The sequence below is a fragment of the Chiloscyllium plagiosum genome, chromosome 34, assembly GCF_004010195.1.
Source record: "Chiloscyllium plagiosum isolate BGI_BamShark_2017 chromosome 34, ASM401019v2, whole genome shotgun sequence".
Lineage (NCBI taxonomy): Eukaryota > Metazoa > Chordata > Chondrichthyes > Orectolobiformes > Hemiscylliidae > Chiloscyllium > Chiloscyllium plagiosum.
Genome location: NC_057743.1, coordinates 21,539,323 through 21,611,411, shown reverse-complemented (window position 1 = coordinate 21,611,411; position 72,089 = coordinate 21,539,323). Strand labels below are relative to the sequence as shown.

The 72,089-nt window shown below is 40.4% G+C and overlaps 2 protein-coding genes across 3 annotated transcripts; both read right to left on the bottom strand.

Annotated features, from left to right (window-relative positions):
- Positions 1–5,841: 5,841 nt before the first annotated feature.
- LOC122540138 (putative beta-lactamase-like 1) lies at positions 5,842–30,640 on the bottom strand. The gene is made up of 7 exons (XM_043675441.1): positions 30,527–30,640; positions 23,445–23,588; positions 20,872–20,981; positions 17,798–17,955; positions 15,090–15,337; positions 11,657–11,762; positions 5,842–7,250 (listed from the first exon to the last, which is right to left on the bottom strand). The coding sequence occupies exons 2-7, from the start codon at positions 23,548–23,550 to the stop codon at positions 6,278–6,280; spliced, it is 1,701 nt and encodes a 566-aa protein (XP_043531376.1). The 5' UTR covers positions 23,551–23,588; positions 30,527–30,640; the 3' UTR covers positions 5,842–6,277.
- A 4,784-nt stretch (positions 30,641–35,424) lies between these two features.
- Positions 35,425–67,614, bottom strand: ube2j2 (ubiquitin-conjugating enzyme E2, J2 (UBC6 homolog, yeast)). Of its 2 annotated transcripts, XM_043675810.1 has the most exons (8): positions 67,382–67,614; positions 59,354–59,430; positions 56,422–56,552; positions 53,496–53,536; positions 48,725–48,827; positions 44,201–44,339; positions 39,013–39,093; positions 35,425–36,912 (listed from the first exon to the last, which is right to left on the bottom strand). In XM_043675810.1, exons 3-8 carry the CDS (start codon positions 56,550–56,552, stop codon positions 36,634–36,636), a joined length of 774 nt encoding a protein of 257 aa, XP_043531745.1. In that variant the 5' UTR covers positions 59,354–59,430; positions 67,382–67,614; the 3' UTR covers positions 35,425–36,633. The 2 variants fall into 2 exon arrangements, with proteins under 2 accessions (XP_043531745.1, XP_043531744.1); XM_043675809.1 differs by lacking the exon at positions 59,354–59,430 and having other exon boundaries at positions 67,382–67,612.
- Between the last annotated feature and the right edge of the window lie 4,475 nt (positions 67,615–72,089).

Below are 72,089 nucleotides of genomic sequence, written 5' to 3'. Positions count from 1 at the left end.
GAAATAACTCCATCGAGGCTGGTATCCCATCACCAAGTCACCCTTTATTTATACATGGAGAGTCCTTGACATTGATCCAGCTCTCTCAGAGCCAGCTCTCAGAGTGAATAGGTTATGTGACACTCCTGTTATTTTTTTTATTTATTTTATGAAATAGTACAAAACATAGTTAACAATAAACAGAAAGTATCAGTTCACAAAAAAACCCATTATATACAGGGGAAGGGGCAACAAAGCCAAACCCCATCGTTCAACCAGTTTTCAGAGAGATGAGGACAAACCTCAAATCCCATTTCCCTTCATCACAAAGATAACAGTAACAAACACAGCCAAGACAGTGCAATCGAATTAGAAACAGTGCATAGAACACAGACACAATATAGCTATACAAAAGACACCTGACACCCGTCCACACCATATACTGATCAGACTGTCCTTGGCGAACCTTATTGCAGGACAGTTGGCCTTCCGGTCTCCGGGTGCCCTGCGTACTGACTGATCCTCCCCAGGCCCACTTCCCTCCGGGACGGATGTCGATCACCGGCTCCCGGTCACCCCGCGTACTAACCAAACCACCCCTGACCAGTCGGGCTGTTGGCCTTGCTGCACCCAGCTGCCCTGTGTACTGACAGGCCCTTTCTCCTGGCCAGCACTCCTATGGACCGGCCATCGACTGTCCGGCTCCCAGCCTCCCTGCGCACTGACCAGTCCTCCCCTGGTCAGCCTTCCTTGGGGCAGCCATCGGCCGCCTAGCTCAGCTTCCCCACATACTGACCAGCCTGCCCTCTAGCAGCTTTTCTGCGACGATGCTATTAGTTGCTGGGCCCCACCACCCACCCTGCGTATGGACAGGGTCCTCTCGGTCTGCTTTCCTCCAGGCTGGTCATCGACCTTCCAGCCCCGCGTACTGGCTGCCCCTCCCCTGACAAGCTTTCCTATGGGCACGCTGTCATCTGCCTAGACCCCAACCACCCTGCATACTAACAGACCTCCGCCCCCAGCGCATTTTCCCCCAGGCCGGTCACCAACCCTCCAGCTCCCAGCCACCCCACGTACTGACTACTGCACTCTGGCCCGCACTCAAACACAATTAATTACAAAACCCACATGCATTAATAGAATTCACAAAATCCTCATAATACACAGTTTCTAGTACCAAGGCAGAGTCTACTCCAACAGGCAGCAAATGCACACCCCACAGCACACACACAGAGGTGTTCAGTCTCTATAAAGGCCTGGCCCATCCATAGAGAACCAGGCCCATCCACAGGAACAGAGTACATTGTGGAGCTGCAGTTTACTCACAGGGGTTTGGTCCACTCCTGAAGGCAGAGTCCACTCCAGGATGCAACAATTGCTCAGACCCAGCACACACACACACACACATAGGTGTTCAGTCTTTACAAAAGCCTAGTCACCCACAAAGGGCCAGCCCTACCCACACAGGAAGAGCTCATCTGGAAAAATGGACTTTCTCACAAGGGCTCAGTCCAAACATTAAAAAGGTGAAAACACATTCAGAGCAAAGAAAACTAGAATGCAAGGGCTAAGCTCTGCCACAAAATCAACATTTTCCTTTTCTCAAAGTAAAAGAGAAAGAGTAATACACAGGGCTGTAACCAACCAGTGAAACAGCAGTTCCCTAATGAGAACTGAATCACACCAAAACACGTTGACTGTGTAAATCAGGCCATTTAGAAATCAATCCTCAATAAAAAAGGAAGGCTGGCTGAGTAGATCAGCCAGTTCAGGAATCAGGTTTCCCTCAAAAAGACACAGAAACTAACCGCAGCAGCACACACTGGAGGTGGGCAGCCAGCTCAGAGTCAGTCCCCTGACACAAATGAAGAGTCCTAGACACTGATCCAGCTCCCAGAGTGAACATGATGTCTGACACTCCTGTTCTTATGTCAGCCAGGGCTCCCTATTTGGATTAACAGCCCCAACCAGAGAAGTCATATTCTGACTGACCTTACTACAATCACTACATCCATCCCCTCTGAATCTGAGGACATGGGCCAGTTCTTTTTTCTTTAGCTCCCACTGGGGTGTTTTATCACCGGTCAGGTTCCTCCAACTCTGCCCCTGATATGGACGGTGTGTAACACCTCCTGCACCTGGAAATGCATTCTTTTCTTCAGGTGGCAAAGACATCAACATCCATCGTGTCCATCTCAGATTCTGAGGTATCTTCAACGATTGATGGAGAGGGAGAACCCACAGGTTCCGGAACCGTTGAAAATACCGAGGAGGAGCTGGGCACGTTTTGCTCCTGCACTGTTTATGCATTTGCAGCCATTGTACGGTCCACGTGCCATTCAGGACACTCACCCCTACCCAAATGTTATACATCACTGAATCTGACCTTGTGTGGACCTTGCCTCTTGCCTCAAAGGGTCATTCCAGTGGTTCCTACACCAAACATCAACCCCTGAAGTTAACTGTCTCTTTCACTTATCTGAGTCTTGTGTCCAGCATTAGTGTTCCAGGTGCCATTTCACCCTCCCCCTCCCAGGTCCGGGAAGATCAGATTTAACTTGGTGTGAGTTTTCTCCTCATTAGCAACACTACTGGAGCTATTCCTGTAGTTGCATGAGGAGTGGTCCCATAATCAAATAGGAACTGAGACAGTTTGGTATCTAGTGAAGCTGTAGGCTGTTTCTTTAAATCTACCTTCAAAGTTTGGACTGCGCTACCTGCCAGACCATTGGAGCTGTCTTTATATGTTGAATACCATTTGACTTTATGAAATTCTCTGCTAGCAAACAATGGCCCAATATTTGTGAGTAACACTTAAGAGAGACCATGTATCGCAAAAGATGCCCACAGTTTTTCTCTCGCCATCCTAGTGTTTGACGAATGAACTCTACATTCATCTAGCCATTTTGAGTGGGTGTCCACAATGATTAAGAACAAAGAGCTCATGAGCGGACCTACGCAATCAACGTGTAACTGAGTCCAGGGTTTACCTGGCCATTCCCATGAATTCAGTAGGTGGTAATTTTTGCCCTTGTCAGTATGGGCACTGCTCCTAGAACAGAGCTATGTCTACATCCAATCTTGGCCACCAGACATAACATCTCGCCAGCATCTTACTTTAGAAACCCCTGGATGAGCCTGGTAGATTCTCCCATCACCATGAGCTGTTTCAGTTTTGGATCTTTCTGCATCCAAAGTCTGATATTGTCAGCTGTGACTGGAAGCAAGTCCAGGAAATTTAAAAACATTACAGACTCTTCCAGCAGTGGTACCACTAGTGGTGTACCTGCCAGTGGGGGGGTGGCTCAATGTGTCCACATTTACTACTTGACCTCCCAGACAGTGTTCCAACTTGCACCGCTGAATTTGGCCTGAAGCCATGGGCACCTGGAGGAAGAGCGCTTCATCTTCCACCTAGGAACCCTCCAACCACAAGGGATGAATGCAGATTTCTCCAGCTTCCTCATTTCCCTCCCCCCACCTTATCTCAGTCCCAACCCTCAGACTCAGCACCGCCTTCTTGACCTGCAATCTTCTTCCCAACCTCTCTGCCCCCACCCCCTCTCCGGCCTATCACCCTCACCTTAACCTCTTTCCACCTATCGCATTCCCAATGCCCCTCCCCCAAGTCCCTCCTCCCTACCTTTTATCTTAGCCTGCTTGGCACACCCTCCTCATTCCTGAAGAAGGGCTTATGCCTGAAACGTCAATTCTCCTGCTCCTTGGATGCTGCCTGACCTGCTGCGCTTTTCCAGCAACACATTTTTCAGCTGATCTCCAGCATCTGCAGTCCTCACTTTCACCTGGGCGTATTTACACTCTGCATTAGCAAAAGCCCTGGATGCATATGCTATTGGGTGTTCCTCTCCATTGTGCCACCTATGAGCTCATATTACGCCGAGCCATATGGGGAGGCATTACATGTCAATACCAGATCTCACTTGTGATCGTAGTGTGCTGGCACCTTAGAGAGTGATAGCTGTTTCTTAACTTCCCTGAAAGCTATGGGGCTTGGCTATATGACCATTTCCAAGACTGACTCGTTTTTTTAAGAGTTGATGCAAAGATGTCAGGATGGAGGCCAGGTTAAAAAAGAACTTTCTAGGATAATTCACTAGCCTAAGGAAAGACCTAAGTTCCAGTATTGTTGTGGCACCTTTGACTGCACTCACTATCTTTTAATGGGTGTAACCCAGTCTTGTCAGCTCTGTAGCCAAAGTGGGTTACTTGGGGTGCCTGGAACACACATTTGTCCCTTTTAAGGCATATGCCCATCTGGGAGAAACATCTGAGAACTATGTCCAAGTTCTCTAAGTGCTCTGTATTGGTCTTCCCTGTAATTAACATGATGTCTAGATAAATGGCGTCCTGGGACAGACCTTGTAAAATGATTTCCATCATCTGCTGAAAAATTACACAGGTTGATGCTACCCAAATGCCAGTCTCGTATATTGGTACAAACCCTTATGGATATTAATTGTAATTACTTCTGGAAATCCTTATCTAACCACAATTGGAAGTATACATGTCTCATGTCCAGCTTCATGAAGGACAAAACCCCTTCCCAGCCATGAAAAGCAGATTACCGTTTGTTTAAAAAGGCAAACAGAAATGAACCGACACTTTGGGCTTCACAATTGGTACAACCAGTGCTGCCCATTCTGCAAACTTTGCTTTCCAGCCTTCTGATTTCTGCCTCTATTCCTGCCCTTAAGAGAAATGGCACTGGGCAGGCCTATGGAATCCTGGAATTGCTTCCTAGTCAGTATGCAAGTTGGCCTTGCCTCCTTTGGTAGTCCCTAGACTACCTGATTTAGATGTTGCAAAGCAATTTAACTGTTCCAAGCCAGATATCGGTGGGCTTTCCAGGGTGTGCACTCTCCTGGATACCAGCCTATGAGCTCTCTTACTCCTTCAGGCCTAGTGGGACTCTTTTGCTGTCTTGGGTCCACATACCAGCAGCAACTACAACGGCTTGCCAGCCAGCATCCTGAAGAACATTTTAACCGTTTGGCCGAGGCTTGGCTTTATTTTGGGGTTTTGTTGTGGTCTGACCTAGAATCCCACTGCTCAGGATATGTCCTGAGTGAGACCATGCAATTGTCTTCACTCAAGCGGTGCTTCACAAGCTCAGTTGGACTGGTGAGTGTGTTCCCTTCCATCAGAATAATCTGCAATTTATATGCTCCATTTGCCACATTTTCCAATAATAAAGCCAGTTGTAGTGCTTGTTTGAGGTCCAGTTGGGCTTCAGCTGGTAGGTGCTTTTGCATGGTTACATCATTCATCCCACATACTAAACGGTCTCTCAGCATCTCGTTAAGGGTTAAACCAAAGTCACATGTCTCTGCCAGTTGTCTTAACCAAGTTAAAAATCCTGATAGAGGTTCCCCTGGATCTTGAATTGCTGAGTAAAACTGATAACATCTCAGAATTAGAGAAGGATTGGGGTTGTAAGATTCCGTAACTAAATCCGTCAACTCTTGAAAGGTTTCAGCATCTGGTTCCTCAGAGACAGTTAGGCTCCTAATAACTGAAAAAGCTGTGGTTCACAAGCTGTCAGGAGAATTACTCGTTGCTTTTCATCTGACCCAATGTCATTTGCCCGAAAAAAAAAGCATTCTTTTCACAGAGTGGGCCCAGTCTGTGACAGCAGCATTGAATGAGTCAAGCTTTCCAAATAACAGCATGATGCAAGAAAGGCTTACCCCAACTCAAAGACAACCGTTGTGAGCAAATTTCTTTAAGCGTGTGCTTTTCTCTTGTCACCACTGAAATAACTCCACACAAGCAGGTATCCTGTCACCAAGTCACCCTTTATTTACTCGTGGAGAGTCCTTGACAGTTCCAGCTCCCTCATAGCCAGCTCTCAGAGTGAATAGGATGTCTGACACTGTCAGCCAGAGCTCCTTAATTGAACCAGATTAACAGCCCTAAGCAGGGAACTCTTTCTATGGAGTCTATGTGACTGACCTTGTTACATCACCTCAGAAACAGAAGAAACGCTGACTGGGAATTTCCTCAGCTGTTGTTTGCACACCCCTACCATGATCCTAATGAAGATTTGGTACTGGAACAGCAACAATTCCCAGGAAATTCCCAGCCAGTGTGTTCTGTTATGTAGTGGATCAGTAGATGGTGGTACGTCATGACAGAGTCATCATAAACAGTCTCTGCTTTGAGAAGGTTGGATTGACCAAACAGTCCCCTCCCTTGTTCCAAAACTTTTCATATTATTCAATCTCTAATAAGTGGCTTTTCAAATGTTCCTAAATTAGCTGCAGTCTGTTGTCAATTCTTAAAATCTTGGTTTCTGACTGATGCGGAGAATATTATATGTATTAAGACCTGGAGCATCAAAACCAGGAGATAGGCCTTTCCTGTTGAATGGAAAGAAATTAAACAGTTGCCCATCTTGTGCCTCAAGTGACACTGAAGCTGTGCTAAATTTCAAGACACAAGGGTATTCCTTTTCAAATACAATTTGAAATACCCTTTCTTCTAAATAACAGAGTTTGATTGTTCGATATCTCTCAGGTATCAAGCTTTCAATATGAGGGCCAAACTGCTGCATCACTAATACTCCACCCTTCGCCTTCTTAATCTCATAAAAGGTCAAGTTTGCAAATGTGTAGTAACCGACATAAGGCTTAGAGTCGGGAGGTGGAGAAAGAACTCTTTTGCTTTGTCGAAATGCAGACTCCATTGCAGGTATTAAATGTTCATAAACCCTCATAGTCAAGTCCTTCTCTTGAGGCCGGGAACCTGACATCAAAATAACAAATCCTAATTTGAGTTTTGGAATCAGGGAGAATGTGGCTGAGTAACCATCCAAATCACCCTCTTTTTTAATGAGGTCGTATCCAAACAGTTCATCGATTTCCCACGGCGTTCCTGTTTTGCTGGCAAAGTAATCTTCAGAACACCTGAAGACTGGGGTGAGCATCATTTTTATGGCATCAGGCTCAAGCAGATTTCTGTGGACAGTTCCCAAAAGCACCATTGCTAGTTTAGCCAGGTCCGCAGCCGTGGAGTACATTTGGCCAGAGGGTCTATACCAACCAAGGTCATATAGCTGTGCTGGCTGGCCATTGCTGTAAACACCAACGGCTAGCTTCGAACGGACTGAGTGTGTAAACTCAAATCCAGTGTGCTCCATCCCTAGTTTAGTTAAAATATTCTCAGTAATCCAGCGTTGATACTCTGATCTAGCAACCTTATTGGCTAGAATGTGAGCCAGGAGGGAAAATGCCAAATTACTGTAATGACATCTAAGAAAGACAGAACAGTAATTGTCAGTCACTTGTTATAACACTTCTTGCGATTGCTTTCGCACATTCCTTCCATCAATAAACACATTAAATAAAATCAATATGTTTGGTTATTTTTATCTCAAGGCTGAGGTAGATTTATAATCTGGAAAGGAATCAAGGGTTATGGGAGGAAGTCAGAAAAATGGAATTGAGGATTATCAGCTCAACTTTGATCTCAATGAATGGTAGTACAGACTCAACAGGCTGAATCCCTACTTCTGGCCCCATGTCTTATGGTGTTATGCAGCATCTATTTACCTTCAACGGCTGCCCACACATCCTGATGTGAGGTTCAAGTGCCATTTTAGTCATCCTAAAATTCTAAATTCACATTTAGAATGGGAGTTGCTCATGTACATTTGTGGTGGATCATCTGACCACTAGATCTCCCTAATTTCCTTAAGTTTAGATTAGATTCCCTACTATTTGGAAACAGGACCTTCAGCCCAACCAGTCCACACTGACCCTCCGAAGAGTAACCCATCCAGACCCATTTCCCTCTGACTAACGCACGTAACACTATGGGCAATTTAGCATGGCCAATTCACCTAACCTGCAAATCTTTGGCCTGTGGGAGGAAACCAGAGCACCCAGAGGAAACCCACGCAGACACGGGGAGAATATGCAAACTCCACACAGACAGTTGCTCAAGGCTGAAATTGAACCTGGGAACCTGGTGCTGTGAGGCAACAGTGCTAACCAGTGAGCCACCATTCCAACAATATTCATTCATCAGTAATAAATGAATGAGTCTCCAATGGGTCTCCAATCCTCTGCTAAAAATGTAGTAGAATGGGGCATTTAGCCACTGACTAACTCACAGCGAGAAACAAGAAAATACGAAAGTCAAATAATTTAAATATTGCTGGGTACAACAAAGGCACAACAATGGCCCCAAAGAGAGAGGAGTGGGGACAGAAAGTACCAACAGATCAATGGCTGTAGAAGCAGCATGACTAGGATCAAAACAGAGAGTAGCAGAGGAGGGTCGGTGTGGACGTGATGGGCCAAAATGACCTGCTTCCACACTGTGGGGATTCTATGACTCTATGTCACTCCTTATGCTCAAGACACTGATGGTGAACGCTTCTGGCAAGCATGGAAGAGACAGTGTGGCGCAGTGCAAATTGCTTCCCTGACACAGAAAATACTTCAGGTTTGTTATTGTTATTATCCTAAAGATGATAGAATTCTGTATCCACCATGACCCTGAGGTAATTAGCGTTAACAGTAGCAACCTCAATGCAGCAAAATAGTTGAGAGTTATCTAGGTAACATTATCATAAACAATGCCATTGTCAATGAAGGCCATTGAATTTCCAAGGCCACCAGCACCTTTGCTGCCTCACAGAATGCGTCTAGTGATCATTCACTGTGCATCTCTCCCAAAATTCAAGTACACAGAGCAATTGTCATCCTCACGCTGTTCTATGTTCAGAATCACAGGTTCTGTACAGAAAACAAATGATACTGCTGGGGCAGCTCTGTCAACACTGTCTCTTTTATGAATGTCAGATGACAGGACTACATACAAACAATGAAGTACTCCACAAAGCCAACCTGCTTGACATTGAACACATTCTCCTTTAACACCCAATTGTTCATTCACTACCTTAAAGGGATGACTAACACACCAGCCATCTATTATGGGTAATTTGAGTAGCACCTTCACTCAGCCATCTCTATGAAAGCTCCCTCTCTGTCTATATTGTTCCTTTCACTTCCTATCGTCCCCTTCAATTTCAATGTTGATTACATGCACTGAATAGGATTTTGGCTCACTCACATGCATTCCACACTGTCTACGTTCTTATTTCAGGAGCTAATTGTCAATATTTCTGCAGTAAAGTTGGGCTTGGGTCAGAGTTAAGAAGGTGGGGGTTCTAGATACCACACGAGGAAGAAAGCCCTTTGCTCCTCAGTCCACACTGTGGCTGCTGGAGGAGTGACAGGCCCTGGGTCCTGTACTTGCTTCCTCTTTTAGCTGCTCGATATTGGGAGCAGAGACAGACTTCTTAGTTATCCATTTTGCTGTGAACAACATTTTTCTACTTTGTCCGGCAGACATTCTAATCCATTCTCTTGAACTTGCATTCAAGAAGCAAGGCAGCAAAAATCAGTGAAACAAAAAGAGGTGAATGTGAATGAAAAGCACTGGAACTTCACTCAATTTCTGGATACATCGCTATACTATCATCCAGTTTATCATTCACAGTCTCACTGGCAATCATTGACTCTGAGAAATTTACCCAGAGATAAAGAAACATTTTAAGTGGAGATTGTGAACAGGCGATGCATTAGCAATAAAGGTAATGGTGGAATGTCCTTTCAACATAAATACAATGACAACTGGACATTAGGTCTTGCAAAATTATTTGGAAGGTATGAGAGTGATTCCAAGTACAGTCACCTAGGGTTTATAGGATCTCACTGCAACTGTAAGGCTACAGAGTCTTTATAACTGCAGGTAAGGACCGCTGATGAAATGATTGTCCTTGTTCAGGTTACGGAACAGTATGAATCAATACAACCACTTCAGTGCTCTTAACTGCCTCTGGCTACAGTTTGGTAAAAACAATGACTGCAGATGCTGGAAACCAGATTCTGGATTAGTGGTGCTGGAAGAGCACAGCAGTTCAGGCAGCATCCAAGGAGCAGTAAAATCGACGTTTCGGGCAAAAGCCCTTCATCAGGAATAAAGGCAGAGAGCCTGAAGCGTGGAGAGATAAGCTAGAGGAGGGTGGGGGTGGGGAGAAAGTAGCATAGAGTACAATAGGTGAGTGGGGGAGGGGATTGTAATGCTGTAAGATGCAGCATTAATGTGAATGTAGCCCAGCTGGAAGAGAAGGACAGAGCTATGTGCAGGAATACCAGTGTTCACAGCCCAAAAACTAAGCTAGCTAAATTAAATCCAATCCCAAAACCTACCTTTAAGAAATCCGAAAGAACTGCAGATGCTATAAATCAGAAACAAAATTAGAAATTGCTGGAAACGCTCAGCAAGTCTGGCAGCATCTGTGGAGAGAAATCAGTGTTAACGTTTCGGGTCAAGTGACCTTTCCTCAAAATTCTGAGGCAAGGTCACTGGATCCAAAACGTTAATTCTGATTTAATAATGCTGCCAGATCTGCTGAGCTTTTCCAGCAATTCCTATTTTTGTTCCTACCTTTAAGAAGTTGGATTAAGACTTTCTTACTGATTCAGCAGTGAACTAACACTAGTTAGGAAACCTGCACATTCTGGTAGTGAAGTCTAGCACTCACACCCCCACAATTACATTGTAAAATTGGACCTGCTAAGTAAACAAACGCATTAAATTCTGCTACCAGTTCCTGACTTCCTTCTGTTAATGTTAAGATCTTGAGCTATGAGGCTGACCTCACATCATTACTCAGGTGCTGCTCTATTACAGTAAGCTGAGTCTTTGCACATTATGTTGAACAGTGCACAGTAACTCCCAGTCAAATATAGAAAGTTTCTACAGACAATTGTACATCTGCTTTCACTCAATTTGTCTCAGATGTTAGTTAGTTGCAACATTAATCCATTAGTGCACCATAACTCCTTTCTGAGATACAACTCCCACTATAAAACCACAACACACGTTCTACCTCACACTCACTGGATATTTGCCTGTCAGCATAATCACACTGGAGACTTGCAGATTAGTTATAGTGACAGTAAAGTACCAATCAAATATACTTTCAGGCAGTTTTCCTTCAGTTCTTTTGATGGAAACCAGATTAAAACGGCCCTTGCTATTCCATTGAGATGTGAGATATATCCTACAGTTTAAGGCAGGTTGACAGATCGTGCTACTTTCATGAAAGACTTAATCAATTATTTGCACAGGTTAAAGAAAAATTGGAATATTTAACAATATAAGGATGGTTCATGAGATTTGTTTCTTAAAATGAAATCAAGAAACAGCCATAAGTTTTAATTGTTCATCAATTTTTAAAAAATTCATTCACAGAATGAGGGCATCTTTGGCTGTGCCAGCATTTATTGCCCATCCCTAATTGCCCAGAGGGCAGTTAAGAGTCAACCATATTGCTGTAGGTCTGGAGTCACATGCAGGCCAGACCAGGCAAATTCCTTCCCTACAGTACATTAGTGAACTATATCAGTTTTTCCCAACAATGGATTTGTGATCATCATTCGAGTCAGAATTTTTAAAATCGAATTCACATTTCACCATCTTCCATGGCAGGATTCAAACCCAGGTCCCCTGGGGTCTGTCGATTAAAAATACCACCTGATGATAATACCACCAGGCCGTCACCTCCTCTACACTTCTTTACAAGATTTTCAATTTCATAAAATGTTTTAGTTAAAAGACGCTACAAAAGCTGAATTCAAACCTTGTACCAGGATCCGCAATGAGTAAATCGTCCCGTAGAAGATTCAGTGCCATCTCAGTGTTTCCATCCCAGAGCAGGCTTGTTGATCTGAGTCGTCTAGGTAACCCTGTAAATTATTCCATACAGGATTTAAAGATTTCTGTAACCAAAGCTAACAACCTCTTTGGAGTGATCTCAAACAGAATACCATCAAAACCTTTAGGTCCACTAAAGCATGATCAAGACTTCAAAGGATTTGAAAAGGTGACAAGATCAGAAACTAATTACAATAACAAAACAAGCTTGAGCTTTTTTTTTGATTTTTTATGCTGCTTTGTTCAGGGGGTGTGGGTGATACTGGCCGAGCCAGCAGTTATTGCCTGTCCCTGGTTGCCCTTGAGAAGGTGGTGGTGAGCTGCTTTCGTGAACCGCTGCAGCCCATTTGTTGGAGATAGACCCACAATGCTGTTAGGGGGAATATTGCAGGACTTTGTCCCAACCGCACTGAAGGAACAATGATATATTTCCAAGTCAGGATGGTGCACGTCCTTATAATTTTTTGTTTTGTAAAACTACCTAAATCCTTTAAGATACTTAGTCCAATGAGTGGGCACATAGCAAATTTGAGCCCATAGGGTAGCACACATTACAGGATGAGAGTGCCTGAACATCACAGGGAATGTGCGGGTGTTCCTGGGATCTGATCATTGCTGGCAAAGTTAGCATTTGTTGCCCATCCCTAAATGTCCTTGAGAAGGTAGGAGAAGCCATTTGCTGCACTTGGTGTGATATAGGCAATTCTACAGACATTTATTTTTGTAAAAATATGTACATATAAGTAGCCATTTCAGAGGGTACTGTGATGAAAGGTGTGTGATTTACATGTACATAAATATCACTCTTACGGTTTGTATTTCAAAGTGGGGTGCTGGTTAGTTTTATGAAAGGATTTGTGTCAAAGACTAGGTCAGACAGTCCTTCTGATATGTAACCTATCCCAGCATTTGTCAGAGAGGTGACTGTAAACTCCTGGAGTGTTAATGAATTTTTAAATATACTGTCATGGTTTACAAAAGTTGAACAAAGATTGAAAGCGGTTAGCTTGTATTCAGTTCAAAATAATCAAGGACTGATTTTTGATTCAGATAAACCAGAGATTAAGTGCTTTTGGACAGTCCTAAAGAGACCCAAATCTGGTCAGAAGCAAATGCAGTTTCTCTCCTAGAAGGAAGGCTTCCAGAGCAGTTAAGGGAATAAGCTATCTCAGTCGAAACATTTAGTATGTGCATCTTCCAGATTAGGAAGGTTTGGTTCGAAATCTGCGTGCCATTAAAAGTTGAGAAATTTTAATTTCTCAGTCTTGTCAGCATCCAGGTATGAGACTTCATAGTTCACAGGTCAAAAACTGAACAGCATCAAAATCGAAAGGACTGTGGATGATGTATAAATCAGAAACAAAAACAGAAAGTGCTGGAAAAGTTCAGCAGGTCTGACAGTATCTGTGAAGAGAAATCAGAACTGAGGAAGGGTCATTGGACTCTGATTTCTCTTCACAGATGTTGCTAGACCTACTGAGCTTTTCGAGAAAGTTCTGTTTTGTTACCGAACATAATCAGTTAAGTAGAATTTAAACACTTGAAATAGAGGGGCAATTTCTTTAGCATGGTTTTGGATAGTGTTGGAAAATAGGTTGAAACTTGGTTTTGGTGTGTATTTTAAAAGCTTTCTAACTGTACTTTATATTTAGTTAGCTTAGGTTTTCTATTTCTGAGAGTGTTGTAGAGTTAAACAGCACGGAAACAGACCCTTTGGCCCAACTTGTCCATGCTGACCAGGTTTCCTACATTAGTTTCATTTGCCTGCATTTGGCCCAAATCCCTCTAAACCTTTCCTATCCATCTACCTGTCCAAATGTCCTTTGAATATTGTAATTGCACTCGCCTCTACCACTTCCTCTGGCAGCTTGTTCCATATACACACCACGTGAAAAAGTTGCCTCACAGGTCCCTTTTAAATCTTGCCCCTCTCACCATAAAATAAACCTCTGTTTTTAAAAAAACTTCCACAATCTGATGTGCTTATGTTCAGTGATTGACCACTACATTAAGTGAAGTTTAAAAAAAACCATCAGCTGGATTTCATTCTGGGAGCTAACTTGTCCAGTCGTGCTGGCAGCTGGGATCACAACAGTAGTTAAATGTCAAGCACATTTCCTTACATCATTAAATATTACAAGGCCAAACTTACTTGACTTATTCACTGTCTTGCATGGACTACATCTGTGTTAGGGATTGCCATACACCTTTACTGAAGTCTGTTTTTAATTTAAACCAAAAGAACTGCAGACACTGTAAGTCAGAAACAAAAACAGAACTTGCTAGAAAAAGCTCAGCAGGTCCTAGCAGCATCAGAACTGAGGAAGGGTCACTAGACCTGTGACGCTAACTCTAATTTCTCTCCACAGATGGTGCCAGACTTGCTGAGTTTTCCAGCAATTTGTTCCTGTTTTAATATGTCAGTTTTGTGAGCTTATCCAAGAATGATTCTTTATGTTGCTCAATACTATCTAAATTCTTTAAGACACTTCATTCACTGAGTGAGAATGGCAAATTTCACAGGATAAGAGTCCCTGAGCAGCAGCATGGTGGCTCAGTGGTTAGCACTACTGCCACACAGCACCACTGCCACACAGCACCAGGGTCCCAGGTTTGATTCCAGCCTCAGGTGACTGTCTGTGTTGATTTTGCTCTGGGTGCTCCGGTTTCCTCCCACAGTTACAAAGATGTGCAGGTCAGGTGAATTGGCCAAGCTAAATTTCCCATAGTGTTCGGTGCATTGGTCAGATGGAAATGGGCCTGGGTGGATTACTCTTCGGAAGCTCGGTGTGAACTGGTTGGGCCGAAGGGCCTGTTTCCACACTGTAGGGAATCTAATCTAAAAGGGCGGCAATGTGGCTCAGTGGTTAGCACTGCTGCCTCATAGCATCAGGGTCCCAGGTTCGATTCCAGCCTCGGGCAACTGTCTGTGTGGAGTTTACATATTCTCCCCGTGTCTGTGTGGGTTTCCTCCCACAGTCCAAAAGATGTGCGGGTCAGGTGAATTGGCCATGCTAAATTGCCCATAGTGTTAGTCAGAGGGAAATGAGACTGGGTGGGTTACTCTTCAGAAGGTCGGTGTGGACTTATTGGGCTGAAAGGCCTGTTTCCACACTGTAGGGAATCTAATCTAGTCATGGGTAATTTCACATAAATGTCCCGGTTTGTAAAATCCTTTACAAGTGCAAATATGTGTATAAGTTTATAACTGGCTGAGGTGTGCTTGTTCTTTGGCATATTCTATACTAATTTTATTTTTTGATGTAAAATAGCTACTTTTCAAATTTAACAAGACAATATTTATTACATCAGCACAATTATTATTTTGTTCAGCTAATTCTGCAGAACACCTCCCTCACCTGACAGCTGGCTGGCCATTCGTTTCAATGTCACAGATGATACTTTTGCTGCAGCTTCCCGTCGCTCAAGAAATAGCAGGCCATCTGCTTCATATTTACTTTCCAAGTCTTTTGAATTTCCCAGTGGGTTTTTAACTGTGAAATTTTGGACATATTTTGTTAGTGGATCATCCAGAGACGCAATTTTTCCTTCCTGCCAGAGTTTATACAGCATGATAGCTGGGAAGATCTTGGAAATGCTTGCGATCCTGAAACAAGAAGAATTTGTTTTGAGATTTCTAATCATTTTGCGAGCACACATTAAGTAGAAACGGAATAAACTGCGGATGCTGTAAATCAGAAACAAAAATAGAAATTGCTTGAAGAGCTCAGCATCTGTAGAGAAAAATCAGAGTTAATGTTTCAGTCGAGTGAATGATGTTCTGGGGAAAGGTCACTCAATCCGAAACTTTAGCTCTGATTTCTCTCCAGAGATGCTGAGCTCTTCCATCAATTTCGGTTTTTGTTTTATGCAGTAATTGGTATTGTGAACAAATCCCATCATTAGTACACATTTTACAATAGTGTGCATAAGAAGTACAAATTTTCTTTTCTCTTTTGAAAGTAGATAAGAGATTTGCTTCTAATTTGGACTGTCCCCTACCCAATTGCTGGGGCCTAAGCACTTATGTTATGACATAGGGCTCATTCATAATAACAGCTTCAGACTGTTAAGTTGCTGAATGAGTAAACCTTCCAAATCACTTGCAGAGTTTGATCCTTAAAAATACCTAACAGGAACTATAAGCTCCATTACATATTTTCATTCTAGTCATCTCATCAAATTCCTGCTAATTCAGAGATTCCTTTACAAGTTGCAGTTGGTTTCATTTTAAAATAGCTCCATTGAAGTGAAATTCACTTACAGTTGGAGACAGAGTGATAACACACCACCTTTTGCAAATGTTTCACAAAAAACAATGTAAAAACTTGTCTCCGTGTGTTAGTCCACTCCTACTATGGACTTATTCCATCAGATAATATGCCAAACACATTTAAATGAAAGAAAGAAAATAACTTGCATTTAAACAGTCATTTCCATTACTCATGATGTCCCAAAGCATCTGACAGTGGATTAAATACTTTTTAAAGTTCTGGGAAGTGCAGCAATCAAGAGGCACACAGCAAATTCTGACAAACAGCAATGACAAGACAATCCTTTGTAGTTGATTGTGGAATAATGTTGGCCAGGAGAATTCCCCTGCTCTCCTTCAAACATATACATGTCCACTCACCTGAGAAGGCAGATAAAGCCTTGGCTTCACATCTGATCTAAAGATTAACTCAGCAGCACCGAAATCTCAGTGTGCATTATGTGCTCAAATGGGGCTTAATTTCCCACCTTCCCTGTCAGATGGACATAAAAAGAAATACTGATTCAAAGATGACCATGGAGTTCCCTTGTTATCCTGGGCACCACTAACATACTTCATTGACTTTGTGGGGATGTCTCAGAAAAGTGTGATGGAAAATAAATACAAGTTGTTTCCTTTAGTAACAGTCACAACATTTTAAAACTATTGACTGGTTGTAAAATGTTTTGAGATAACTTTGAGAAATATGAGTCTTTTACAGATGCAAGTCTTTATTTCTTCCGAATGAATGCAAAATTCACCAGTGAATTTTAGTTGGGGGTTTTGTTTGCAGATGTAATATTGAATTAGTACCGTACTGTAACTTGTTGGAATTATGATTGTGATTGATGCCAACATTTTCAGACTGTTCTCCTTCATTTATCAGAAGCAGGAGATAGAATGACACTGCCCTCTGTGGAGTAAGTGTTGTGATTGGCAATTTGAGAGCCTCAGAGAATAGAATTGCATATTGCAGTGTGAGTCATGGTACATAACAGTCTGAAGATATACCAGGTAGGGAAAACAAGTCCTGTCAATAGATGACAGGAAAAGAAAAGAGGAAAATGAAAAGAAAGAAAAAAAGTTCTACCATGTCATATTGCGGAACGTGGTCATTAGGTCAATCAGCCCATTGAATCTATTTTCGCTCTCGGTAGAACAATCTAGTCAATCCCATTCCCTGTCTTCACTGTCTGGAAAATGTATTTCCCTCAAGTGCTCATCCAATTTCCTTCTGAAATCATTGATCACCTCCACTTCGACCACACTCAGAGACAACAGGCTCCAGCTTGTTATCACTTTCAGTGGAATATAGTGACTTGATGGGATAATAGTTGACCAATTTCAAGTAGAGATGGCATAAAGAGGACATTAGGAGTCACACTTGAGTTCTGGCCAAAATACCACAAGTTACATACTTAACAAAACAGAGAAAATAAATCTAGGCAATACGATACACCAAGGCCGTGGGGTAAGAGTTTCAGAATTCTAAATGTTAGGTTTTTCATTGATGTCAAGAAGTATTTCATTTACACAGGAATTAATCTGTGAGGGATTGTCAGGAAGGATTAAACATAGTGAAAAGTTCATGTAAGACACAACTTTCACTGAAACAGGAAGATGGCTGTGTTAATATATAGAGAGCAATGGGCTGAAGGGCCTCCTACATCTAAACCGATCTGTGAAATAAAATCTCTTGCAAATAAATGTCAGTTATAGTAACAGTGATTTAGACAAACATAGAATTATTGATTGAAGCAGTTCCTGTGGGAACTAAGATTGATTTCACATGTCAGATAGGATTTATAAAGTTACCTGTAAGCAGTGTATTCATTTGGTGGAGGTGAAAGCTCATCACTTGCATTTCTTTTCCCAAAATTTCCAGTCCACAGCACAGTATCATTATATATTACAATGGCTGAAATAGATGGCAGGCTCCTTGCATGTATTTGATGACGTAACAGAAAGTCAACCTATAATGGACAGTCATTATCTGTCTAAGTTCCACTTCTAATCTTCAAAGACAAAGACAAATATAGTTTTCGTAAGAACATATAATGAGAGTGAATGGGATAATAGTTGACCAATTTCAACTTTGTGCCTGTTTGATTGAATCGGCAGCTTGATTTCACACCTTATCTGGTTTCATTTCCATTGAAATCAAAACATATTATAAGCAAGATGTCTGCTAAATTTATCTTTTACTATTTCAAAGACATCTTCCCTCTGTCTTCTGCCCTCCCGGTCACCTTTCTCTGATTGCTTTCTAAGCAGATCGTTTCATGATTTCCATTGACTAGATAGTTTTAAGAGATGATTTATGAATTTTCCCCAGCCCTTTGCATTTATCAGTCTTTGCCAGTAAAGACATTTGGATGTTAACTCAACCGCAAAGTTCCATTAAACTAACTGAAATCAAGATCCTTTCATATTATGTTTACATTTGCTTTTATTTGCATTATCCAAATTAACATTCACTTGCCACATCCTACCCTGGTTACATAATAAATCTTATGTCTTGCTTGTAATCTATTCACATAACTTCATGTCTTTGGCTATTATAGCAGCAATATTGCAGTTTCATATCATTCACAAACAGCTCTATTTTGTGCTCCCAGAAACATAAGAGCCAAGGAAAAGTATATTTTGCAGACTTCTTGCAATTTGAGAGTTTGAGTCATGTGAAGAATTGGTCTAGATTCTTTGCACCAACAACTAACCTCCCTTACAGGGTGTCAATCTGGAATTTGCCTATGTAGAGGTTAAAGCGGCAGCCAAATGTCATTTCAGGCTTTATAGAGCTTTAGAGCTGAAAATGTGTTGCTGGAAAAGCGCAGTAGGTCAGGCAGCATCCAAGGAACAGGAGAATTGACGTTTCGGGCATAAGCCCTTCTTCAGCCCTTCCTGAAGAAGGGCTTATGCCCTGAAATGTCGATTCTCCTGTTCCTTGGATGCTGCCTGACCTGCTGCGCTTTTCCAGCAACACATTTTCAGCTCTGATCTCCAGCATCTGCAGCCCTCACTTTCTCTCTTTTATAGAGCTTTATATTAGATTGGAGATCTTTCTGAGCCTTTGCCAGAGGCTATATAGCAAAGGCTTAAGGAGAACAACCACCAGTCAAAAATGAAGGGAAAGTAAACTATACATATAAGTGTTATTAAGTCAATAGGCAGGTGATGAGTGGTGCAGAACATGTCCTCCTGTTTTGTGACGGGCAAAATGGTCCTGCTATATGACACAATGTCTCTAGAATCACTCTCTTTGGAAACACAGGTCAGCCATCTCAAAGGACAGTCATGAAATTTACTCTGGAGGTAGGTAATGGCCAGATCTAACCACCTATATAATACACAGCTGAACCTAATGCAAACATTTTGTCATCCATGCACTAGAACAGCAAATTACTCTGCACTATAACTTTCCCCATTTAAGTAATATTCAGCTATTCTTTTCTTCCTGCCAAGTGTTTACTATCACATTTCCTACAACATTTTCCAACTGCCAAGTTTTTGCACAGTCATTTAACCTGTTACCCCTCTGTAGACTCCTTCTGTCATCCTCTCCAATTACCTTTCTGCCTATTTTTGTGTCATTTACAAACCTGGCAATAGTACATTCACTTCACTAATCCAGTTCATTAATATATATTGTCAATAATTGTGGCCCCAGTACTGATCCCATTGGCACTTTATTACTTACAGGTTACCATTGTCAAAATATTCCCTTGTAGCAACTCTTTGTCTTCAATCAGTTAGCCAATGCTTTGTCCATGCTAATGTCTCTAATACATGGGTTCTTATCCTGTTAAGTAACTTTATCTGTGATACCTCTTCAAAGGGCTTCTTGAAATCCAAATATACAACATCGGATGGTTCCCATTTAACTACGCTGTTTGTTATCTGTTCAAAGAACTGCAATAAAAATGATCAGGCATGATTCCCTTTCATTAAGCCATACTGATTCTGCATTGTTATATCATGTGTTTCATAAATGCTCTGGTGGAACATCCTTTATATTTTCCCAATGATGAATGTGAAGCTAACTGGCCTATAGTTACCTATTTCTTGTCTCTCTACCTTTTTGAATAAGAGCATTACATTGGCAGGTTTCCAATCCTCTGGCACTTTTCCAGAATCTAAGGATTCTTGAAAGATTACTACCAGTGCAACCATTGTCTCTGCAGCTAGTTTCTCTAAATCCCTACAATACAAAACATCAGGTCCACCATGAAACTGCATTCAGTACACTTCAGTAATTTGTGGGTTAGCACCAGAAAAAAACATGACAATGAAAGCTGCTAAAGTTTTGTAAAAGCCCAACTATTTAACTTCCTTCAGCTTTACATCAAATCTTGGTGCCCTGAAGGAACTACAGATATGCCAGAAATGTTGGTGCTGCCCACATCCTTCAAACAAATAGAAGCTTTTAAAAGAAAACAACTTGCTTGCCTAACAGTGTCACTTGCAGAATAAAGAATGTGCTGATTCACATCATTAGTGCCCATTATACTACAATAATTCTAATCAGTGTCTACATCAAAGTAATTGACAAAATGATTATTCCCAAAACGGTAGTTTCAAATGTCAGTTTTTTGCAATTTTGAAAATAAAAGTAATTGATCTCTTGTAACATTTAAGAAATCCCCATCTAATTAAATATGTACTTCCAATTTTTCACTGATAAATGTTATTGTGTCACATTATGATACTTTTTTCACTTTTTTTACTTTGGCTTTTTTTGCCAGTCCCTTCAATTTCATGTTATTCTGCCAATACGTATGCTCCCTCCCTAAGGTGGGTAAAATTCTAATTTGATCAGAACCTTATTCCAAATTCTAGGGTTTCCAAAAGTGTATAATAAGAGACTCTTGAGTATTTTAGTCACTAACCTTTTTGAGAGCTTCTTTTAGAATTGGCATGGGATGCACCAATGGCACAGGTTTGGGATGCCTGGGACACATTTGCAAAGGTTTTGGCTCTTTAGACAAAGTAAATTCATCTGAAACAAACGAGAAAGTGGCACAGTGAGGAAGATTCATTTGGAAGACTCAAATTCCTAGAAAACATTGTTAGCTGAGCTGAATATAATACCACAATGGAAGAGAAGAAGATGGAACTGGGGTCAGGGAAAATGTCAAATGATTACCTATGCCTTCCATCTGAGATAACTGCAGGTTGGAAATTGGTACCCAAAATAATACCCAGTTGGCATTGTGCTGGTGAGCAGATGCCCCATTAACAGCACTCTTACTTGAGCTGAAAAGTTGGAGAGTCACAGACCCATTCCAGTGATTCAAGAACACAAATCCAAACTGACACTCTAAGGTCAAAAATGTAGGTGCAGAAATAGGCCCATTTGATCATGGCTGATAGGTTTCTCAACCCAATTTCCTACATCTTCCCCACAGCTCTTGATCCCCTTACCAATCAAAAATATATCTATCTCCATAGTTGTGGTCCCTCTGCAGCAATGAGTTCCATAGATTAACCAACCTCTGGCTGAAGAAATTCCACTTTATCTCAGTTCTAGAGGGCTGTCCTTTCACTCTGAGCTGTGCCTTTAGGTCCTAGTCTCTCCTACTGGTGGAAACATCTTCTCCATGTCCATTCAATCCAGGCCTCTCAGTATTCTGTAAATTTCAATCAGATCCACCCTCATTTTCTAAACTCCATCGAGTATGGACCCAGAGTCCTCAATCTCTCCCCATATGACAAGCCCTTCAGTCCTGGGACCATTCTTGTAAACCTCCTCTGGACACCCTCCTGAGATATGGGACCCAAAACTGCATACAATATTCCAAATATGGTCTAAGCAGAACCTTGTAGAGTCTCAGCAGTACATCTCTGCTCATGCATCCTAGCCCTCTTGAAGTGAATGCTAACATTGCATTTGCCTTCCTAAATGCCAAATGAACCTGCATGTTAACCACTAGAGAATCCTGAACCAGGACTCCCAAGTTCCTTTGTGCTTCAGATTTCTGAAACCGTTGCCCATTAGAAAATAGTCTATGCCTCTATTTTTCCTACTAAAGTGCATGGCCTCATATTTTGCTGCATTGTATTCTATCTGCCACTTCTTTGCCCATTCTCCTAGCTTGTCCAAGTCCTTCTGCAGCTCCCCACTTCCTCAACACTATCTGTCCCTCCACCTATCTTTGTGTCATCTACAAAATTAGCAACAATGCCCTCAGTTCCTTTGTCCAGATGTATAATGTGAATAGTTGTGGTCCCAACACTGATCCCCAGATGAGCTCCACTAGTTACTGGCTGCCCTCCTGAAAAAGAACCTTATTATCCCAACTCTTAGCCTTCTGCCAGTCAGTCAATCCTCTCTCCATGCCAGTACATTGCCACTAACACCATGGGATTTTATCTTATTTAGCAGCCTCCAGTGTGGCACCTTGTCAAAGGCATTTTTGAAATCCAACTAGATCACATCCAACTGGCTCTCCTTTGTCTAACTTGCTCGTTACCTCTTCAAAGAATTCTAACAGATTTGTCAGACATGACCTCCCCTTGATGAAGCTGTGCTGACTCCACCCTATTTTACCCAGGCACATCCAAGTACTCCACAATCTCATCCTTTGTAATGGACTCTAAAATCTTACAACGACTGAGGTCAGGCTGACTGACCTTAGTTTTCTCTCTTCTCCTTCCCTCCCTTCTTAAACAAGGGTGTTACATTAGCCATTTTCCAGTCCTCTGGGACCCTCCCTGACTCCAGTGTTTCCTAAAATGATCACCAGCAATGCCTCGACAATCCCCTCAGCTAACTCCTTTAGAACTCGATCTGGTCAGGGTGATTTATCCAGCTTCAGACTTTTCAGTTTCCCCAGTACTTTCTCCTTAGTGTCTCCAGTGTAATTCTATAGGAATCATTGCTCAGCAGCATAAAAGACCTCACAGCACTAGTTCAAAGACGTGTAGGAAGGCTCTCCCTGGTGTTCTGGCAAATATTTATCCTCAATCAACTTCATCAGAGCATTCTTGATCATGGCTAACCATCTTCCTCAATGTTATATTCCTGCGCTATATCCATATCCCTTGATGTCATTAGTAATTAGAAATCTATTATCCTCTTTGTTAGACACTCCTAATGACACCCTCAGGTGTAGAGAATTCCAAAAATTCACCACCCTCTGAGTGAAGAAATTTGTCCCTATCTTATTCCTAAATGGTTTGTTTTCTATTCCTAAGATTGTGTGTTCTGGTTCTAGATTCCACAGCCAGGGGAAACATCCTTGCTACATCTACTGTACCCCTTTACACATTGTCTGCAGTTCTAAAATGGATTAGGTATTTGTTTTCTTTGTGGGAGCTTGGTTACTGACATTACAACAACAGTTCCTAGGCGACAAAGCCATCTTGGGTGTGAAAGGTACGATTATGAAGTTTTTTAAGATACATTAAAGATAGCAATGAACCTCAGTTCCAAGTCATTATAAAATAGCTTTTCACTCACTCAGGCCTTTCTTTGGAAGTTTGTACTGCCACACAAAACAGCAAGTCATAGTGAGAGAGACAACAATAAAGAAAGCCATGCCAAGATGTGGCCATTTCAAATCCATAGTGATAACCTTCTTCAGCAGTGTTCAGGACTGGACTGCTGCAAAACAAAAGCACAGATTATAAACACATCCTATTATGTCCTTAATTGTTGATCACCACACTCCTAATATGTTTAGGTTCTAACAGAAATTCCTATCAAATCTGAAATGCACTTGCTTTGTAGAATTAATTACTACTGTTGAGATAAAAGGTTCATAGCAGTCTGTGGTGTCAGTGCGAAAACAGAACAAAGTGCAGAGACTGCCTGAGATAACAGAGAAACAGAATCCATAAGGGCCAGTATGTTATAAGCCACTGACATGTGATGAACCAGTGAATGACTGACAAAGGTTGTCATGTCCGACTCTTTTATAGTTGGATATTCACTTAGATTTGGTACATCACACAGTTCATCTAATCCTTCTGCAATTGAAAAGAAAGGAACATTTCTCACTGTGGTGAATATAAGGGCAATCCCTTCAGGTAGTGGGTTTCAGATATAGTATTCATGATCCTCTAGGTGAAAAAGCTTGTCCTTAAATTCCCTTTAAATCATGCACCCTGATTATTGACTCCTCTACAAAAGGAAAAAAAAACTCACCTTATCTACACCCTTCAGAGCCTCATACACTTCAATCATTTTCCCCCAGGAACTTTCTCTGTTCTGTGGAAAATAACCCCAGCCTCTACTTTCTTTTCAAGACTGAATCACTCCAGCCCAGGCAACATTCTGGTGAATTTCATTTGCACCCTCTTTAATACAATCACATCTTTCCAATGATGTGGCAGCCAGAACTGCAAACTGCACACAGTACTCCAGGTATGGCCTAACTAATGTTTTATATAACTCCATTATAACGTCTTCATTCTTATATTTAATGCTTTGACTAATAAAGGCAAGTATCCCATATGTCTTATTAACTATTTTGTCTTTTTTTCTTCTCCATTCAAGGATCTACGAACATGTAAACCAGGGTCCCTACAATCCTCTGCATGTTCTAGGGTCCTACCATTCAATGTGTACTCCATTACCCTGTTAGTTCACTCAAAGTTCTTCACCTTACACATTTCAGGAGCCATATAAAGTTATGAAAAAAAAGCAGTGAGTCTGAGGAGTGGGAGCAGTTTCGATTTCAACAAAGAGAGCCAAGAGGTTGATTAAGATGGAAGGAACAGTGTATGACCACGAATTGGAAGGAACATAAAAGTGGATCGTAAGAGCTTCTATACAAATGTAAAAAGAAGAAAAGATTAGTGAATACAAATGTAGCTTCCTTACAATCTGAAACAAAGGAATTGATGATAGCAAACATGGAGTGGCACAGTAATTAAACAACAACATTTGTTCTGGCTTTACAGAAAATACAAATAATTTTCCAGAAATGCTTGGGAAGAAAATGTTTTTTGGAAAGGATGAATTGAAAGAGATTAGTACTGGTGAAAAAATGACGCTGGAGAAACAATTGAGATTGAAATGTAATAAATCCCCAATATCTGATAATCTACATCTCAAGGCATTAAAAGAGGAAGCTATGGAAACAATGGAGGCATTGGTCGTCAACTTCCAAAGTTCTGTAAATCCTGGAACTGTTGAAGGTGGACTGGGAGTGTAGCAAATATAAAGGAGAAAGTGAGGACTGCAGATGCTGGAGATCAGAGCTGAAAATGTGTTCTTGAAGAAGGGCTCATGCCCGAAACGTCGATTCTCCTGCTCCTTGGATGCTGCCTGACCTGCTGCGCTTTTCCAGCAACACATTTTCAGCTGTGGCAAATATAAGCAAACTATTTAAGAAAGGAGCAAGGGAGAAAACTGAGAATAACAAACTGGCTAGCTTAATATCAGTAGTAGTGAAAATGCTGCAATCAATTGTAAAGCATGTGATAACAGTGTACTAGGAAAATACCAATGGGATTACATAAAGTCAGCATGGATTTATGACAGGGAAATCATGTTTGACACACCTGCTGAAGCTCGAAAGGGATGTAACTAGTTTAGATGAAGAAGGACCAGCACATGTGATGTGTTGGGATTTTCAGAAGCATTTGATAAAGTCCCATATAAGAGGTTAACGTACAAAATCTAAGCACATGGACTAAGTGATAACATATTGGCGTGGATCAAGAATTGGTTAGCAGACACAAAACAGAGAGTAGTGAGAAATGAGCCATTCTGAGAGTAGAATGTTATAAATGGTGGGTTATTGCTGTATTCTGTGCTTGGGTTCCAAATATTCACAACAAATATCAACGATTTGGATGAGGGAATCGAATGTAATATTTTTAAGTTTCAATCTTTTAGATGACATAAAGCTAAATGGGATTGTGGATGGTGAGGCAGATGTACAGAAACCTCAAGACAACTTAACAAGCAGAATGAGTGGTAAAAAGCCTAACCCTAGCTCTATTGTGGGCGATTATAATGAGGATAAGTGTGAAGTTGTCCACTTCAAGAGGAAAAGCGGAATAGCAGATTATTATTTAAATGGTAAAAGCAAAATACTGAGGATGCTGGAAACCTGACATACAAAAACAGTTCTGCTATAACATGGTAGTTCTGTTCTTGGGCAACCCCGTGTTATAAGAAAATCATGCAATAGCAGCACCATTTAAACGAATGGGGCCGGAACTGTATTAAAACTGTATTGAGTACAGGAGTTGGGAGGTCATGTGACGGCTGTACAGGACATTGGTTAGGCCACTGTTGGAATATTGCGTGCAATTCTGGTCTCCTTCCTATCAGAAAGATGTTGTGAAACTTGAAAGGGTTCAGAAAAGATTTACAAGGATGTTGCCAGTGTTGGAGTGTTTGAGCTATAGGGAGAGGCTGAACAGGCTAGGGCTGTTTTCCCTAGAGCATCGGAGGCTGAGGGGTGACCTTATAGATGTTTAAAAAATGAGGGGCATGGATAGGATAAATAGACAAAGTCTTTTCTCTGGGGTCAGGGAATCCAGAACTAGAGGGCATAGGTTTAGGGCGAGAGGGGAAAGATATAAAAGAGACCTAAGGGGCAACATTTTCACACAGAGGGTGGTACGTGTATGGAATGAGCTGCCAGAGGATGTGGTGGAGGCTGGTTCAATTGCAACATTTTAGAGGCATTTGGATGGGTATATGAATAGGAAGGGTTTGGAGGGATATGGGCCGGTGCTGGCAGGTGGGACTAGATTGGGTTGGGTTGGAACGAAGGGTCTGTTTCCATGCTGTACATTTCTATGACTCTATGACGTGCTTTAAAAGGTCACGCTATAAAAACAGTGTCTCCAATTCATCAATTGTGTTATAGTGAATTTGAATTAATGAAACATAAGTTAAATGACCTGTAAAGACAGAAAATGCTGGAGAAACTCAGCAAATCTGTTAGCATTTGTGGAGAAAGGAACACAATTAACATTTCATGCTCTGTATGACTTTTCTTCAGGATGAAAAGGAGTTGATAAATGGCGAGTGCACTAAAGACTCAACAGATCAATTCTTGGGATTGCAGGTCAGTCACATGAGGAGAGATTGGGTTGACTAGGCCTATGTTCACTGGAGCTTAGAAGAATGAGAGGGATTTTACGTTAACTCAAAATTCTCATCACGATAGACATGCTGAATGCAGGAATGATGTTTCCCCTTTCCAGGGCAATTCCAGGACAAGGGCTCATATTCTCAGGATATGTGGCCTGTTTCAGTGCTGTATGACTTTGAGTCTGTGTGTAGTGTGCAATTTCAATCAGTGCAGAGGAGAAATGTCTTCACTTCGTGGGTAGCAAACCAGAGAAGGCAGTACAGGAAATATCAAATTATTTAAGAAAGAAATATTTGGATTTCTCAAATCTAAAAGTGTCAAGGGATATGGGGAGAGGGAGGATATGGCACTGCAGTAGAGGATCAGCCATAATCATGTTGAATGTCAGAGCAGACTTGAAGGGGTCAAATGGCTAGCACCTGTTGCTATTTTCTGTTTCCGTGTTTCTATTATGAGATACGGTGGCTCAATGGGTGGCGCTGTAGCCTCACAGCTCCAGGGACCCGGGTTTGATTCCATCCTTGGGTGAAGTTTGCACATTCTCCCAGTGTCTGTACGGGTTTCCTCAACACAGTCTAAAGATGTGCAGGTTAGGTGGAATGGCTGTGCTAAATTGCCCATAGTCTCCAGGAATGTGTAAATTGAGTGGATTAGCCAATAGAAAAGCAGGGCTATTGGGATAGGGGTGGGTCTGGGTGGATACTCTTCAGGAAGTTGGTGAAGACTTGATGGGCCAAATGGCCTGCTTCCACATTGTTGGGATTCTAGAATCGGTTTTTGTGATATTGACTGCAGGATTAATATTCCAGGACTGTTTCAATTGAGGGGAAGGATTATAAAAACTCATGTTCCTCTGGTGGGATGTTAGTTTTTCCTGTCTTAAACAGTGACCCCTAGTTCTAGACTCTCCCACAAGAAGTAACATCTTCTCCCCACCTATTCTGTCAAGACATCTCAGGATCTTCTATGTTTCAATCAAGTCCTTTTAGATTAGATTACTTACAGTGTGGAAACAGGCCCTTCGGCCCAACAAGTCCACACCGACCCGCCGAAGCGTATACCACCCAGACCCATACTCCTACACTTACCCCTTCACCTAACACTACGGACAATTTAGCATGGTCAATTCACCTAACCTGCACATTTTTGGATTGTGGGAGGAAACCGGAGCACCCGGAGGAAACCCACGCAGACACGGGGAGAATGTGCAAACTCCACACAGAGAGTCGCCTGAGGCGGGAATTGAACCCGGGTCTCTGGCGCTGTGAGGCAGCAGTGCTAACCACTGTGCCACCGTGCCGTCCTCTTTTGCTCTTCTAAACACCAGTGCGTACAGGCCTAGCCTGTCCAATCTTTCCTCAGAAATCAACCCACCATTCCAGATATCAGTCTAGCAAAGCATTTCCAAACTACTTTCAATGCATCTTTCTTCATTAGGAGACCAATATTGTGCACAGAACTCCAGATACTGTTGCACCAGTGACCTGTATAGCTGAAGCATAATCTTCCTAATTTTGTACTCCATCCCTCTCACAATAAACAATAATATTCTATTATCTTTCCTAATTACTGAACCTGCACACTAACTATTTGCAATTCATGCAACAGGATTCCCAGATTCCTCTGCAGAATATTGAAAGCTCGCACTATTTAGATTTTTAAAAAATTCTTCCTGCCAAAATCGTCCATTGCACATTTCACTACTTTTGACTTAATTTGCCAGATCTTTGTCCAGTCACTTAAACTATCCATATAACTTTGTAACCTGCATTCGTCCTTTTCATAACGCACTTTCCTATCTTTGAATCATCAACAAATTTTGCAAACATATCTTTGATCCTTTCCTCCAAATCATTTACAAATGATCCAATGCCACACCACTTGTTACAGCTTGCAAACTTGAAAAATGCCTATTTTCTTTGACCTGTTAGCCAGCCAATCTTCAGTCCTTGCCAATGTTATCCCCAAACCATGAGCTTTTATTTTCCTCAACAAACACCATGAGTATGTATTTTCTGCACTAACAGCAGACAAAACAGCAATGGTTCGTCTATCAGAATGTTAAGCTCTTCACCCCACTAAGACTATACAGAATGCTAGGTGATACACAACACCCTTGAAAGAAATGGAAGTTAGCCCAGGGGATTGCTCTAGCACTGATTAATGTCATGCCATACCTACCTTTGGTCCAAGATGACCTCTGTCCCAACCAGGAACAGGCTGGGCTCTTGCTTAAAGGGATTCCACAAAGATACTGGCACCACATACCTAATAATTTGTTCCAAAGGTCCGCTGTTCTCTGGGAATAGATCTACCCATTACTTCTAACTTAGTTCTGGTCTTAACTGGCCTGAGGTTGTGACCCTTGATCCTTCTTAACCTATTTCATTGGAACAAATTGTCTGATTAAACACCATGTTTCTAATAATACTAAAGGTGCAGAGTCCCAGCATTGTTTAAAAAAATCATCTGGCTAAGATGCTTCAAACTGTGAATGAATATTGCGGCCCTCTCGGTATCAATATGTCTGACAATCTTATATTCACTTAACTTCAGATGAACAATCCTTACTGAGTGCTAAGAACAGATTCCATCAAACTTTGCCCTGTACAAGACCAAGCTTCAGCATTAAGTTTCCAACTGCTTATGTTAGTCAGATACAACATTAATGGTAATACCATTCCTTTTATCTCGCTTTAATACTAATAAGCTAAGATGAAGGACAAAGGTACAAAGTACAGGTCATCGAATAAAAGCAAGATGAGGTAAAAGAGGTGCTCAAACTGTATTGAAAATGTGTTGCTGGAAAAGCACAGCAGGTCAGGCAGCATCCAAGGAGCAGGAGAATCGACGTTTCGGGCATGAGCCCTTCCTGAAGAAGGGCTCATGCCCGAAACGTCGATTCTCCTGCTCCTTGGATGCTGTCTGACCTACTGCGCTTTTCCAGGAACACATTTTCAGCTCTGATCCCCAGCATCTGCAATCCTCACTTTCCGCTCAAAATGTATTATAAATATTAGGGCTGTAAATAAACCTATTGGATAAAAAACCAAGCATCCACTCAAATCTGCCAACATATGGTTCATGTAGAGGACTGGTGGCTTACACATGTTGCAAAACGTGTCAGCTTTATTTCTCCCCTCCACTCTGACTGTACAAGCAGCTGATACTCTACTGGAGAACAGAGCAAGCTATGCTTTGGATTATTGAATCATGTGAATATTTTATGCCTAGCTCTAAAACAAAAGCTTAAAAGCATGCACATTCATTCATCAGCCATTCGTTGTGATTTTGTAGTTGTATAATTCAGTGTGATCACATTAAACTACATTTCTTATCAATGCTTACCACATCCTTTATTCTCAGAGTCAAACAATGAATTTCCAATATGTCAAACCGCTGCATTTTAAAAGTATTAACGCACGAAGAAAAACGTTTATTTTTACCAATTCCTCCCTGTTTCTACTGACAGGAACTCACTCACCGTTGTGTTTTACTTGTGACAAGACGAAGTTATCTCCAATAAAATGTCGTTGAATTAAGATTTATACCACAGGATATTTGTAATGAAAGGTTGTAAGTGCATTGACTCTGGCAGTTTCAGATCAACCCACTGTTATCTGAACTCAATTCCTCCTCTCCTGACGTCATAATCCCTGGGTTTATGTCTTAAACCTACAAGTGGAAAGCAAAATCTTTAATCCGCTCATTTAATTGGGGAGAAAAACTCTGAAGTACTGCTTTATTATTATTACAATCGTGTATTATCTGAAATCATGTATTTTGTCTGTGGCTCTCAATTAATATTAATGAACAGGTAATCCTGGTGTCTTCCTGACTATACATGCTGCAATGTCAGTCCAAGAACATTACAAATATAACAACTCTGGAATATTTCAATTTTATTCAAAAGATATCATTTATAGAACATAAGTTTTGAATAGGAGATACCAAGAGTAGTTAGGCTTCTAAAAAGATAAAGTGTTGGGAAACTTCACATGAAAGTCAGAACCGGACAAAACATACAGAGGGTGGGATTTATAAAAAAAAGAAAGCCTTTAAACAAAGAAAAAATAATTAGACATGCACAGCGTAACATAAACTGGGCTTCATTTTAGAAAACACCAAATGAGCTTTAAACGAATTATGAGTGATGCTGAGAAATAATGAGATTGAAGAATCAAATAACAGACTGATGTTTAACAAAGATTTTTAAAAGCCCAAGTACTAGAGTGGACTTAGTGTGAGGTATCATCTTGCCAGTCCTCCCTTGATTGAACCCACAACCTTGGGAAGACTCCTCCATAAACTGGAAAGGGAGACATCTCAGCACATTGCATGTACAAAATAGCTTAGCAAGCCACTAGTTTAGGGATGGGCACTAAATAGTGCCTTGACACCAATGCCCAAATCCCACAAAGGAATAAAAGTTCTTTGTGCAGAGACTTTCTTAGGGCTTGCCCTTAAATGATGGCCCAACCAGCCACATCCACTTCTGATGAATAAATTTAAGAAAACAACTTTGTGGTATTCCATTGAATTGCACAAGGCATAACAACTAATGTGAATTCTGACAGCTTCTGAAAAATGGAAACAAAATCCAATCCAGTCATGAACAGCTGCATGTCTCTGGTCTCAAACATTTTTTTTCTTTTGCTTTATTAGTGATGTGACTGGAACCAAGTTGCAGTTGATTGGGGAAATGGCTTGGCAGATTGGGACAAACCACCTGCAGGATTCTTACTTCAGGCCATGTGATGCTTTCAAATTTCTGTTATTTGGGCCCACTTAGTAACCATTAATTGAGTTCTGGAGGAACCTTATTTGCCACAAGATTGCAGAAGCATTTTTGAGGTTCATTGTCCCGGCAAAGGTAATCATTCACTCATCAGTTGCGAATGTAAGCAGCGTATGGAAATCAATACCTGCCAATAAATTAAAGTTAATTAAAAACTGGCCACGAAACAGCTTACCATCATGCCCAAATTTTGTTTTGCATCTATTATTAATAACTTTACCAATCCTGGTAATAGTAACTCCATTCATATTGCGTGTGCAAACAGAAACAAATGAAAACATTCACTGACAGGCATGAGAAAAAAGGAGGCATATTAAAGTCATGGAGTTTTAAGTATTAGTGTGCCTCAGTGTCAAGAGTATTTTGGAACTTAATTTCAGATGACACTGCAGTGAAACATCAAGGGACTACCATATTGTGGTCACTTACATGGGATGTTTAAAATATTCAAAGGCAAGAGATTCAAAGGCATTACTTTAAGTTCTTCATGCATTGACAAGCAGCTGCTGAAAACATAGCAGCACATCGCCTCAAAGAATGTTACAAACTCTCAAGTACAGGGTTGGAGTAGTCATACAAAATAACTGGTTTCCTGCTCCATGTTACGGTGCCATTTACAACTATTAGAACAATGTTGGAACCCTCCAGAAAATTTAGCACAAAATATTTTTACTGCATCATCTTCCTAAAGTAGTACCTATTGCAAGGGACCTGATGATGAGTGAAATTGACAATACATGTGAAATTGAAACTCCGGTTACATGCCACCTACAGAGACAACAGCTACTTTTATGGTAAAGTCCAATTGGAGGAAAATGCTTATAAAATTTGATGCAACATGTGCCCCATCACTTTTGAATGTATTTTAAAAAGGTCAATGTCGGGGTAAAAAGTCTATGAAAGGAGCATAAATCCTGATGCAAAAACATGTGCAGCCATATTTTGTAATTACCACCCCACTCCCATGCCCAAACGATGACCCATTGACCAGGGAGATTTCTGTTGTAATGCCCAAGTTAGCTTCTTGAATTATTTCAGTCAGGGTTTCAGTTGGGTGCCTACAAATGGGCCCAGTGTCTCTGGAGGTTAAGGCAAAGGCAAAAATCAGCAGGAACAGAAGCTCATCAGGTCCCATGAATCTGTGGCTGTGTGCATGTGTGAAAATTAAGGATGGACAAAATTGGGCTCAATCTCCCAAATGCTAGGTCCCATTTACAATGCTGCAATGAGGCATTCCAGCTATTACTGCATTCAGTAAATTAACATAAAGGAACAATAACTTGCATTTCCATGTGTCTCTATACATCAATGCACCTTACAGCCAAGGAACTCACTGACAAATTACAATCATTGCAATGTAGGTAAACAAAACAGTCAAATTGAACACAAAATTCCAAGCAGCAACAAATTACCAAATAATCTCTTAATAACGTTAAGAAAGATTATCAACTAAGGCAATAAGTACAGCTTTGCCAATGGTACCAGGAGATCTTATGCATCCAGAGGGAAAACCTGGCCTTCATTTCACATGTCGTCCAAAATAGAATAAAGCAGCTGCAAGAGTACACAACTGACTTAGACAAAACAGCACAGAAATGGTCTAATGGTAACTAAGAAAATACAACAATCACATATTTGAAAGAGAAGCAATGAAAAGCACATGCAAGTGGGATAACTAAGAGCATGTGAGAGCGAAAACATGAGTGTAACGGCAACAGTTGCAGCATATTTTATATTCAACCAGTTTTAGTTATACAGTAGCTTCCACAACAATACTTCAAATATCATTACAGTCAATTTAGTCCAGTACTGAGGTAATTGTTGTAATGCATGAAAGGTGGCAGTAAATTTTACATACTGAAGTCCAACACAACCAACAATATGGTAATGATCATTAGTTTTTTTTAAAACCAATCTATTGATTGAGGATAAATATCGGTCAGGATGCTGCAAAGAACTGCTCTGTTCCAAGAAATAATGTCACAGGCTTTTTTGCCTCCACTTGAAAGAATCAAGGTTTTGCATCTCATTTGAAAGAAAGCATCTCCGTTAGCACAGCAGTTCTGATATTGTTTTGGACTGCCAGTCTAGATTTTGTGCTCACAAACTTCTGCAGCGTGACCTGAACCATCTTTTGACTTAGGGCAGTACTATGATTGAGCCATAGATAAAGGACAAGCTCAGTTTACAATCATCTGTGATGCTTGATCCATGTCAGTATAGAAGAAAGAATTACAGCTGATTTTTCTCTACTTTTGTAGCTGTAGTCTGTCAAGATATAGGAAACCATGTTCAAGGCAATGATTGCAAATGATCATTATAGTCACTCTTAAAATACACTACAGCCTACAAGTGCAAATCAATCTTCACTTCACAATGTAATCTGTGCTCACAATATCAAAATAGCTAAAATTAGTTATGAATTACTAACCAGGCAATTATAACCTGAACAGAGACTAAAGCACAACCAATGGACAAAAATTTCCTGAGTGACGTCTAGGAAGTTCACCAAACAGCAGGTTCACCAAACAAGTTTAAATTATGTTGGATTACATATTACGTCCTCTGTTAATCTATGAAAAGATCTATTGCCCTGGTGCTATTATAACTATCATTCAAATATCCTTGCATAAAATGTGCAGTGACTGTGGCTAAATCTTTTTCAAAATTTAACAAAACCCCAGATCTCATTTTCGTTTTATTTAATTCGTGTTTTAAATGAAAAACCTCAATTCCACCACCTCTTTTAATCTTTTACAGTATCCATCCAAAATGTATTATTACACATTTCTCTGCATTGAATTGCTGACTGAGCTCATGAATCTATGTTCTCCTGCAATCTTCTTCATTCCCACTACCCATATTCCACTAGCCCAGAAACCATCCAAGTGTCCCAGCACTTTGCTTCTTGAGCAGTCTCAAAAGGATAACAATGATGAAGAGGTGGTGGCAGAATCCAGGAAAATCCAGTACAAAAGGGATGATCTGAATTTCTATTTTCATTTGTGAAAAAGAATTTATTGATTTTAAAAGCAAACAGATCAGAACATAAACCTTATCAAGTACTGAAGTCAACTTTAAAGAAAACTTTAAAATAGATCTCTCTGGGCAAGTTCATCAATGGTTTCCAGATTGTATAGTTTACATTAAAGCTTGCAATTAACTCTCACTTTTATGGAATAAGGGTTTAAAAAAAAACTTTTTCAAATATTAAAATAATCTTGTGGATGATGCGGGGAAGTCTTGCAAAGTTATAACTTTAATGCCCATCAGTTTAATGAATTTGCATTGCTTTTCCATTCAGTTTTCAAATAATTCAAAAATAAAAAGTCACCAACACATTCTCAATTCCAATACAGCTTTCAAGAAACACTTTCTAAGGCTTGACAAATATTTTGTACATTATAAAATAGAACTGTAGAAACTTAAATGAATGACAAACATCTCCCTACTCTGTAGTTTCAGAATAAAATTGTGGACTTTACATTTATGTTAATATCAGGCTCTTCATGGAAAATAAGTAACAAATTTTGGAAAGTTTTTAGATTTTTTTCTATCAATGACATTAAAGACAAGCAACAATATTACTATATCCTGTAAATTTTATTGATAGTCAATTTACAAACCAGTCATTGCTATTACACACAACACGTTCATTTCAGATGAACAGCCGAGTGGGACATGTATAACTACATCCAGACAGGTACTTAAATTTAGCAAAATGACAGTGTCTTCAGTCAAGTGAAAATGTAATCTAACTTCTATTGCTTGTTAGAAAGGACATTTAACAGAATTCCAAATACCCTATTTTAAACGTGTAATGCCACCCATAAAATTAGGATGAGGAATTGCAAAGAGCTTCTTAAATCACCAATTTACAATTGTGTGCATTGCCATGTCTATCAAATTTTTTACACAGGTTTTTTTTTGGAAAACGTATTGCAAAATTCTAGATATTGCGTAAAAGGAAAGGCAAACTTAACATTGTCCAGAAATAACTGGTTAAGCAGCAAATTATTGTCCATTAAAGCACTGTTTCCAACGATACAAATGGGGCATTGAGCATCTTTTCTTCATGGAGAACAATTACAAAACAAATTTCATTTATAAATTATGGTTTCTGTAACTGTTTTGCCAAAGAGTTACCCATAAACCTAATGAGGAAAAGCCTGTAATCAGTTTGTTGGAATGTGCACAAGGTCTTGATTTCTCTGGCGGTCACTTACATTACACTGGATGACCAATATCGTTCCCTTGCCTTTTGAATTTTGCCAAACTTCCACTTTTTAAGTCCATGCTCAGTTTTATTCTGCTTAGCATTTAATTTCTGCATTTTGTTTTTATTTCAGAAATGCTTCCAATATATTCCAAGGACAACAGTAATATAAATACATTAAAAAGTCATTTATGTTGGGGGCATAGATTTTTAATCATTGTGAAGTAAACAATTAAAATCTGAAAATGCTGCTGCAAAACACACCCCTTTTACAAATAGCACAAGTTTCAGATTCACCATAATTAAGAGGCAGAATATTGGTCATCCACTGTAAAATATGCTTGACCAGTACAGTAAATCCGAACCCTTGCATTCTTGAACTATTTGTTAGCTCCGTTGATCTGTACATCTCTGAAACAAAACCATAGGCTCTAATTGGTCACTTTTGTACATATACAAATGTAATTTTAATTACATCACTCCAGCGAACAGTCTTAATCTTGCCTTTCTGCAACGTTTCCCCAAAAGGAGTCCAATTTGTTTGCAAGGTTGCAGTGATTTGGTCTCTTCAGCAGCTTTATTCTTGTGCTATGCTTCGTAACACATACTTCACTGTGTAAGCAAAGGCTGCAAAACCAACAATGACAAATAAGTTTGCTAAAGCTCCCCCTAGGAGTCCGTGGTTTCGGTTGGCCTGCTGAAGGCCTTGGTGGTTGGCAGCCGGTAGCACTGCATGGCCATTAAGAAGCGGCATACCATTTTGGTGCACTTCACCATCAGGGATAACATCTGGTAGAGGCAAGGCCTGAGCCCTATTACTTAGTTCTTCTTGTGCTCGTTGCTTTTCCTTTATTTCCTAGAGTTGAAAGAAGTAAAACTAATGTCATTAAATCTGTTTTGCTTCGAGCTTCCTGGTTTCTTCTCCTTTTCTTTGCACTGTATCCTTTGTTCTTAAATTCATCTCATGAATATACCTCTCTGAAAAGTATTGACCCAGAATCCCTTGCAAATGTAATAAAAATGACTGATGGTAGGGTGGAAAAGACCCATAAAGATCTAGTTAAAAAATCACACAACACCAGGTTATAGTCCAACAGGTTTAATTGGAAGCATTAGCTTTCGGAGCACCGCTCCTTCATCAGGTGGTTGTGAAGTACACAATTGTAAGACACAGAATTTACAGCAAAAGTTTGCAGTGTGATGTAACTGAAACTATACATTGAAAAATACCTTGATTGTTTGTTGAGTCTTTCATCTGTAAGAATACCATGATAATCTCACTTCTTTCATATGTAAATCACAAAACTTTTTTTAAAAGTTACATTGTCAGGTTAACTGTAACAATTGGTGTCAGCCAGATAATATGTTGAAGGTGTTAGCCCCCTGTGTTCCCTGTCTGTGCCATAATGTTTGGTCTGATTCTAATCTAAAAAGTGAGTTGACAGAGTCTTATATGGATTCATATTTTGAGCAAAGTACAATGTATCTCTGCAAGTACAAATTCACCCACAAACATATATGTATATGTGTATGTGTATGTCTGTCTGTCTGGGGTGGGGGGGATTGTGAATGTGAGAGTATGTGTATGAGACTGTGATAGGGTGCATGTGAGAGTGAGTGAGAGAGTGAGAGAGAGAGAGAAAAAGAGAATGTGTGTGTGTGTGTGTGTGTGTGTGGGGGGGTTGTGAGTGTCTGTGAGAGAGAGTGTATATGTGTGTGTGAGTGTAAAGTGGTATAAGTTTGTGAGAGGATGCATGTGAGTCTGTAGGAGTGTGTGTGTGTGTCTGTGTGCATGTGCATGTGCGTATATAGTGCAATAGTGTGACATGAACCTAAGGTCCCAGTTGAGGCCCTCCCGATGGGTACGGAACTTAGCTATCAGCCTCCACTCGACCACTTTTCACTGCTGCCTGTCCCGAAGTCCGCCTTGGAAGATGGTCACCCGAAGGTCCGTGGTCGAATGTCCTGGACCACTGAAGTGTTCCCTAACTGGGAGGGAACAGTCCTGTCTGTTGATTGTTGTGCGGTACCCATTCATCCATCAACAAACAATCAAGGTATTTTTCAATGTATAGTTTCAGTAACATCACACTGTAAACTTTTGCTATAAATTCTGTGTCTTACAATTGTGTCCTCCACAACCACCTGATGAAGAAGCGGCGCTCCGAAAGCTAGTGCTTCCAATTAAACGTGTTGGACTATAACCTGGTGTTGTGTGATTTTAACTTTGTACACCCCAGTCCAATAGCAGCATCTCCAAATCATAAAGATCTAAGTTTACCAAATATGAATTACACATGAGCAAAGGAAAAACAACTACAAATTTATGATTACAAGATCACAGAAACAAACTCAACCACTCAGAGCTGTATAGCATGGAAACAGACCCTCCAGTCCAACACATTCATGCTGACCAGATATCCTAAATTAGTCTGTTCCCATTTGCCAGCATTATTTTAAAGTTAGATTCTGAGAATTTGTAGATTTCTATGTTGCTGCCTATCCTTAACTTCTTAAAAAAACTAAATTATTTTTAAAAAATCTTCACCAATTTCCTACTGTCACCTGCGCAGATTAAATTAGACTCCTCTGTACTGTGGCAGGATTCAGATTAAATTAGAATACTGTCAGAGACTGTGCTACATAAGTCAGGTCAACAAATTTCAGCACAGATAGCTATAAAAATTTAGCTGCAATGATCTCCAGATCTTCTTTCCAATCAACATGCACCACTCCTGTTCTATTAAATCCACCCTTCTTTTGATTTCAACTTGCATTCTCAAAACTCTACAGTGTCTACTCACTCAAGAAAATCTGATACAACCTGTCCAGTTAACTGAAGAATTTCAACATTCTAAATCTGGTTTCATTGTTTTTCATCATTTCCACTACTTAATTCAATATCAATGGAGACAAGATTGATTCTGTACTATTGGCCAGAGGTATGACCACTTACCCCTACTAAATCTGGGAAGAGTTCACAGAACACTTTATCCTTTAGATTAAAAGCACTGCTTTGGGCAGCAAGTTGCCTTTTCTGCAAGGGAAAAAAAAAAGATTCAACATATTAGCATTACTTTGGATTTATTCAAGAATCAGGATAAACTGCCACAAGACAATTCTAATGTATTGTCAGTTAAAACAAAACATTACTGAATTTATAAAGAAAATTGACAAGTAACTTTTCAAAGACAGTAAAGTATTTGATCAAAAATTGATTTTAAAGCATTATTCAGAGCAAGTTAATATCTATCAAACCTTAAAAATGATCAGTGCTTTCAAGATTCTAAATGGTATAGCCCCAGTAGGCTGACAGTGCAAATAAAAACAAACCATGATCATTTGATCAATATTAGATCTAGCCCTGATGGGATGATCCCTCACCCAAACGAGTAGCCAGACACTTAAGACAAAGCGAAACTGCAGCCCTCAGCCCTAGCTTCTCACAATGAGTTCTATTTTAACTCTCTGAATTGTGCCTATTTTCAGCCCACAACCTAACCTGTGCATATTTTGGGGCCTCAATTTACCCCAAACATTGAACAAATTAGACCTTCACTGACCCAAATTCCTGTCCAGTAGACCACAAACGCCCAGGAGCACATTAGCCCTTTCCTCTGCTAGCAAACGGTTTTGAGTTTGCATTCCAACCCAGTGTGAGACTGTGGTTTTCATATCTTGCTGTGACTGCTAAGTAAGAATTTGACACAAGATTGTTCATTACCCCCTGCTCAGTTCATCCTCTGTCCCCATGTTACAAGTCACCATCTCCTCCTCCTTCCCAAACCTCTAATCCTACCTGACCTAAACTTTCAAAGACATCTATGGCAAACGTGAAATTAACATTATCTAGCATTCAATCTATGGAGGTATTTGAGAACATGATAGTGCAAACTGTTTTCTGACATAAAGAAAATACCAAGTTTTTCTAGGTTAATACATGGCAAACAGAGAGGGTATTCCATTCTTTGCAGCTGAACAGACAATAATTATAGCAGGTAATGCAACATTTCTCCTTATCCAAACATTCAGATAAATCGTGCTGAAATAACAGAGAGCGAGAAACGGAATAAGGCAGTCCTGTAGGCATATTATAATAATAAGACTTAAATCTAGCTCTTAAAATTAAAAAGATATGAGTGAAAAACAAATACTTTGTGAAAATCTGGAAATTTCACTGCAAAGTGTATAGAGTGTGCTGTGCCACAAATAGAACAAAATATTTCTTGTGCATTGTGAAACTAAGAGAGATATATCCTACTGTCCAATTTCAAGAGTATTAACTTGCCCTTACCTTTTTAAAAAATAAGCAGCTATGGTGCTCTTACATTACTGAAGGTCTCTTGTAATCAATGTCATTTGCCAACACATGACCAATGGCTAAGGACATCTTTCATTTTTAAGCTGGGCTCCTGATTTTCAGCAGGTTTTATGATGCTGACTGGACACATAAATACTACATAGCTCAGCACACTAAAATTCTTCTGACCTTGTTATCATTACTCGGATAAATATTTTTTGAATGTGGCACATAACCACAACAATGCTTATGGTGCAGCTTGTAGCTGAAACAGATTTGAGGTTATCAAGCTCCAGTTTATTCATAATTCTGATGCCTGTGCATGTGTAGGTTGCTTCAGGATGGATTTAATTATAATGGCAGATATGTCTTAACCACCACTGTTACTACGTGGCTACACTGGTGGCCAGATAATAGAAGTTAATGGGAATATCCATAAGAACATAAGAAACAGGAGCAGGAGCAGGAGTAGGCTGTCTGGCCCACTGAACCTGCTCCGCCATTCAATAAGATCATGGCTGATCTTTTCGTGGACTCAGCTCCAGTCACCCGCCTGTTCACCATAACCCTTAATTCCTTTACTGTTCAGACATCTAACTTTGCCTTAAAAACATTCAACTAGGTAACCTCAACTGCTTCACTGGGCAGGGAATTCCACTCATTCACAACCCTTGGATGAAGAAGTTCTTCCTCAACTCAGTCCTAAAATCTGTTCCCCCTAATTTTGAGACTGTACCCCCCCAATTCTAGTTTCAACCATCCAGTGGAAACAAGCTCCCTGCTTCTATCAATTCCCATCATTATTTTATAACATTTCTATAAGATCCCCCCATTCTTCTAAATTCCAATGAGTATAGTCCCAGTCTACTCAATCTCTCTCCCCATAAGCCAACCTTCTCAATTCCAGAATCAATCTTGTGAACCTCTTCTGCACCCCTCCAGTGCCAGTACATTTTTTTCTCAAGTAAGGAGACTCAAACTGTACACAGTATTCAAGGTGTGCCTTTACCAGCACCCTATACAACTGCACCATAAGCTCCGTTTTTAAACTCCATCCCTCTAGCAATGAATGACAATATTCCATTTGCCTTCTGAATTACCTGCTGCACCTGCAACCTAATGTTTTATGATTCATGCACACAGACACCCAGGACTGTCTGTACAGCTGCATGCTGCAATATTTCACCATTTAAATAGTAGTCCATTTTGCTGTTGTTCCTACCAAAATGAACTACCTCGCATTTACCAACATTGTACTCCATCTGCCAGGCCCTTGCCCAATCACTTAACCCATCTATATTATTTTGTAGACTTTCAGACATCCAAGAAGTTCAGAAGCACATCTCCATTTGTACTAAAGCATCTTGCACAGAAAGACCCATGGAGAGTAGATCTAAGCAAAATTAATAAAAATGCAACCACAGCCCAGAAGTTAGGGAAAGAGGCATTTCACTCCATTAATTAAAAATGTATAACTTTTCTTTAAAAAGATAAAGCCTATTATTTCATCTGCCTTTGTTAATAAGTAGATCATGACTTAGTGGACTCAAATAATGCTTGGATCTGCTGGTAATGAGATGCCTTTATGATGCTATTAGAGCAGAGGCAACATTGATTATTGCCTAACAACTGGACCAGGACCAACAAAAGCAAAACACTAAAACATTGCAAATCTATGCAAACAGGAGTGAAAGCTTTAAACTTCAACAGTTTCAAAAGGATACTCTGGACATCAACTGGCATTTGAGGAAATAGCATTCTGAAAAATCCAGAGGATCATAAAATTAGATACATTCAAACATTGCTGATGATTAAGCATCAGTTAGCACCAAAGAGTAACTAGAAAACTGAAAGCTAGCCAAAATCATTCAAACAAGTTTGCAATTTCAAAAATTGTCGTTGTAATCATTCTTTTTTCCTAATGTTCCAGTGCCAGAATACTTAAGCAAATTTTGATCACAAAGTCAGAGCTTGAATTACAGTAGACTATCCAACCCCCAGAAAACCCGCAAAGTCTCCTCTCTGCTTTGAACTAATACAGGATACAGCTCAGTAGACGACATTGCTTTGTAGCATTCCCTGCATCTCTGTTTGAGCCAGAGGTCTATTCTTTGACAAGCCAGCATTGGAGACACTTGTGAATCTATTAAATCAGACAAACTAGCAAAATCTTCCCAGTACCTTGAATAGCCACAACAAACCTGCTGTAAAACTTACAACAGGTTGTTCATTTTTAGGGTTTGGGATGCTAGTAGCCAACCATTTCGAAAGGCTTACGGCAAGAGGATTAGATTTTGAAAGCAAACAAGATCATTAGCTGCATCACGGCAATGAACATACCAAAAAATAAATTATTCTGAAACCAGAAGCTTCAAAATTATTAACTTTTGCAAATAAATAGAGAAAACCCAGCTAAGATGATTAAATGTGTTAATACACAAAAACTGAAGATCAGTTTATTTTCCCATAGTACAGACAAATGAACAAACAGCTCTCACTGACAGAAAGATCCAATAATTTCAGAATGTGACCCTAAATATAGAGGTGAAAGGTGGAAATATGGTTAATAAAATTTCTATGTATACCAAACTCAAGGAGCACCTGAAGGCTCTCTATCCACTTACATGTGAGCCCGATACATTTGGTATTGATGACTGGCAGACTGATCAATAATTATAAAATGAACCAAACATATTTTCATGTGACAACTTTAATTTATATACCGTGGATGTAGGTTTGCTCGCAGAGCTGGCAGGTTCATTTCCAGACACTTCGTTATCCTACTAGGTAATATCTTCAGTGGGCCTCAGGCAAAGCAATGCTGAAAAATCCTGCTTTCTACTTATATGTTTGGGTTTCTTTGGGTTGGTGATGTCATATAAATAGAAAGCAGGAATTTTCAGCATTGCTTTGCCTGAGGCCCACTGAAGATATTACCTAGTAGGGTAACGAAGAAGTGTCTGGAAATGAACCTGCCAGCTCAGCGAGTAAACCTACAACCAAAACCCCAACCTGGGCTACAAATCTTCTCAAAACTCACTACTTATGTACTGTCTTTAATGTAATAAATATCCCAAGATGCTTTCGAGAAGCATTACAGAACAAAGGTTAACACTGCCAAATTAGCAGACTTTAAGGCAGAGGACCAAAAGCTTGGTAAAAGTGGCCAGTATAAATATCACTTTAAATGAGGATTGTCAGGTGAAAAGGCAGAGAAATAGATAGAAGAAAGCGATTGCAAAGCTTAGGCAGCTGCACACTAATTAAAATCAGGAATGGCTAAAAAGTCCGAAATGGCAGTGTGTGGAGATGTATTGGACTGGAACTGGACTGGTGGAAATGAGAGTAGGGATTTGTAGGGAGGACAAAAAGAATTTGAAAACAGAATGGAAACTTTAACATTAATGCATTGTTGACCAGGAGCAAAAAGCAGAACAGCGAACATGGGGTGATGGGTAAGTGGGACTGGTTGCAAGTGAGAACATAGCAAGGATTTTGAAGATGTTTAAATTTGGAAAGAATGCAAGGTAAGCATAAAATAAAAAGAAGATTACATAATAGACCTAGAAAACAAGGAATAGACATAATAGTAATCCACTTCCATTGAACTGTACTCTTGTCTGTCTAGGGAGTGTTACGCTCAATACAGAGAAAGAGAACTTAGAGGCAGACCATCCTTAGTTCCAGATGTAGGAGATTCAGGGGACTATAAGAAAAGGGATGTGGAGTGGAACAGAATAAGAATACAATGTGAAAGGCAGCAACATCATGCTGTTCAAACCTCGAAAAATCTATAGCATGATAGCAAAAGGCTTTTCGTTAGTAATTAATGGAAGGAACTCACTGTATATTCAGAAGTTTCAATACTACCCAATGTAGGCCCTTTTTCTACCATGAAGCTAAGAAGACCAGTCAGGATTGTAGAGACAGACCAGGCAGGGTTCCAGGTATCTGGATGAAAATCAGTGATTGAAAGACATAACCTGCAAGGTAAAGATCTTTACTGTAATTAAGGTTGTTTTTTCCGAATAGGATTTATACAACTTTTCAAATTTCTTAGTCTACAGATCGACATCAGTGAGGTAGTAAATCACATTTCACAAACTGTATTTTAGGCAATGTATAAAAGTCTGCTGCTCTTTGGGACTCTGCCTACAGAGTTTAATGCATTATTTTTAAGGCAAAGCTCAAGAGCACAGCTGGATGTCAGCCTGTGAGTTCCCACATAGTCAGATCAGATGGAGCTTCAGAGAACTAGTGATATTATTTTGGACAGGGAGGCCAGGGACCAGTACTTCAGCACCTTCCAGTGGCCAGCTAGAGTACCAGCAAAGTCATGGAAAATCAAATACAAAATTCTTCATTAATCAAGAGTGCACTAGCTTTTAAGGAAGGAATAGAATGGGAAACCTAGACCAAAAATGTGGAAAATATATAAACACAACATTTTAATGTACATTCTTTTTTAGCAATGCCTTGTGCCAGGAATGGTGATTCTTCATTCAAGACTTCAAGTGATGCTACAAGTATTAAAGGCACAGACACAAACAGGAGTATTAATCAAAAAATTGAAGTCATTTGCAGTTTATGGTAAACTTCAAATTTGTTGTTTTGAGAATTCAAGCAAAAATAGTTAAGTTTATACATCCTTGGTAAAATAATGTCAATATCCTAAATATAAGTCTGCAGTGCATGAGTTAAAAAATGTTACCTAACAATTACACAAATCATTGTCCAAAGTCTGTTTCTGTATCATCACAGGTTTTTAAGCTTTGTTTACAACATTACAAAATTCTGATGGCTAGAAATGCTGACTAAAAACATGAACAATCACAGTACAAAACTACTGAATCGCCAATGTTAAAACGAGTTATACACAAGTGATACTCCAAAAATAGCAGGAGAAGCCAAGTATGCATAGATTTGGGAGCGAAAGGAAAAATAGGCAACTGTGGAATCACAACATATTAAATTCTATAACATGACAAATATTAACTATTGGACACGTAAATGCGGATAAAGGAATTATATGATTACTAGTGGATCTGGAAAAAACTACCTTTAACAAATCATGTTTTTGGAAAATGGAATTACTGTTTAATCTCTAACTTTGTAACAAATATAGGGTGTACTATTTAGAATTTACAGTAGGAAGTTTACTGTTAATTACTTTCTAAACAAAAAAAAATAGGCTAATCACAAGTGGTAACATTCCTATATTACCCAAAGAAAACTTTCTGTTTACATTGATCAATAGTGAACGCAACTTAGCTTGATTAAAGCTTTTACAGGGTGAAATTTTTGCACCTTAAATGTGATTTTTAAAAAAGTATACACACTGGTTTTATGAAACCTCAGTTCAGCTGGAAACATTAAGCTTGGTACAACAAAATTGGGTATACAGGCCTCTCCTTTAAATCTATTTCAAGATAATAAAATGTTTTGAAACTCTGATAATGCTCAGACATTGGACACACATTTGTGAGGAAAAACTCGGGCCAACTTTTTTTCCTAAATTTGTTCATGGGACATGAGAATCTCTAACAAGGCCACCATTTATTGCTCACCCCTGCTTGTCCTCAAGCATGTGGTGGCACGTAGCCTCCATGAACAACTGCAGTTAATCTACTGTGGGAGCCTAAGCCACCAAGAATTTCTGCTGTGCAATAAGAAATTTCTAAAGGTTATATTAATTAAAATTACGCAATATTTATTTTACATATCTTTAGTTCCTACACACTCCATTTTATTTCTCCTTCAAAAGATATGAACACTTTTGCTCAAAGAGCTTTAAGGCTTATTGTTTGCCAAGGCTATACAGCAAGTCATTAAGAGATCTGAAATGCCACTCACTTGCCTCCCTGCTGGCCTACAGTAAGCTACTGACAAGTGATCTGTGTAACAGTAATTAGCAATGACTTGCCTTCCTCATAGGAGGAAGGTGATTTACACTCACAGCTCTCAATCAATTCAGCGAGATTAGGAACATTGTTAAGAATTGACTGGCAGTCATTTAATGGCTGCAAACATTAAATGCAACTACAGCCATCCAATGCAGACTTTTAATTGGATCCCAACTGCTAGGTTTTTTTTCTATTTGTGGCATGTGGGCACCACTGGCTGCTCTTGACAAAGCCATGAACAGTCTTCCTGAACTGCTGCAGTCCATTTGAGTTGGACAATATCATTAAGGGAATTCCAAGATTTTGACCCATTGTCACTGAAGTAGAGATGATATATTTCCAAGACAGGATTTTAAATGGTTTAGAGGGGAATTTGTACATGGTGGTGCTCCCATCTATGTTTTCCTTGTCCTTCCAGGTGGGAACAGTTGTGAATTTGAAAGGTGTTATCTAAGGAGCCTTGGTGAATTTCTGCAGTGCGTTTTATAGTTGGTACAAACTGCCACTGCTGAGTATCAGTGGCAAAGGGAGTGAACGTTCATGTATGTGGTCCACATCATGCAGGTTGCTTTGTCCTGGATGGTGTGAAGCAAGTGGGGAGTATTCCATCATACTCCTGACTTGTGCCTTGTAGATGATAGACAGACTTTGGGGAATCAGAAGGTGAGTTATTTGCTATAGGATATCTAATCGGACTTGCTCTTGTAAACACAATATTTATATGGCTAGTCCAGTTAAGTGTCCAGTCAATGATAAGCCCAGGATGTTAAATCATCTTTTCTAGAAATAGAATTAACTCACATTTCTGGCTTCTACATCACTTGAGACAATTAAGTTATCTTGGTTAGAAAGATGAATAATGTTAGAAGTAATTAGGTATTGTATATCAGGCAGACAGGAGATGATTAATTGTTCAGGAGTGTGCAGTCTGACAGAGAGCAAACCTATCACTCCTGGTATAGAATTTACCCTGCTTCACAAACCCATAAAAGCAAAAACAGGGTAATTACAAAACTATACATCATGTGTCCTATCCATTTCAGAATGTGAAAGAAACAATCTTACTTTGACTTAATTTGCACTTCCAAATGAAAGACAGATTGACTTTGGATCCAAAATAAGCTATGTTTATGGATCTCTTCTTTGCCAAGTATCAACAAGCTGGAGCTACTTGGATACAATGAGCATCTAAAAGATTTTCATTGTGGATGTGTTACAGCTAATGAGCATTATTAATGGTTTCAATGGAGTTGATTTCCACTACTGGAGACAAATTATTTACCATGATCTAGTAAAAAGTGTTATCTGCTTTAGCTCCTGTTTGATTTCCTCTTTTAGTAACCTGATTTCTAGCTTAGAGCTTAAAGAATACAGCCCATCACTGATTTCTCAATCAGAAAGGAAATTGTTTTATTAATTCATGGAATGTGAGTATCATTGGAGAAGTTCACAAGTATTGTCCTGGAGGTGGTGGTGGTGGTTAGCTGCTTTTGCAAATTGCTGCAGTCCATATGGGGTAGGTATGTTGTTAATACACAGTGATGTTAAAGAGGCAGATCCAGGATTTTGACTCAGCAGCGAAGGAACTATGATATAGCATTAGAGCGAATACTCAAGATAGCGGATGGGTTGCCAATTAAGGTAATTGGTTATTGGTTGGTTGGATTCACCCAGATTTTTGTGCGCAGGACATACCAGGGCAGTTTCACACATGGTCAGGTTGCTGCTAATGTTACAGCTGTACTGGAACAGCTTGGCTCGGGATGTGACAAGTCTGGAGCACAAGTCTTTAGCACTATTGCCGAAATGTTCTCAGGGTCCATAGCTTTTGCAGTATCTAATGCTTTCAGCCATTTCTTGATGGAGAGAATTGAATTGGTTGAAGACCGTAATGCTGGGGACATCTGGCACAGGCATTTTTGTAGCTTTCCAGTTAGTCTATCAGGGGAGAAAGGGGTTTCTCAGGAGTACAAACATACAGGAATATTAATTAGTTTCCAAGGGAATTATGGCTTTTGTTGATTGCAAGGAGTGTACCTGGAAATACCTGAATTATAACAGTGACTTCTTCTATTGCTAATGATATGTAAAAATAACGCTTTGAAAGGCTCCATGATTTACTCTTTTAGTGATTCAAAACAATATTAAAAATCTTCACTGTTTAAAATGTTTAGCCTTTGGAGCATCTAAACTTACACCAACTTTAAAACCATTTAATAACTTTGAACTATTATTCTTTAATGACTCCATGGGACTAGAATTTCAGCACAGCTACGTAACCAGAAATGTGAAATTCTTTTAAAAACATAAACACAGAAACGTTAAATGCCATACAATGTGCATAACCAAGGATGAAACTTGAAATGAACAGATAATAATAATCTTTAACAATGTTGTACAGTATGCTAATGTCTCTGTTTTGACGCTATTAATGAAAGTTTCAAATTATTTACGAGATTGCTTACCTTGTATTGCATTTGAATCTTCCATTTGGTGTGATCATATAAATACTAGGGGGCTTGAAAGGAAATTCTCTGGGGAAAACTAACTTCCCATGATAAAGACCGCCTAGATTTAGAGAGAAAACAAAAGCACTATTAGAATCTGTGTAGACTTCATTTTAACATATTCTGCAATTAAAACTTTAAATGTTATTTATTACATTATGACTTTGGTCATGCCAAAAATGGAGCATAGAGAGTTCCAGCACAAAAACAAAATATCACAGAGGCTGGAAATCAGAAATAAAAAGTGCTGGAAAAACCTGGCAGTTCAGGCAACATGCATGAGGAAAGAAACAGAATAACAGACCAATAGTTAATTTAGCCAAAATACTAATTTGTTTTTGCACTACCTCCAAATGCTGACAAACCAATCGAGCATTTCCAACATTTTGTTTTTGTATTGCACATGGCTAGATGCACAGCCAGTAGAGTCAACACTACATTACATTCATAATTTGAACAAGGTTATTGCTTTTCAATATAATGTTATGGACCAGACCCCCTCAAAAAATTTTAAGAAGGTCGTCTAGACTCTACCTTTTTCTCATTTTAAAGGCAAATGCAAAGTGCGGAGTTCCAGATGCATTCCGAGCAGTCAAACTGCTCGACATTAAGCAAAACATAATTTACTCAAAAACATTTTGGAAAGGCACATCAGGGCAGGATTTATACACTTAATGGGAAGACCCTGAGGAGTGTTGCTGAACAAAGATTGCAGGTTCACAGTTCTTTGAAAGTGGAGTCGTAGAATAGTGAAAGAGGTGTTTGGTATGCTTGCCTTTATCATTGAGTATAGGAGTTGGGAGGTCATGTTGCAGCTGTACAGGACACTGGTTAGACTACTTTTGAAATACTGCGTGCAATTCTGGTCTCCCTGCTATAGGATGAAAGCATTCAGAAAAGATTTACAATGATGTTGCCATTGTTGGAGGGTTTGATCTATAGGGAGAGGCTTGAATAGGCTGGGGTTATCTTCCTTGGAGTGTCAGAAGCTGAAGAATGACCTCATCGAGGTTTATAAAATCATGAGGGGCATGGATAGGGTAAATACCCAAGGTCTTTTCACTGGGGGGGGGGGGAAGGAGGGGTGAAGGAGTCCAAAACTACAGAGCATCGGTTTTAGGTGAAAGGGGAATAAGATATAAAAGGGACCTAAGGGGCAACTTTTTCACACTGAGGGTGATGCATGTATGGAATGAGCTGCAGAGGAAGTGGTGGAGGCTGGTACAATTACAAACATTGAAAAGGCATTTTGATGGGTATATGAATAGGAAGGTTTTGGAGAGATATGGGCCAAATGCTGGCAAATGGGACTAGATTAATTTAGGCTTTCTGGTCAACATGGATGAGTTGGACCGAAGGGTCTGTTTCCATGCTGCACCGCTCTATGACGACAATTAAAATATAACAGAAGAAAGAAAATTTTGAATAACTTAGCTCTATTGGAAAACAGTAACAGATACAGTAACGACTACTAATCAACTTTTCCAATATAGCATCATCCCATAGACACACCCTGTTGCAAAATGGCAAATTCAGAAAAACAGATTTTGTCTCACACGCATTCTAGCAGCCTAGGAAGAAACCCCCCAGCTTTTGGCTATAATCAAGAAATGGAAAAATTGCTTCCACTTCTTCAAGCCCACAACAACAACTGCTTAAAGCTAAAAAGAAACACTAGGGAAATCCTGGTTTGAGAGCTGACCACACCCATCCAGGCTGCTTAGACCATAAGACACAGAAGGAATTAGGCCATCATTTCAAGTTTCATTCTTCGAGTCTGCTCCGCCATTTAGTCATGGCTGATAAGTTTCTCAACCCCATTCTCCCCGTAACCCTTGATCCACTTGGAGAAAGTGAGGACAGCAGATGCTGGAGATCAGAATTGAAAAAAGTGTGGCGCTCGAAAAGCACAGCTGGTCAGGCAGCGTCCAAGGAATAGGGGAATCAACATTTCGGGTACAAGCCCTTCAAGTTATCTCCCTTAGAACTCTATTGCTCCAACTTTTAAAAAAACTCAAGGCCTCACAAGTTGTTTACATTACCACAAATGCTTGGCACTCCTTGTTCAATCTCTTTCTTAAAACAAACCAGGACAAAATATACCTCTTAAAGCCACAGCCTCGTCACAATAAAGCAAATCTTTTCAGTTTTATCCCAGTTCTTGAAATAGCTCACAGAGCTATCCTTTCCCATGATCACTACCATGTTCTCCATTCCACATTTTCAGTCGGAGACAAAGAATATTTTAAATATTACTTCCCACAGAGTATTCATCAGGATCAACACCAAACTAATTTCGACCATTCTGTTTTTAAATGTATTGGCCAACATTGATTTCACTGGTATCCACCTGTAATTAGGGCACACACATCCATGAGAATTCTTTCATCTAACAAAGACTTAATTCACCCCATAATTAAAACATTTAATGAAAAATAATACATTATAATAAAGATAAAAACACGATAAAATTTGAATCTCGTTTCTTGTACAAATCACGATCTGAATAAATTCTCTTTTTTGGTCAGTCCACTGATGATACGTAAAGATCTTATCCCACTGGTGTAGCTATCCTCTAGTAATACTTATTTGATCAGTGAGTGTGAAAGCATTCCTGCAAGTCTACAAGTAAACAGCCAATGTTTAAATCCAATTCTCAAAATGTAAGTTGTAGGTAGTATATCTATATAATATTGGTTGTGATAAAGTCTCATCTCCCATTTCTGTTTTTGCAGAGGTTGCAGAGAATAGGCATTAGCAAAAACAAAATTAGCTGACTGGTCCAAACTTACAGCACAGACATGAATTACCCTTTTTTTTGTTTTTAACTAAAATCTAACTTGAAGTTACTCACATCTACTCCCTCCTCAGGGCAGCTGGCTGCCCTCCAGGCTTTATGTGGCTTCTGCATTTGCCCACTTACTTCCTGTGAACACGCTCCCAGACCTACTCACTGCTGCTCAACTCGGGAGATACACTGGTCTTCAAATACAAATAAATATCTCCATTTTCACAAATTTTAGAAATTTTATGGGCACATACTCTTACAATCTTTCACTACACTCACTGCTTCAAAGTAAGAGAACATTGAACATAACTAGGAGCAGGACTGATCTGCTGTGCTTTTCCAGCACCACTCTAATCTTCAGTCCTCATTTTCACCTAGGAACAGGAGTAGGCAATTCAGCCCCTCAACCCTGCTACACCATTTAATACAATCAAGGCTGATCGCATCTTGCTCTCATTTCCACTTTCCTGCCCACTCCTCATAACCTTTAAACCATTAGTAATTGAATATCTGTCAGTCTATCTCCTCCTTAGGTTTATTCAACATTACAGCATCCATTGCACTCGGAAGTAATTCATTCCATAGATTCATAACCTTTTGAGCAAAGTAATTCCTTCTCATTTCTGTTTTAAATAGGAATAGGTATGCATTATTACACCATTCACCATAGAGTCATAGAAACGTACAGCACGGAAGCAGACTATTCGGTTCAACTCGTGCATGCCGACCAGATATCCCAAACCATTCTAGTCCCACCTGCCAGCACCGGGCCCATATACTCATCCAGATGCTTTTTAAATGTTGCAATTATACTAGCCTCCACCACTTCCTCTGGCAGCTCATTCCATACATGTACCACCCTCTGCGTGAAAACGTTGCCCTTTAGGTCTCTTTTGCATCTTTCCCCTCTCACCCTAAACCTATGCCCTCTAGTTCTGGACTCCCCCCAACCAGGGAAAATACCTTGTCTATTTACCCTATCCATGCCCCTCATGATTTTATAAACCTCTATAACGTCACCCCTCAGCCTCCAATGCTCCAGGGAAAACAGCCCTAGCCTATTCAACCTCTCCCTACAGCTCAAATCCTTCAACCCTGGCAACATTCTTGTAAATCTTTTCTCAGTCTTTCAAGTTTCACAACATCCTTCCAAGAGGAGGGAGACCAAAATTGCACGCAATATTCCAACAGTGGCCCAAACAATGTCCTGTACAGCCACATGATCTCCCAACTCCTGTACTCAATACGCTGACCAATAAATGCATACCAAATGCCTTCTTCACTATCCTATCTACCTGCGACTCCACTTTCAAGGAGCTATGAACGTACATTCCAAGGTGTCTTTGTTCACCAACACTCCCTAGGACCTTACCATTAAGTGTATGAGTCCTGCTAAGATTTGTTTCCCCAAATTGCAGCACCTTGCATTTATCTAAATTAAACTCCATCTGCCACTTCTCAGCCCATTGGCCCATCTGATCAAGATCCCATTGTAATCAGTGGGGCAACAGAATTTCTTTACCTTTAAGCTTTAATTTAAAGCCAAGGTCTTGATGTTATGACATTCTTATTTAACAGCAAATCCAATCATTAATAGACATGAAAAAGCATTATTACTGCGACAATATTTTTGCCCTACCTTAAATGTTCAGAAAAAGTTTGATAACAGAAAACTGCCCAACACACAAGTTGTACATCACCTTTGATAGCCAGTGGATAAGAAATTAAATGACAATACTGAAAATTTTGAAACAGAACCATTAAGAAATTTGCCATTACTGCCAAATCATGAAACAGAAAATAAATGAACACCTGTCAATAAAAGATATATTTTGCAGGCTCTGTAGCAGTTTATTATATAATGATATAATGACTAATGAATGTGAGACAAACAGAATATATTAATAGATCAGCCAGTTATCAGATGAGAACAATACATACCCTCATAAGGTGTTTTCTCAGGGCCTCGTACCACGTAATGCCTAGCAAGAAATAGTAAATGTTAAGGAAACCATTTTTTTCTCATTCTACTTCCAGAATTCTGTGCTTAAATTTAGCACACATAAGATGATTTGTAATCTAAGCATTGATTTTAAATCTTTGACCAGCATGTTACGCCTAAATATGAATTTACAGTATATTGCTGGTGGTGGAGAATTGAAACAGAGAAAAATTTCTCAAAGAGCATTGCTGCAGTAATTATACACTAATGAATACAGGGTTACCATAAGGCATTTGATACACTTTAATCTATTAAGACACTATTCTGATAATCTTGTAGAAAATTGAAGGCCTTGGCTACAAATGATAGCACAGAGATAGCAATGTGAGAGATCTAACATGGGACACTGCACATTTTTATTAATTTAATGTTTATTTATTTTTAAAATGTGCCACAAATTACCGATGGCTAGGACTTATCAATATCATTCCAAATCAATTTGTAATTGGTTTGACAGCAATTTCTAAAAATAAAAAGTACCTTTACAACCTGAAGGTTGCAGCTTTTAATTTCTGCCACATTGAGGTGGTGCAGAGATTTGGTCAGTGACGTTCAAAATATTAGCAACTAGCCTTGTCACCAGTTGGAAACCCAAATTTGGCTAATTTAAACCAATAAACCAATGATTAGCATGAGACTACATCAATGTTGGGTTGTCAATGCTCCTTATCAGTGTGAGTGAAGGGGGCAAGAGCGAAGGGCTGGACTTTGGAAAACTGGATATTTCATTTGATATTCAGAGATTAACTAATTAAATGATAGCACTTAACTATCTAATGTAGAACCATAAATAAATTCAAATTTTGTACAACTGTGAATCATCATTCAGAAGGGATATATTTAGCAAGTTGTGCAGTAAGCAGTTTATTATAAAATGATAAACTGAAAAGAAGGTGATAGATCAAGTACTTTCTACTGGAAAACACAAATTTCAGGTTAACTACTGACCTCAAGGTAAACAACTTATGGTGCAGCAGGGTTCTGCTCCCCCCCCACCCCACCACCATCAATCCACAAGATAGAAAACATTTACAACATGTAACTATATTGTACAGGTTAAAATATTACACAGTTATTCTGATTCTTCAAAAGAATAGTGAACACAACTGGAAATTTATATTGCATATATAGTACGTGGCTGTATTGCTGACAAGAGTTAGTTGCGCTTTCAGCTACTCTGGTAAAGTCACAGAGGGTTTCTGGTAACAAATACAGTTTATGGACCTCTACATACAATGATATAAAGTCATAAATGACGACTATTCCAATACTTTTTCTTACACTGGATCTCCTTTAATGTAGACGCAGCCTCACTGAAAATAGCAAAACAGGACATTCACACCCTTTGCACCTTAGTAAACAAAATGATGGCAGCGTGGGAGTTGGGTTTCATCATTGGAATTTCCCTCTTTTTCCATTAGCCTAAATATGCCCACAGAAAGTCCTGTAGAAATCCCTCAAGAGGCCAGCATGTTGTCTGGTTCCAAGATTGGTAATGCCTGTTGTCTTTTTGCATACAATTAATTATTGTTAGGCAATCTACACTATGTTCAGGCAAAAGATCTTGAAGCAAGCTAGTTGGCAGTCACTAATAAATTAGCATGAATTGGAATTTAGCAGCCCAAAAACTAGGCATCCAGGAAGCACTTGTCATCATCAACTGTCCAGAACTTTACAACCTGAAACCTCTCAACTTATAGCATCTCATACTCCTCCATCACCATTATCACAGATAGCCGAGCTAAATAAAGAGCACTGAAATGAACATCTAGCAACAGCAGCAGCCAAAACAAAAACACACTAAAACCTAAGGTAACAGTTTTATTCTGAACCTCTTGTCTAAAGTGAGAGAAAGTAGAATGATAAGTCAACGATTATTGACAAAACATTTTGTTTAATTTGATTGGTTCAGGTCCTACCTAGTTACAGTTTGAGCCAGTAACAACCAAAAGGATTTATTTTTAGGAATGAGACTGGTTTCAGTTAGTGACTTATTTTGCTCAGTGCCCATAGTTACAGGGCCAAGTTTCTTTCACTACTTTGTATAAAATTGGAGCAAAGTAAGGAAAGTGTGTCATAGAAATCCATATTTAGACAGTGTTGGCATCAGCGAGACAGAAACTGCAGCCTGGTTGCACCATCTCACAAAGAAAAGTTAAATATCACAGCGGATAATCAGGCACAAACTTTAAAAATGAAAAGTTACTATAATTAGCTACAGATGAAGTTGGAAACAAAACAAACCTAGAAGGCTCATCAGGTTGGACACAACATTTTCAGCCAGTGTGAAGAAGAATTTAACCATGTTTAACAATAAAAGCCAAAACAGAAGAGCGCAAAGCACAAAACGTCAACAGCAAACCAAGCAGTGCTTTAGACAGACATCACCTCCTGTGCTGTGCCCTGTTTGGTATCATTCAAACATTGGAGGTAGTTAAGAGAAAAGCCAAATGTCTCCAGCCTGGTTTAAAGAGATTTTCAAACATTGGAGAAAATTCTGCTTTTCATATTTTGGACAGATAGGATAGTAAACAAAGATAGTTACAGGAAGGAAAAGCTTGAAACATATTTCACATTAAATTGTTACAGTGGGCATAGGAAATACAGAGTGAATTTAGTAAAAGGCAAATTCAGTGATCCAAGTCTTCAGAAGTGATCAGTACATGGATAGAATAGTGGAGTGAAAAATCATGAACAAATTGAGTCTCAATTAAAAGTTGCAATGTAGTGTGGACTTCAGAGTCATTTCATAACCAGTGAGAAGCAAGACTGGCTGAATCAGCTTCTTCATCTTTAACTATGATGATGGTGAGATGTGACGTGCACAATTTATTAAGCAAATTTATTAATGCTATATGTACTTACCATTCAAGAATATTAGATGGGAGAGGTTCAGCACAGATATAAGGCACTGGGTCTTTCTTTATTCGAAGATAGTCCTGTTTCAGTCTCTGTGTTGCTGTTGTTGGAGCTCGCTTATTACTGTTGTTGCTCATCTAAGTTAGACAAAAACAATTATCTCATTCAGCAGTTTAAAGAGTTTTAAGATTTTATTTTATTTCATTAGATAGACAGCATAAGCTATTTGTGCAAGGAACACGCACAAGATCATTTCCAGAGAAGGAGACCGTGGTGGTCTACAGTACAAACTGATAAGATGGGTTTACAATGTTTCACATGGCACTGAGCAATAGTTCAAAAAATCTTTGGACATGAAACACCTTGAGATAACTTGAAGACAATGGTAAAATTACACCTTAAACTAAGTTATATAAATGTATGCTCCTTCCAGCTAGTACATGCAGCAACAGTAATCTGAATATTGCTGTGCTGGAGATCTTGTTCAGTTCCCAGCTCTTGAAATTGCCTTTCACAGGACCAGCAGTATGTTTCCTCCATGTCAGCAATGTAGTAAATCATGAGGAGGATAGTAACAAAGTTAAGGATAAGGATTCATGAAATAGGCCACGTCACCAATTAAATTTCTCATGACAAGGAAGAAATGATACATTTTGGTGGAAGAACAGGGGAAGGAAACATAAATGGACGTACATGTCAAATAGGGTTCAATAACAGAGAGCAGGTAGGTGGTAGTGGTGCTGGGTGTGTGTACATAAGCAATCGGTGAAGGCACCAGAGCACTGTTGAGAACAGTCTTTGAAGAGCACATGGCTTTATTATTAACAGAGGCTAAGATTACAAAAGCAAGGATGCTATTCTAAAATTTTATTAAACACTAGTTATCCTCAGATGGAGTTGTGTGTTCAACTCTGGGAAGAACAACAGAGGCTAGCAGAGGATACAGTAGAGATTTAGTAGGAATGGGGAAACTTCATTTACACTGACAGCCAGGGAATCTAGGATTGTTTGCCACTAAGAAGGCTAAGAGCAGATTTCATCAGTTTTCAAAGTCACAAATATGCTTGAATTTGATAAAGCAGAATAAACTGTTGGAGCAATTGAAAGGTCGATTACCAGAGGAAATGGTTTAAGATAGTTAACAAAACAGCCAGAGGAAAGATCATGAAACGTAAAAACAAAAATTCAGTGAGTTGTTGCGATCTGGAATGCATTGCCTGAAAAGGGAGTTAGAAATGGATTAATTAATAACTTTCAAAAGGGAATTGAATTAATATTTGAAAGTATTGTTTTAAAACAGGGCTAGAGGAAAAATGTTGGGACGTGGTTTAAAAAGACAGATCCACCAAAGAGCCAACACATTCACAAAGGATCATATGGCCTCCTGCTGTGGTGCATCATTCTTTGAAACTGCCACTCTAATGCAAATGGTCCCAATATCTGATACCTTCCAAAAAAGCTACTTAGCAAGTTTTGAGAAGATTTGTAGCTCAGGTTAAGGTTCTGGATGTAGGTTTGCCCTCTGATCTGGAAGGCTCATTTCCAGATGTTTTGTCACCATACTAGGTAACATCTTCAGTGGGCATCCGGGCAAAGCACTGCTGCTGATTCCTGCTTTCTATTTATATGTTTGGGTATCTTTGGGTTGGTGATGCTATTTCCTGTTCTTTTTCTCAGGGGGTGGTAGATGGGGGTCTAACTCAATGTGTTTGTTGATAGAGTTCCGGTTGGAATGCCATGCTTCTAGGAATTCTTGTGCGTGTCTCTGTTTGGCTTGTCCTAGGACGGATGTGTTGTCCTTCCTTATCTGTATGTAAGGATACTAGTGAGAAAGGGTCATGTCGTTTTGTGGCTAGTTGATGTTCATGTATCCTGGTGGCTAGTTTTCTGCCTCTTTGTCCAATGTAGTATGTACAGATAAGGAAGGACACCGCTTTGACTGGGACAACACATCCATCCTAGGACAAGCCAAACAGAGACACCCACGAGAATTCCTAGAAGCATGGCATTCCAACCGGAACTCTATCAACAACACATCAAGTTAGACCCCCATCTACCACCCCCTGAGAAAAATAACAGGAAATGACATCACCACAGGAAATGACATCACCAACCCAAAGAAACCAATCATATAAATAGAAAGCAGGAAGTATCTGCAGTGCTTCGCCCGTTGGCCAGTGCTGAAGAGGTTACCTAGTAGGGTGACAAAACGTCTGGAAATGAACCTTCCAGCTCAGCAAGCAAATCTACACCCAAAAAAGCTACTGTTTTCACCTATTTATTAACCTGGTAAATCCACACTTTATACTCTCAATAGTTTTAATCTCCATCCTTTATTAGCAGGCCTAAGGGAGATCACAAAACTCTTAACTGTGGCCAAACCACTGGCTATATAACTTCATTATTGTCTCCCATTCACTGGCACTTAAATTATATCTGGCAAAATCTGTGCATTCTGCTCACCTATGTCTTCCTCAAATGTTACAATATTGCCCTCATTGATTGCAACCATTTTAATTTGGGTTATCACCAAATTCCGATGTTTCCTGTGCGCAAGTCTAAATCATCTAAATATTCAGGAAACAAAATGGTAGTGAATGCTGACCCCACAACACAACTTCCACCTAAGCTTCAATCTAAGTAATACCCATTAAAACTAATGCTTTGTTTAGGGTTTGTTATCTCTTGTACAATCCTCTGAAAATTCATTCAAATGGCTTCTGAAAAATCTATAATCAGCACAACAGCTACATTCACGTTACAAGTCGAATTGACCAGGTTGTCCAAAACATTTGTCAAATATAATTTGCTTTAATATACCCATGCTGGCAGTTCTTAGTTAATTAATACATTTGTAATGCCTAACTAATTTTATTTGCAAGAATGGATTCTAAGTGTGTACTCACACTTGATATTAGACTAGCTCATCAATAATTACCTGGTTTATCCTGCTCTCTTTTCCTGAGCAGAGGTGTTACATTGGTTACCCTTCAGGCCATGGCACAATTTGTACATCTAAGGAAAATTGAAAAATTGCAATCAGAACCTCTGCTATTGCCTCTCTGATTTCCATCAACAGCAGTGGGTCTGCGCCAGAGCCCAGGAACACGCCCAACATGTGGTGGGCTAACTTCGGCAGAATATGATTCTCTCTTCAGTTTGGTTCCCCTGACATTATTGTTACCATTTAATAAAAACCTGTCACCAAATATTTAGGAGCTCTCTCATCTTCCCATAACTTTCAAAACTGGATTTCACCATTCCTCCTCTCTAATTATTCTCTCACTTTTTAAAATGTCTATAGATGGTCTTCATTAATTTCCTGTTACTGGCTAATCTGGTTCATGTTTTCTCTTAGTCTTCTTAATCTCCTCCCTTTGATGCATTCCCTCATGATTTTTTAATAGTCAGCCCTACCTTTTAGGTTTATTTTTAATTTATCCTTTCCACTGAACTCCATTGTGGGGGAGTTTGCCTTAAATTTGTTCCATAGTTGAAAATTGCCCATGTCTGATCAGACATCTTGTTTACTAACTATTCCATCTAATTAAATTGAACCAGATCAAATTTAACCTCACTGAGTTTTCCTTATCTTTGGATTCATTGCACATTTATGTTTTTATTCTGAACCTAGCAGTGCCATGGTTTAATTGCTCTCCTACTCTCCAAAAAGTGTGATCTACCCAAATTCAGTTTCTTAAATCAGCAATGTTTCACTCTTTATTGGTCTTGAAACATACTGATTTAGAAAGTGTATTTGGATGCTGTTTATAGAATACTCTGCACTTTGAACGGCCTACTGGGAACATTAAACAGCATCAACAGAAATGCAGCTTAAGCAAAGGCAGGACTAGGAACTAAACACTCCTGGTTCGATAATATTCAAGAGGGAACTATTTCAGTAGGAAGAGAAGGGCCAACTACAGATAATGCAAAACCTGAACCTTCGTAGTTAGTTAAGGGAGCTTCTATTCTCTTGCATACTTATTGTATACACGACCAAAGACTACTGCACAAGTTATTTAGACAAATCAGAGAAAACAGAAACAAAACAACTATAATAAATGGCTGTAATTTTTGAAAAATAAAATGAAGTAAGAGCAGTGAAAGAGGCATCAAAGGAGAGGGGTTTCTACGACGTGTCTTGGACTACTTTCAAGATCAGTTGAGTTTTACAGCGCCGGGTAAGTTAAGGAAATAATTTGGAGTCGGTCATGAACACAGGGGTCAACATCATCTGGAAACAGCTAAAATATTACAAAATGAGGAAAATTTTTACAGCGAGGTATGATCCCCAGATAAATTGGAAAATGAACTAAAACACTGCACAAAGAGTGGGAATTTTCACATTGGGGTCAATTCCCAGAGATAAAGTTGCTGCATTAGAAGCTGGAGCTCCTTCAATGAAGAAATTCAAATTGAATTAAAAAACATGTACATTGTCAAACCTGAAACTAGCAAAATCTAGAATTCTGAAAACACAAAAGGAATGCAAACAATAGATTAGAAAAATGAAAAAATATGAAAATAGGTGGAACAGAGAAAGAAAATGCCAATTTTGGGAAAGGGCAAGTAAAACATTTTAGTAAGCACAAAGAATTGACTGGCAATACTAAATGAACACCTTAGCTTCCCAATGTAAAAATGAGAATAAAGGATCCTAGATGAAGATTACTATAGATGAAGTATTACTGGAAAGAATTTAAACAAAGAGGAAGCAACTTTAACCCTGATTGCTTGGATGCTGAGATCAGTCAGAAACAGATCACAAGCTCAAACATTACTCAATATGGAAGTGCTGCCACAGTTCTGGACAGATTGACCTTTGCCAAAAGGAGATAAACAGTATAAATGCAGGGATACTGTGGTAATGTCACTCGACTGGTAATCCTGTTGCCCAAGCTAATGTTCAGAGGACAAATTCCAGCATGGCAGCTGGTGGAAATTAAATTCAATAAAAATAACGTCAAGCTGGTCACCAGTAATTGTGACCATGAAACCATGGATTGTCATAAAACCATGGTTTCTGGCCTGTTTGTAAATTCAGCAGTACCATCTATGATTACAATAGTGTCCTGCCAGTCACTTAACAGAAGTCATGTGCCTTCTTGATAGATATACTTCTTAGGGCTAAGAGGATCAAAAACTGTGGAGAAAACAGGAACAGGTTACTGAATTGGATGATCGGACATGATCGTTTTGATTGGTAGTGCAGGCTAAAAGGTCTGAATAGTCTACTCCTGTTCATATTTTCTATGTAGACTATATGGCTCCCTAATGTCCTTTAGGGAAGGAAATCTGCCGTCCTTACCTGGCCTGGCCAATGTGTGACTCTGGATTTACAGCAACGTGGCTGACTCTTAACTACCCCCTAAATCAAAGCAAGACACTCAGGGCAGTTAGGGATGGACAACACCTACATTCCACAAAAGAATAAAGAAAATAAAAATAAATGGGTAAGTTTCTAGGTGTCAAAATACAAATAATTAAATCATGTCTCTGTTGATAAATGTTAAAGACAGCAGTACATATTTGAAAATAGAGAGCTGTGTTTGGCAGATCTGTTATTTTTAAAAATGTTTACATAAAGAAAATTCACAATATGGTTAATATGGTTAATTTCGCAGACAGGCAATGGAACAGTGGTGTTCACGGAGGTTCATTAGGAATACTGCTCTTCTTTCAAGAATTCTCTGATCTGTGTCAGAATTCCAATATTTGCAAATGATACAAAAATGGGCAGCATGATTAACTGCTGAGATGACTGAGCAATTAATAGTTGATTAATAAACTGAACACATTTTAAAAATTTCGTTCAGGGGATATTGGCATCGGTGCTAGGCCTGCATTTATTGCCCAACTCTAATTGCCCAGAGTAGTTAAGAGTCAACCACATCGCTGTGGGTCTGGAGTCATATGTAGGCCAGACCGGGCAACAACAGCAGACTCCTTTCCCTGAAGGACAATAGTGAACCAGATGGCTTTCCTTCCCAGACACTAGACCTTTATTCCCAGATTTTTATTGAATTTATATTCCACATCTGTCATGGTAATATTTAAATTCTGGTCGCCAGGACATTACCTGGTCTCTGGATTAACAGTCTGGTGATAATACTGCTAGGCCAACACTTCACCTTATGGATGAAATTTAATGCAGAGAGCGAGAGATACTGCAATTTGGTAGGTTTATAATACGCACAACATGACTAAAAAACCAAGAGATTCAGATACACAAACCTTTAAAAGTATAACAATTAGATCAGGGTGGAAGAGAATATAAGTAACAGCAATTGACAATGACTGACCTGCTGCCTCAACTCCACTTTGCTGCCCCTATTGCACGATTTCAAAAAGCTATCGCAGCCCTCAATCTTTTGATAAACACGATCAACGACAATACTTAAATGTTTTATTTCATCTCTCCATCTGCTCTAAGATTACATCAGATTCTCTACAGTGTGGAAACAGGCCCTTCGGCCCAACAAATCCACACCGACCCTCCGAAGATTAACCCAACCAGACCCATTTCCCTCTGACTAATGCACCCAACACTATGGGCAATTTAGCATGGCCAATTCACTCGACCTGTTTGGACTGTGGGAGGAAACCCACGCAGACATGGGGAGAATGTGTAAACTCCACACAGTCGCCCGAGGCTGGAATCGAACCTGGGACCCTGATGCTATGAGGCAGCAGTGCTAACCACTGAGCCACTGTGTCGCCCATCTCTAAATGCAAGAGAAATCCAGACAATCTGGATCTGTGGAGAAAGAAACAGAGCTAACATTGTGAATCCAATATGATTCTTCTTCTATCCTTCAGAACTTCAGAGTGCCAAAGAAGAGTGATTAGACTTAAAACATTAACCTGGTTTCTCTTGCCGCAGATATTGCTGGATCTATTGAGCTTCTCCAGCACTTTTGGTTTTTATTTCAGAGTACCCACAATTATTTGGGGTTGAAGATTCACAACGTTTTGAATGAAGAAATTTCTCCTTACATTGACTCAGTTTACTCAGCCTCTCGGTAGTCAGTACAATCCTCTCAGGCCTGAGATGAATCTCGTGAACCTCAACTGTACGGTCTGCAGTGCATGTATATCCTTCCTTACAAGTAAACACCAAAACTGCACACAATACTCCAGGTATGATCTCGCCAAAGCCCTGTACAATTGTAGCAAGACTTCCTTATTCTCATGCTGTAATCCCCTTGCAATAAATTGCTTGCTGCAACTGTTGCTAATTTTATATCTTTGCAGGAGTACATCCAAACTCCCCCTGAACATCAACATTTACAGTTTCACTGCATGAAAGAAATTCTGCTTTTCTAGTCTATGACCAATGTAAACACCTCACATTTCCTAACATTGATACACCATCTGCCCACCCAGAACACACAGTGGACATACATTCGCAGCCTCTTTTGTGTTCTCCTTGAGCGGCAGGGATATTAGCTCTGTAAAGAAGCAGAATACAGATATTTTCAGCCAGTGAGATGACTAAAGGCCGAACACAAGCTACACAACGCCTGCCAAAACATCATGGTGACACTTCCCTTATCGTGTGCAGGACTATGACAAGCAAGAGGTGGTGCTGGGTACGAGAAAAGTATGTTTTCCCAAGAATTTTACACATTTCAGTGCATTACGTCTTACCAGCGATTCGGAGCAGCCTAGCTGTACAGGCCAGTAGCAAAGAATCTCAACACTTCAATTGGTACTGAATCTGTCCAGACCTAATCATAAAATGTGAACCATGTGTTGACATAAAATTTTAGTCAGGTCTAAGTTGACAAATTTGAAGAGTATTGGCAAAATTGTTTATTTGAGGGAAATCATTTTCCTTTTAAATCACTGTAACACAATTGTCTTGTGAGAGTTGAATGAACACCTAAACATGAGATAAATACACAAATGAAGACTAGCAACACTGACTGGAAGTATTTCGCTTGACTATTTTCAACAATAATGGTGAAGACAGTGCTGCCTAGGCAAACAAGCCTGGTTGTTTACTCTGATAACCAGAGGCAGCAGGTATGTCTGAACTGCAATAGGCAAGTTCAAACGAGCTATGGTCTGCAAAATACCGAAAGTTATCTTGAGCAATGTTTATGGATTTGTTTATTTCCTTTAACATCCGAAATTTCTTGAGATCAACCCCAAGCCATTTTTCTTCAATAAATAAAGTGCATCTCTCTTCTTATATATTGGCCAATACATTAATGAACTTAGTTGCCCTTCCTTCAAATCTGTTTCATGATGTCTAGAAGCATCCAATACCCAAAATGGAATCGAACCAGTGATGTGCACATCTCCAGCTCCTGGGCTTGTGCTTGCTCCTTTTTATACAGCCCAAGATGGCACATGCCCCTCACCACCACCACTAACATTGCACTGATGTTCAACAAGGTTTCCCTTCAGATCCTCAGCTCTTTCTCCTGCATCATTTTGTGCAGAATGCATCCAATTTTGTTGCTTACCCAGTCCTTCTCATCAACACCTAAGTTTGATAATTACAAATTGGTCCAAAATGCAAAATTTCCAAAACCACATTATACACCAGAAAGAACATAAGCCCCAGCAACAAATCCCAGGATCCAGCCTTCGAGTTCAGGATCATTCCCTTAACCAGTACTTGTCACTTCACATCTTAGCGAAAACCTTACGAACATCCAGGATAACCTATTCTCTAGTGCCTTAATTTTATGCAACAATCTTGGTTATGGGTCTTTGTGAAAACTCCGGGGTGTTTATCAGCAATGATTTAGTCAGCAGTGCAACGGCCATTGAGTTAGAAGGTTGTGGATTCAAGTCTCATTCATGAGATTCAAGCGCAAAGTTCCAGGCTGACATACAGTCCAGTACTTAGAAAATGCTGCACTGTAGGAGGTGCTGCCTTTTTGCTGAGCTGTTAAAATGCTGAGACATGGTTTTCTCCCCATGACGGACGTTAACAATCCCACAGCATTGTTTCAAAGAGCAGGAGAAAAACCTCCAGCATCCTGGCCAATATTTATCACAGCCAATATCACAAAACACAAATGACCTTACTGTGCAGAAATTGGCTGCTTCATGCCCTACATTAGAGACATAGAGTCATACACCACCAAGAACCCCTTTGACCTACTATATCACACCAGCTATTGAGTACCTGTTTACTCTCATCCATTTTCCAGTGCTTGGCCCAAAGCCTTGTACATATGACATTTCAAGTGATCATCTAAATACTGTACTTGAATATGCAGTGATTCTGTCTCTTTCAGGCAGTGAGCTCCAGATACCTAACATCTGTTGGGTGAAATAAATTCTTCCTTAAATCCCCTCTAAACCTCCTGGCCCTTACCTTAAATCTATGCCCATGGGTTATGGATCCTTCTAAGGGGAAATGTTTCTTACTATTTATGACCCCCATTGTAGTATACCCCAATTAGGTCACTCCTCAGATTTCTCTGATCAAAGGAAAACAACGCCAAGCCTATCTAGTCTTAAAAGCTTAAACTCACCAGCTCAGGCAAAATCCTGTACGTTTCCTCTGTGCCCTCTCTAGTGCAATGACATACTTCATATAGTGTGATGACAAGAACTGCACACAGCACTCTAATTATGGCCTAACTATATCTTATCCAGCTCCATCATAAACCCCGCTCTTGTCTTTTATTAGTTAAGGCATTGAATACAAGTACTGCTTATGTGTTCATAATCACATTATCCACCTATCATATTGTCTTCAAGAAACTGTGGTCTTGCACGCAAGATCCCTCTGATCCTCTGTATTTCTTAGCATCCTGCATTCATCATGTATTCCCTTGTTGCTCGTCCTACAAAAATGCATCACCTCACATTTTCAGGATGAAATTCCATTTGCTGTTGTTCTGGCAATCTGATGAGACCATCTATATTATACTGTAGTCTAAGGCTTTCCTTGTCAACATTTATCACACCTCCAAATTTTGTATCATCTGTGAACTTACTGATCAAAACTCATACATTCATGTCTAGAACATTAACGTACACTACAAACAGCAAGGGACCCAGAGCCAAACCCTGTCGTATATCATTAGACACAAGCTTCGAATCACAAAACCAACCTTCAACAATCACCTGCTTTTAAGCCAAATTTAGATTCAATTTGCCCTGGATTCCATGGGCTTTTACCTTCTTGACTAGTCTCCCATATGAAAAAGCCTTACAATATCCATACCAACTACATCCACTGCACTACCTTCATCCACACATTTCGTTATCTCCCAAAGTCTGGATCAAACCTGTCAGACATGACGACTCCCTGACAAAGACCCTGGCTGGTCTTGATTAATCCTTGCTTCTCCAAATTAAGATTATGTCCATGAGAAATTTCGATAGACTCACTGGCCTTTAGTTTTCCAGTTTATACCTGTTATCCTTCAACAATAAAGGTGCCACACTAGCTATTCTCCAGTCAAACACAGAAAATGCTGGAGAAACTCAGCAGGTCCGGCGGCATCTGTGGGGGGGGGGGGGGGGAGGAGGAGAATCAACGTTTCGATTCTTCAGAAGTGAACGGTTTTCTCTCCACAGAAGCTGCAGGACCTGCTGAGTATCTCCAGCAACCTCTGAGCGTGTTTCCTCCTCGGGATCTCAAAGACTCAACACGGTGAAGGGAGCTGGCAGCTCAAATTTCCGAAAGCCGCTTTGTTGACGGGGTGGTAATGGTGGGAGCTGGCTCTCAGGGATCAGAGACAGGGAGCAGCATCATGAGGCTGAGATTTAATTTGTATTTTTATCCCACTGGGAGTTCCGGGTGTCACAGAGACTCATTCAGAGACCACACTCCCCTGCTCTCAGCGACACCCGGAGGGGATGGAGCCGGTGGGGAGAGGGGTGGGGAGGTCGGGTTAGGCCCGGCACCGAGCCGCCTCTGTCCCCCAGGCCCGAGCCGGACACCTCGGGCCTCCCGTCCGTCCTCCGCCCGCAGGCCCTCGGTATTTACCTCGACATGAAATCCAGTTCCAGCGCCTTCTGAACGGGATCCTGGCCGAGCAGCCGCACCGCGGATCGCCACCCCGGCGGGATTTCGCCGCCTGTCCTTCCCCGAGAAAATGAACCGAATCCCGGCACCACGGAAAAGCGGCGGTGGCGGCGGCGCTAATATGGCGGCCACGGGCCCGGCCTGGTGCAGCAGCAAAACCCATCCGGGCGCCCGGCTCGGGCCGCTCACACACTCCCCCTAGTGGCTCCTCCCGGCTATCCACCATGTGCTCACACACTCCCCCTAGTGGCTCCTCCCGGATATCCACCATGTGCTCACACACTCCCCCTAGTGGCTCCTCCCGGCTATCCACCATGTGCTCACACACTCCCCCTAGTGGCTCCTCCCGGATATCCACCATGTGCTCACACCCTCCCCCTAGTGGCTCCTCTCGGATATCCACCATGTGCTCACACACTCCTCCTAGTGGGTCCTCTCGGATATCCACCATGTGCTCACACCCTCCCCCTAGTGGCTCCTCTCGGATATCCACCATGTGCTCACACCCTCCCCCTAGTGGCTCCTCTCGGATATCCACCATGTGCTCACACCCTCCCCCTAGTGGCTCCTCTCGGATATCCACCATGTGCTCACACCCTCCCCCTAGTGGCTCCTCCCGGATATCCACCATGTGCTCACACACTCCCCCTAGTGGCTCCTCCCGGCTATCCACCATGTGCTCACACACTCCCCCTAGTGGCTCCTCCCGGATATCCACCATGTGCTCACACCCTCCCCCTAGTGGCTCCTCCCGGATATCCACCATGTGCTCACACACTCCCCCTAGTGGCTCCTCTCGGATATCCACCATGTGCTCACACCCTCCCCCTAGTGGCTCCTCTCGGATATCCACCATGTGCTCACACACTCCTCCTAGTGGGCTCCTCTCGGATATCCACCATGTGCTCACACCCTCCCCCTAGTGGCTCCTCTCGGATATCCAACATGTGCTCACACACTCCCCCTAGTGGCTCCTCTCGGATATCCACCATGTGCTCACACACTCCCCCTAGTGGCTCTTCCCGGATATCCACCGTGTGCTCACACACTCCCCCTTGTGGCTCTTCCCGGATATCCACCATGTGCTCACACACACTCCCTCTAGTGGCTCCTCTCGGATATCCACCATGTGCTCACACACTCCTCCTAGTGGCCCTTCCCGGAGCTACACCATGTGCTCACACTCCCGCTGGCAGCACCCCTCACGCAGCTCCACCAGTTCATTAAGTCCTCGCGTGGCCTCCAGTTTAACATGAGCTGTTCACTCATTCACTCTCGCTTCAGTTCCTACACAGCAGATCTGGATGGAAAATTCTTAACCCCAGTCACCTCCAAACGAAGCAGACCCTAACAGATGTAAAATTTGGAGGTGCTGTTGTTGGACTGGGGTGTACAAAGTTAAAAATCACACATCAGGTTATAGTCAAACAGGTTTAATTGGAAGCACTAGCTTTTGGAGCGCCGCTCCTTCATTACAACCGTTTGATGAAGGTGCGGCGCTCCGAAAGCTAGTGCTTCCAATTAAACCTGTTTTTGTGTGATTTTTAACTTCTAACAGATGTATGTTAGTTTACAATGATTGTCAGTGTCAATGCCCACTTGCTCTCAGGCCACTTTTGATCTCTTCAGTCTCACTTGACAAGAAACCCAATCTGTCTCTAAACTTTGCCAAAATATTTCCTGAAGAAGGGCTTATGTCCGAAACGTCGATTCTCCTGTTCCTTGGATGCTACCTGACCTGCTGCGCTTTTCCAGCAACACATTTTCAGCTCTGATCTTCAGCATCTGCAGTCCTCACTTTCTCCTCCAAAATATTTCCCCATCAACCCATTAGGTAGTCCTGATGAAGAGTCACCTGACTCAAAATACTGACTCTGATTTCTCTGCAGATGCAGCCACACCTGAGTTTCTCCAGCAACTTGTTTTTATTTGCAATCTCCAGCATCCACAGTTCTTTGTTTTATTTTAACCCAATAAAGAGGCGGAGATGTTTTCAGGAGAACGAGGAGGTTTTGGGATGTCTGAGGTGTACAAAGTTTTGAGGGGCACAGGCAGGATAGTTGGGGGAGGAAACTTCTCCCCTTAAAAGGAGTCTATAACAAAGGAGTATTGTTTTAAGGTAAGGAGCAGGGGGTTTGAGGAAAGTATTTTTCACCTATGGGGCTCCGGATGCGTGGAGTTCACTGCCTGAGAGACAGAAACCCTCAAGGCACTTCACTATTTAGATGAGAAGTTGAAACACCATAGCATACAAGGGTTTTGGGCCAAATGTTGGAAAAAGCGTTTCGAATAGATGGATGTTTGATAACCAGTGCGGATATGATAAACCAAAGGGCCTGTTTTTGTATTGTAAACAATATCACCTGTCAGCCAAATACTCCTCTCATGCATGCTGAAGGTGAGACTCTGAAATATATTTGGCACTTTGCATAGCATGGCAGTCATTATTTACAGGATATCCAGCACTGGATTAGCCATGTCACTTCCTGAGGAAATGGTGTCGTGGTAATAATCCTGTGTCCTAGACTAGACTTCGACAGACAATGGGTTCAAATTCTGTGACAGAGTGAAATATAAAACAAAGCTAAACAATAATGACCTGATTAGCATTAAAAGAACATTTGATTCCATAATACGCCTTAGGGAAAGAAATCTGATGTTGTCTGGCCTACTTATGACTCCAAATCCACGCTCATGTTGTTGACTCCTGGGTGTCATAAGAAATGGCCTGGCAGGCCAATCAGTTCAGGTGCCCAGCCAGTGATCCCTTCATCTGATGAACAAATAAAAGAAAAACTCCGCCATCCACAAACTATAGCAGCAAGTGTTTGCCAACACACTGTCCATAAATCAACATCAGCTCCCAATTCCCCTCACATTCAAGGTAAGGTATTTTAGAGTTGCTTATCCCACCTACAGGTGCATTCATGGCCCTGAAATTTGCAGCCCAGCTCAATGGAGCTCCAGCCCTCAAACACAAATCACCAAGCTGCATATGATTTTTTTACCTCAGCGTTAAGCTTCAAATATCCCTGCCTCATGTTGGGGAGCTTTGGTGGATGAATAAGGGTCAAACATAAATAAACTGAAAGCAAACCCTGATTGTCCCAAGCATCGGTTTCTATCAAATGAATATCACCCTCTCCCTTTCCCTGGGCAGCTCCACAAAGACCTTTTTACACTGGGACAGAGCATGGGAAGTGGGACCAACCAAGTTACTCTTGGTGGGAGTCAGCACAGAAACAATTACTACAAGATCTGCTGTGCTCTAATTGATCTGACTCTTATGATTCTATCATTGCGCTGTTCAGCAGGCAGCAACCAAAGTAACAGCCAACTATCATGTTTTCAGGAAACATTACATTTGTTTTCTGTATTTTAGACCTGGATTTCTGATTGGAATTGGCCATACTCCACCATTTGTTATTATGGCCAATCATCTAACTCAATGGCCTGTTCCTGCTTTCTCCCACCCCCTTATCCTTTGATCCCATTAGCCCCAAATGCTATATCCAATTCCTTCTTGAAATCATACAATGTCTTGGCCTCAATTGGAATTCACTATCACAGAAAACACAGGCTCACTGGGTGAATAAATTTCTCATCTCAAGCTGAAATGGTTCACTCACTATCCTTTGACTGTGACCCCGGACTCCCTCACCATTAAGAATGTCCTTCCTGCATCTATCTTATCTAACCCTATTACAATTTTACAGGTTTCTATGAGATCGCCCTCTTCCTGAATTCCAGACAACATAATAGTGATTCAACCTCTGATACGTCAGTCTGTGTTTTCTCTTTAGCAAAGACATCCTTCCTCAGATAAATGATCAAAACTGTAGAGTACTCTGGGTGTGGTCTCACTGAGGCCCTGTTTAATTGTAGCAAGACATCCTTGCTCTCCAACTCCTTCAACAGGTAACACAGAAATTCCACTCCACCACAACTTTTCCCAAACACATTTCAAGCCTCAATTGACCAGACTAGCTGTGATGTGGTCACTAATGGACATGAAGCACATATATCCCTGTCTGTGTGTGTGTGCACACGATCCTTCAGCTTCCAGACACAAACTGACTCAGCAGCTCAGATAATCAGATGCCACTTTCATCTAGGATTCCCATCCAGGACAGCAACTTTTCCCAATCCCATCCAAACAAACCTTGGGAACTGAAGTCAGGGTCTGTAGCTCAGTGTGTATCGAGCAATCACTGATCTTTGACACTTACCTCACACCCAGGCAAATCTTTCATGAGTGAATCCTATGAAATTCCAGATAGCTTTCTCTCTTAGCAGGACAGAAAGGAACAAGAATAGAGGAGGTGTGGGATAGAGGCAGTGAGGGATACAGAAACTCGGAGAGCACAGGAGAAAGTGAGTGAAGAGGGGAATAAACGAAAGTAAATGTTGGAATAGGAAAGCTGAGGGAAAGACACAGAGGGAGAGAGTGGATAGATATCAGTGCAAGAGATGGGACAGAGCCATGGAGGGGTAGGAGAAAATGTACATCCATTAAAGTGAAGAGGGAGAGTCTCTGCGATTTGTTTTTGTTTAAAACATGCAACACTTCCAGCCACTTTGAAAACTTTTGCTGTCAATCTCTGCAAATTTCAGTAACGGAATTTGGACCAAATCAGGCTTGTGTGTCCAGGCTGGAGAGGTCCAATTT

What these genes read in the sequence shown, in the direction of transcription:
- LOC122540138 (XM_043675441.1), bottom strand. Translation starts at nt 23,550, where the DNA reads ATGGATTTGAAATGGCCACATCTTGGCATGGCTTTCTTTATTGTTGTC. An exon ending in TAAAAGAAGCTCTCAAAAAG is followed by an intron (nt 17,956 to 20,871) that starts GTTAGTGACTAA and finishes TGTCCATTATAG; the next exon opens with GTTGACTTTCTGTTACGTCA. An exon ending in ATTGCGGATCCTGGTACAAG is followed by an intron (nt 7,251 to 11,656) that starts GTTTGAATTCAG and finishes TGTCTTTCTTAG; the next exon opens with ATGTCATTACAGTAATTTGG.
- ube2j2 (XM_043675810.1), bottom strand. Translation starts at nt 56,552, where the DNA reads ATGAGCAACAACAGTAATAAGCGAGCTCCAACAACAGCAACACAGAGA. An exon ending in TGAGAAAACACCTTATGAGG is followed by an intron (nt 48,828 to 53,495) that starts GTATGTATTGTT and finishes CTCTAAATCTAG; the next exon opens with GCGGTCTTTATCATGGGAAG. An exon ending in AGATTCAAATGCAATACAAG is followed by an intron (nt 44,340 to 48,724) that starts GTAAGCAATCTC and finishes TTTACCTTGCAG; the next exon opens with GTTATGTCTTTCAATCACTG.